Here is a 72089-nt window from a genome sequence, read left to right on the forward strand (position 1 = left end):
TGTGTTATTTAAAATCAACATACTTAAATCGTAATTCTCTGAATTTTTTGTACATGTACTCGAATGCGGCCTTGTAGAAATATTAGAATAAACATGACAAAAACGCCTAGATTTCGCGAAAACCCGTAACTGAGGTCCGGTTTTGGATTCTACAATTACCAAACGCTCGTGAATTTTGCCAAACGACTGTCATTTCCATACACGCGGTATCCTACTCGAATTATTTCAGCGGATAGATTACAGATTGCAAGTGTTTGATTTTTCACATTTCAATAGGGCCGATTTGTTATATTTACCGTACCCAGTTCTTTGTTGTAATAACTTGAAACTATTCGATCAGTTTACTTTACTATACTGTTCTGTGTTGTGCGGTGCTGTGCTGTGCTATGCTATACTATTAATTGCTTTGCTATGCTATGCTATGCTATACAATACAATACTATACTATGCTATGCTATGCTATACTATGCTATACTATACTATACTATATATTATACTTTACTATACTATACTATACTATACTATACTATACTATACTATACTATACTATACTATACTATACTATACTATACTATACTATACTATTTATCTAAAAATTGTTGCGACATTATGCAATTAACTTTAAGATCTATTATGCGTAAAATCATTAACAATATTACACAATTAAAAATCAATGAATCGTTAACTAGTCAGATTTTTGTTGCCAATGGCTTTAATACCGGTATGAAATTAACTTTTAAGCATTAATTTGCGGTCGATCACTAAATATTTAACACATTATCAAGATTTATGACCCCTTGCCAGATAAAAAAAAAATGAAAATATGAAAACATATTGCCAGATTCAAAACAAGTTTACTTGCTTTTCCATAATTTAACTCAGTAAATAGAACAAGTACCCTTAAAATGTAGTTTAAAAAAATGAAGTTTTTCAACGCGAATTATTTAATAACAAAAAGTAAGATTACACAAGTTTCCAGTTTGGCAAACTAAATGCACCTCTTTTACAAACCAAACTTTTAAATTGTATCGACAGGAGGTTAATAGGTAAACGTTATTGCTTATTGAAGATGTTTTTAGACAGCCAGTTTCAATTTGAACTAAAACAAACGCTTTATATAAAATGTGATTTAATTATTATTTTAGATATCACAATAAATTTTAAAACCATTAAAATGTTCCAAAAACTTGTTCCACATGTGCATATCTTCTATTTCACCTCTCGTGATTCTTATATGATGGTAAGGCCTTTATGGTCTTATCATGACATTATAGAAACGCCTGATAAATGCTCTACTTTCAGATATAGTCTTCCTAAAAATTTCTGTTTTCCTACCAGGCTTTCAAGGTCCTTGAATATTATTTTTTACTTTAGTGACACAATAACTCAATAATTAAGAAATCTCAGAAACTGTATGTGATGGGATGTTTGATTAATCTGCGTACCGAAAACACCACTGAGTTATCTTACATGTATGTTAGGTGGCTATGAAATTTAAAACTTAAATTTTTTATCGTTGTCATGTTTCAAACACACCACCGAGGAAGTACCTTTCCCCATGGCTGCAATATCTAAGATTACTATTTTGAGCTCCTAAAAGTGTTTAAATGTTGCGGGACCCATTGCTGCTTTCCTACGTGTATAAAGATATTCATTTTTGTGTTTTATATCATAGGATTATATTTAATTTACGAACTCTTGAATCGAAGAACGTTTGGAACAACATACGACACAAACACAATACATATCAAAACCATAATTAGACATCTGTGACTGATTGGTTATTTGGTTATATAAGTTGCAAAACATATACTGTAAAATGAAGTTGAATGTACGCACTACTTACAATCTGTAAGTCAACCAAACAGTCTAGAATACGCTACAATGAAGATTACTCCCTTAAGGCTAAAAACATATCCATTCATAAAACTCCGTTAATGCGATTCATACTTACATGAAATATATCGTTTCAATTATAAACCTAAAGAGCAATTACAAAGTATTTGCTTATCGGGCAAAATGAGATTACAAGTCTGGCATGATATAAAGAACAGTGTGGTTACCTTGACTTTTTAAAAAAGTGAAGTGCATTCGTTCGATTAAAATTATCTAAAAACACGTAGCAGCAATTATTTATAAATGAATTTTTGAAACAGGAATAAAGCATGTTTTGAAAAAAAAATTCGTATTACATCGATTATTATATCATATTAACTAAATATATCTGCAATTTTTTAATTATAGTCAAAAGAGAGTAGTTAATTTTTTTTAGAAATTTGTGCACAAAAGGAATGTCTGTTAAACGCACATGATATTTGTTTGTAAAATTCATTTGTAAAAGTGTCAGCTACGTTTGACCTTCTTATGAATTTTTTACTCTTAACCACTCCTTAAAATATGTAATGAAAATACAAGGCTATTAACACAAGTAGAAAATAATGTTCAAAGCAAACAAATTAAAGATAAGATTTAGAATTTCACATTGGTATTTTAATAGCATTTAAACGTAGCTGTTTTTGCAAAACAAGTACACCAGGCGTTATCTTTAGCAAAACAATTGTCGCTTTGGTTAAAAACAAGGAAATATTATTTCTATGCGTAGCGTTATGCATATGTGTTTTGAATATGATTTTATCAAAATTGACACTTTTCTTTTTGAAGATTTTTTTAATACAAACTTTTTGTCATGAAAGAACAGTAAAAACGCAACTTCGAATAATTCATTAGAATCACATGCGTCGTTTGCCGCGTTATAACTAGTCATTGACTCCGTCATTCCTGCCTTTGGAAATTCTATGTTTTTTGGTTTTTTAAATAATACTATATCTAAATAAATACATTAATTATTTTTTTAAAAATTCATATAATGCAGCTTTGTTTTATTGATACCATTAAGGATAAAATGATTTTCTGCAAGAAAGAATTGCATGTTGAGGTCAGTTAAAAAACTTGTCTACACATTTTTATGCTTAAATCTGGAATTGTTATTTGTTTGGCTATTTAATATAAGTTTTCCCAACAATCTTTACCCCTGTTTTCGTACAAAATCAATGGCGTGTAGAACATCAATATCAAGAATCCTAAATATTTATGAATGAGCTTTTTCTTAAATTCCTGTATTATATAATTTTTTAAGCTGATTTTTCTGTCTGGTACTTCGTTTTGAACATAAATAAACGGTTTCTAGCACATCCATTTTAGGTTTAAATCTTGCGTTTTCTTGTCAACATTCAAAATGTAAAAAAAAAGGAAAAGAAAATCAAAACATGTCCTGATCTTATGACTTATGACCTCTTTTTCTCGCTTATAACTCGACGACTTACTTTTGACTACTAGAAATGCCTTAATAAGCATTGTAAGCATTACAAAAGGGAAACAATGAATTTTTACCGTAATCGTGACCATGCCCCTTTAAATGTGAGGTTCTGGTTACTTACGATTGATGTACTTAAATGCGTTTTTAAATTTTTAAATAAATGGCTTTATTGATACATATTCAAGGACAAATGAAATTGATTTATTTATATTACATTGTGAATACTTACGCCTTTTACTTGTCAAAATTTTCACTTATCTAAAAGTAAAAGTTTCTAAATAGTGGCTTAGTTACGATATACATCAGCTTTACGAAATGTTTTGCCAGTCTCTATTTTGAAGTCTACAGTTGATATAAAATTGCACACGCTAAATAGTTGGGATTGTTAAAGAACTTTATGGTTTTAATTAGTTATTGTATCTTTCATCGTCTGTTTAATATTACAGCCACGCGTATTGGTATACATCGGTATTATCCCTTCATTTGAATCATGACATTTGACCTTCATTCACTTGGGTTTTTTCCTATTTAAATACTTACATTGCACATATCAAAAACCAGAATTCAAATGATGTGTGCATTTTGTATTCAGCGAATAGGATTTCATTTATCATATGAGTTCACTTGGATGGATTTCTTTTCGCGTTCGGAAGACAGAAAATTTAAGATGCTTGGACTAGAATGATAAGGCAAGTGAAAAATACAAAATTTTCTTTTTTCCCCTTTTACTTCACCATGACAACAGACCTGGTTTCCAAGAACTAGTACATGTGTCCCTTGAATAAAACACAAAAATGCAGCGGAATTTATTTTGTATGTCGTAGTCTTCTCAACCTCAAACAAAACGGTGCTTTTGTTATAAAATTAGATGCATATTTATATGAAGTATAAGATATTTTTCTCGTGTTATTATTGATCTAAAATTGATTATAAACTATAAAAAATCGAAATAAGTTATAAAACCCTGAAACGGTGTTTGCATTCATATATGCACCGCTAGTATAACGTATTTTCGTTTCCGTTGTTTTTCTTTTCTTTTATGAAGCCTTTGCAGCCATGTCGTTATTATGTTCAGAGGAAGAAGTATCAGTTGTGTTGTGATAACAATTATAGCCTGTTATTCATTTGAGATTAACTTGTATTTTAATAAAAAATTAGTTTGTTATTGCAGGTTATTAATTACCACAGATCTAAAGGTAAGGATAATTTATACACAACCTCTACTGCTTTAAACTTACATCACCACCTCCGTATCCACCATTTAACTTCGATTTTTGTACCACTCTTGAATAATAAAGTAATGTGTGATATTGTTTGATGATTTGCATTCCCATATATTTATGAATTGATAATTATGATTTATTAGAAAATATGAATGATATTTAACTGACCAAATATTCATATTCGAAACACTATATTAAAATATTTCCCATTTAAACAAAAACATTGATAACAATTTCTACTTTATTTCCTGATCATTCAGTTCTTCTTATGTCAATTACATTTATAAAAAAAAACCAAAAAAAAAACAAAAAAACAAAACAAAACAACACATTTCTGTCAACTGTATTACATGTAATCATTAATATCACACATACAAATTCACAAGCCAGTCACAAGTGTTTTAAGTCACATGGCACAACCACATTATTTATTGTAAATGATGAATTCGACATTGCGAGTAAAAGGAATTTTCGAATGAAAAACTTCCAATAAATAATACATCCATATTTGCTAATGAGTCTTTCATTTCGGTAGGACGAAGTTAGGATAACCAATAGTTAAACTGGACAAGTTTGGAGACGATGTATCGTCTGTACTTGGAAAATATTTTTAAAAACAAACTAAAAAATTAATGTGTTTTGAATGTGTACTCAAAGGTAAATGTTCAAATAAAATACAGTGTATTTATATTTTTCAAGATAATTTCAGAAATAAAACGTAAATATAATCGTAATTGATGTGAAAAGTCTGGCAACAGAAAATAAAGTCCAGCTTTGTATTTTTAAATGTTTTTTTGCCAAAGGGTAATTGAAGAAAACATAGAAGTCTATATAATGAAATAGACGATCATAACTATGTAGGAGTCCCTGGTAGTACGTATTAACATCTTTTGGTATTTCGATTTGGTATCATATACAATATCTACAATTTCATTTTTTCACCATCTACATTCACACAAAAAATAATTTTTATTATTTCACATTTATTTTTTGGGGGTAGTGAAAATTTATCTTTATCTAACCATTATCTGCTCACGTCTCCAAATTTAGACAGTGTTTTCCATACTATTGCTAATTGATAATTCATAATGAATCAATTGGTTGTGCAATCATTATATTAACTAATTATGGTGGGTTTTTTTCTCAGAGAATAATTAGCATGGTCTTCGAATAATCACTGGTATAACTGTCTTATTAATCATAACATTAACCTGTTACTTGAATACATATTTAAGCACTTCAATACAAGTGCTTTAAATCGAGAGAGAAAAACTCAAGTATTTTTATTTCATAAATATCTTGGAACATTAACTTAACATTCCATGTATATGTTTCATAAATCAATCATTCTTAAGAATGTATCCGATGCTGCGAAACATCGCAGTGCGAACCATCTCAGTGAGAAACATGTTAAGGAGCAAAACATCCCGTACCCATACTCTGTCTTAGTACTTTGATTGACCTGATTATATAAAGATTTTCTTAGACAGCAATTATTATATCCGATGCTTTACCGGGTATACTGTAGACTGGGCAAACTGTCACCGCAGACGTCCTGGTACTGGGTTCCTGTTAATATTGGAAAACAGGTTCCTCAATCTTCTGCAGATTTACTACGCCCGGATTCCAAATTAATTCCCAAGATACCAATAGTGCTGGTAAAACTATTTCCTATTCCTACCCTGGCCTTTCCTTACGTTTACCTTTTTACAATTCTCCTTAGTACAAGCTTCTCTGCTGTGTTGCCTTTAAGCTTCTCAGCCAGTCCGCCTCAGCTGCAGGCTGCGCTTACTTATAAAACCTTTGGGCAGTTCGTTCTAAGGGGTGTCAGGTTATTCCATTTTTATGGGTGCGTTCAATTTGTTTCACTGTTAATTCTTTTGAATGGATTCGATTAATGCTACATATGTGCATCTATTTACTCGAAATGACCCAATTAATGAACTTAAATGGACCTAAAGTTAACGAAGAAATTAATTTGAAACAACTCGTTTAAACTAATCGGGTTTGCCCTTTAAAAATTGTTAAGGCAAATTGTCTCCACTCCACTTTAGCACATAAAACGACCATTGTTTCAATATTTGTGGTGTCGGTAGGGGACATGTATTACTTGTGCACACTCTCATGATGCTTGTTATTATAGTAAATACATACTGATATGAAATGAAAGTTCTAATTACACTATAGCTTCCTTCATTTTGGCACGTGCAGTAGAAAACAAGTATTAATTCAAAAGAGCAGGAACAGTTTTTAAACTTACGTATTATTTGTTGTCTGCGATGTTTTGTTTTTGCACCGATTAATTGAGAGAGAGAGAGAGAAAGAGAGGGAGAGAGAGAGAGAAAGAGAAAGAGAGAGAGAGAGAGAGAGAGAGAAAGAAGGAGTCTCAGGCAGACTGATATACACAAACAGAAAGAGGCTATGATTAAAGCGTACTATACAGTTTTGTACACTTCTCCTAAAAATGTGGTCAAACACTCAAACAGGGCGGACTACGTTTATTAGGGTTTTGAAAGAGTGGATGTAATGTCCAAACATTTAGAACCGACTCCTGAGATGTGTTTATTTATGCGTTTATATTCAAGCTATTAAGCGCTCTCTGACTGCCCATGTTCTCACGGGTAAATCTATGTACAATCCCAACATCTGCTATCATTTGCAAATATCACTTCATTTAATAAATAGTTAGCAAACCATACAGACATGTTTCTTACGCTCTCTCCAATACATTACACTAGCTTTCTGAAATAGGCAATGAGGGGTAAACAGATAAATAGTTATGTTGGAAATGTCAATGTATATATTAAATAAGCTATATTTAGTTAAATTGTATATCATTATCGAGTTTTAAATAGTGTGCATATGGCAGAAGTCAAAGACAACAAATTAAAATATATTCTATAGTTCATTTTTCTACCCATGTCCATCAGAAACAAAGTAAATTAAACACAGCTGTGGTTACATGTAATAAACTCCGGGTTTAAACTATTCATAGGGAAACATCCCCATGTTTAAACGCATAAATGGGGAATGCACACAGAACGAACCAGAAAAATCTCTTAGATCCGCCAAACACACTGCATATTTCTAGCTAAATATATATTATTTGTGTAAAAATGAATACAAATAATCATTTATGTAAGGCTAAAATAACATTTATATATAAATTCAAGATCATTTGCAGTCTTTATTTGCAATTATTTGCTATCGCTTAATAGGCACGCAGCATCAGACAGGTCCGGGGGTGTATATATGCACCCGCCTTTCTTGGCTGGAAACATTTTTCTTAAATTTACATATAGAAAATTTAATTATCAAGTGCCCCCCCCCCACTTTTTGGGAAAGATGTAAGAAATGGAAGTGAACATAAGGACATTAACAGTGAAAATGAAGTTATAGGTATACGCTACCTCCAACCCGACCCCCTCCCACCCCATGCATCAGGGTTTTCGTTATTTGCGAATTTGGATTTTGATTCATTTTTAATTTATTGATATATTTTATGCTTATTCAGATATATTTGGAAAATATACTGACTCCAACCCACCCCCAACTTTCAAAAACAATGAAGTTCAATTATTTGTTTGGTTACTTTAGATATTCAGACGCAATGGAAGAAATTTAAACTAAAAATAATTAACAATACTTTACCACAATAAGCTTGTTGCTAGATCCTAAAAAAAATACGGAACGGAAAACTGAAATTCTTACACCAGATTTATTATGATATTGTGAAATATTTTATTCCAAACTTGATTTTCCAAAAAATGGCACAAATAATAAAAGAATATGGGGGCAATCGTACCTATGCTTCCTATGACCGATTATTCCAAAACTGCCAAAATTATAGCAGTCAGGGTTTGATACATACTAATTTAGGCACAGTACATGCACAACACTACACTTTTGTTATCATTATGCTGACTGTTTGGCTGATGTTTTAATTTGTTCAAAGTTTATGTTGATTAGAAACTTTAACTTTAAAATCCCCGGCAATAATGAGGCATTTTTAGAAAGATTAATAATTCGAATTCCTTGATGTCGTATGTATTTACGTTTTAAGTTCAAGCCTCGGTCGGGGTGGAAGGTGGAGCTCCAACAGAGTGAATTTCTCTGTGCTTTATATATATCTATATCATTCACTATGGGCAGGTATATGTCAATTTGAGAAATATTGCAATGTTTGTGCTTTTATATATATATATATATATATATATATATATATATATATATATATATATATATATATATATATATATACTAGTATATATTTATTTATTTATTTATTTTTTTTTTTAGGGATAGGGTAATTGTAATTTGTAATGATAATTGAGTGTAATTAACTACAAATTTTGATGTAACTGTAAGTAATGTGTAATTGGCCAAATTCAATACATGTAATGGTAATTAAATAAATTACTTTCAAAAAAGGCATGTAATTTCAATAACTTTACACTTACTTTCAATTACAAACTTATGTACATAAAAATAATGAAATAGTTCACTGCCTATGGCATTGTTTCCTACACTATCGACGGTCCAAGGTCAAGCAAGGAAGAGTAGTAAAAATCATTGAACTATTAATTTATCATTTATTATACTAAATATTTTTCAAAATGAATTTTTTCAGTGATTCAATATTTAATCATACGTTTTCCCACATTTTATTAAGCACATGTATTTGATGATTTGCCTGATCTATTTTCTTTATAAAAAATACTTATTTTCATTCTTATTGGAATAAATAGTGTGTCAATTATCATTGAATTCGTTAAACAAAAAATAACTGTTTAATTAACAAACAAAATCAGTGTTTTCTAAATTATATAAACTATCAAGTAATGCTTTGTAATTGATAGCCTAAAATGTATGGCTTCAAATGGGTTTTAAGTTTTCGATGCCAAACATGTCCACAGGGTGTGTTCCCTTATTGCAAACATTTGATAATTAGGTATAAAACAACAGGTGTGAATTATGTTTTGATAACAATAATAGTCTGCCCCCTACCTGATATTAACCTGTATTTTTGGCATCGTATTTATAAAGAAAAAAATAGTGGAGATTAATGATTAGGAGAACATTTTTAGATAAAAGTTTTGCATGCAGGAAATACTTTAGTTGACATGATAGGTGTAGATTAGGGGATATTTAAATGTTTATTAAATATCAAGGTGGTACATGTATGGGACACCTCCATATTGTGATTACCTGCGTCTTAAAATAAACATTAAAACCACATTTATATTTTTTTCTTTCCAAAACTTGTTTCCTATCAGAGTAGTTAACAAATTCTAAAAGAGTGAAAGTATTCTGATTGTAACAAAATTGTATTCATATTATAGACATCCTTCAATGTTTATACATATGTTGTAGGTACCGGTACAACATGGTTTTATTAAATTTTGATGAAAATATAATTTGTAATTTGATTCATTTCATCTGCAAAGAAATTTTAATTCAATTAATTACATTTGAAAACTCTTGTAATTGTAATGGTAATTTAATTGAAGTATATAAGCAATGCCAAGTAATTGTAATTTAATTAATTACTTTCTATTGTAATTGACACCATCCCTGATATATATATATATATATATATATATATATATATATATATATATATATATATATATATATATATATATATATATATATAAGGACACTGTCGGCACTTCGTGATTTCGTTCTACATATATGCCGTGCTCTATTTCGGCATAGTTTGCTTACGCTATATAAACCTAGCTTTTGTAAACTATGACAGAATATATGAGCATTGAATCCATGTATATACAGACAAATTGATAGAAGGCATACTAATATGCATTATAAATTTATTTCTTATCTCAGGAAAAAAAAAGAAATTACATTATTTATAATTAATGCTAGTTTTAATTCACATGCATCAAAGTCTTTGAAAGGTTAATGTGGTGAAAATCAGGGTTATCATAAAACTTTAACTCAGATCAGAGTTGTATTCCGCCCAGGTTTATACTGTATATTAACGTTAGGGCTTAAAGTTTTTACATGTAGTAGATATTGCTAAAACAGAAATTCAAATCAACTTATTGAAAGCATAAAACGAATGCTATATTCTACATATATTAGATAATTATTCTAATACATGTAAGCTACATGTACATAACAAATTCATATCTACAGATATAACCAAAGTACGTTCAGAACGTCCAGATAAAATTTGGTCGGATTGTGGAGAGGTTCTTTATTCTGATTACAAAATCGGGCATAATTTTTTCCTTGACGGATGGCATTAAGATTTCCAAGAGGAAGACAATTTATTACTGGAGAAGACCTTGAATGCCCGCCGAGAAAAAAACAATATACTTCCTGTGTTGTTTAGAATGGCCAGTTTTCGCAGATATTAATTTTTATGAAATCAAAGTGTTTTTGTTTTAAACTGTATTTCGATGCTCCAAACATTCGCCTGACAAGAAATCCGTACGCATCTTGTTTATAGTAGAAATTTGCCCTGATTTCGTAAAATAAAATCAAAGTACTGAAAGTACTGGAAAGCGCTAAGCCGGGAAGAAGCTGTTAAATCATACCGAATGTTATGAAAATACATGTTAAGAATCATATTTGAATCGGGGTTTGTTCGTTATTGCAAAATTTTCACGTACTCAGGATTAAGATGATATAGAATTTGGATATGCCATAGTTATAGAATACACAAATCTTTTTAATGATTAATGCATGCTGTCGTGTTACAGTGAAAACAGAATGCTGATGACTTTAAAAAAAATCATAACCACAGCATTTAATGTAAGCAATTAATGTAAGTGTTTCTCTATTTTTGAAGCATAAAATGTTTTATCAATTTGACTGTAAATCAAAGTTTCCAATTTACAAATTATAATAATCTGCATTATAGCATGTTTACAAAGATCATGATTGATTTTAAAATTTTAGAACAAATGTATCTGCATGCAGGATAACTTGAAGATATTAAGTTTTCCCTACTGCATAATTTTGAGTTCTCCCGAGTACGACTTCTCCAGGGTACGACTTCTTTAGCATCCGCCAGTAGGTGGCGGTATTTCGGAAATGCGAAAACGAAAGTGGAAGTAGGATAAGAAATCTGGCGACAAAAAAGCGCTGCAGCTATGCTTAGCGCTTTAAAAATATACCAACTCATTAACTGTTATGATTTAGCACATGGAAAAACTGTGGTATTAAATAAACAAATAAATCATACCAAAAAAAAATTGATACCCCCCGCTAAGAAAAAAGCATAACTCATGTATTTTTTTCTATTATAAAAATATTGGATGAATTTCATCGTCAATTTGCTATAAATAAAATTGCTTTATTTTTTAAAAACTGTTAATGCTAATATGAGTACACCAATTAATTTCTATTCTCTAAATTCCAGTTTATTTCGAGCAAATATTAATGCATAAGGACATCTGCATCCTTACGTTGACAAACATGACTTGAATCAAACAAAAATCAACATGGCTAGTAGCCATTTAATATAAATAATAAAATCGGGGAGGCCATTTTCAAAAAGAAGGTGATAAGAATCTAAAAAAAATTGATGTGGTCTGAGACAAGCTGGCTTTGTGTCAAATTTTAGTTTCTAATAATTTCCATTAATACAAGACATGACACAGACAGAAATTAATCATTTTTTAAACAATGACCTTGAACTTCCTCCATTGACCTTGGGTTAAGGTCATGACACACCCTCAGGTTATAAGCAATTTTTATGTGAATTTAGAATATCTAATATTTGTTCATACGAAAGATATGGACTGGACACGAATTTTGCAATTTTTATGCCAGTGACCTTGACCTTGCCCAAAGGACCTTGGATTAAGGTCAGGACAATTCGTAGGTCATAAGCAACTTTTGTGTGAAGTAAGAACTTCCAATGTTTCTCCATAAGAAAGATATAGACCGGAAACGATTTTTTGCAGTTTTTTCTAATAGTGACCTTGACTTTGCGCTTATGACCTTGGTTCAAGGTCAGGACAACCTTAAGGTCATAAGCAAATTTTGTGTGAAGTAAGAACTTCCAATGTTTCTTCATAAGAAAGATATGGACCGGACACGAGTCTGCTCTTTTTCTAGCAGTGACCTTGACCTTGATCAAATGACCTTGGTTCAACGTCATGACACACTTTTAGGTGATAAGCGATCTTTGTGTGAAGTAAGAAGATCTCAGCTTTGTTAAGAAAGGTAACAGAATTCTACCACGTGTGATTTAGAAAAAAATTGCATAAGCCCCGCCCCTTATTCATGAGGTTTTACGAGACATGGGTATATCGGTAATTAACAAAGATCTACCAAAATGAATATGACTAATTATTGGATTAGACTGTCTCAATAAAAGTGTACTGAAACAAAACAGAAAATGTTCTTTGTTTATCGCAAAATCATAAAATTCCTAAGTCGTCTGATGACGTAATGAGGTTGACTACGTCACATCGGCGCTTGCAGCTGTGATCAGAATACACATGAGGACTTCAGTGATATATCTGGGAATTTAACTCATTTACAACCAACGTGGACGGACATCAAGATAGGATTCAATTGCAGAAGGTAGGATTTATATGTAATTTCCCTAGATCTTGTTTTATATTATCCAATACTGTGGGATGAAACAAAAACGAAGCGAAATTGCTCGGCTTCGATTTTGTTAACTTTTTAACATTTGTTTTTCATGTTAAATTGTGTTTAAACATCAGTTTGGTGACTCAGTCAGGCTAAGTAAATGTTATGCGTTCCGCTAATTTTGATCATAAAGTGTATTGAGGCTCATTGTAGCTTTTTAATGGTCTCATGTCGCGATAATATTATAGCTTGCATTTCCTCATGTTCAAAGAAAATGTAGACAATGGAAAATCCAAACACTGTATGTGCTAGCACTACAAAGGTCACTCTGAGGATCTGAATGGAATATAGACAAGATATATCCAATAAACGACGAAACAAGACAGACTGATATCCAGGCGCAGATACTTAAAAAATTCCTCAATAATTGTAGACCGTTTTCCAATGTTTGTTATAACATCGCATATGCGCAAACCACACACTGGGGCAAATCGAGCAATGTCAATTATCGCATGGATATTAGAAACGGTGCGTTTTTGTAGGAACGGATGGAAACGTTGTAACTTTCTTGGATTTACTATCATTTTTTAGCTACTGTGTTGATTGTAGTGACGCCGGGGTTTCAAGAAGATGCAGACGTTATGCACTCTGTTTGAACGAAACACGCGTTCGATGTGCATGCGAAGCAAGGCAGAATTGTCTTTGCAAAATAATACGGATACCTTGGACATCCTTTCAAAGAAGAGATATATTTTGTATTTCATTGATCGTTGTTTTCTTTATTCTTTACTACTACACTTTACTACAATGTGTAGTTCATGCATTTAGAAGTCCGCGCAACCTGAATGCCTCGATCGGAAAACAACCGACCGTAACTTTCTCAACCGGTATATATACCCCAGTGGCAGTAGAGGAGCGATCGAAACTAATATGGCGACCAAATGCTTTTACGAATTTATGTCAGCTTTAATGAAATCAAAACTGCTACATGTATTAGTATGCATAATAATTGAGTAATTTGCAAGTTTTATGTAATGTTTAGCACAATAGTTTGCTAGTTATACATATTCATTTTCAGGGTTATTTAAGCAATAAATGGTCCACTGCTGACAATTTTTGGGGTGTTAATAAAAAGTAGGTACTCTATAAATACCCGGTATTTCTTTTAATCACTAACTTCATGTATATTTGTTTTTTTTTTTTAAATTTCATGCATATTACTATATAAGATAACCTATCATAATATTTTTCATTGATACCTATTGAAATTAAATTTAAAATTGATCAATATTCATCACTTCAGACATTTGGTTTTCCTATCAACCGCACGGCCTCTTAATATCAAAAAGACAGAAGAAAAGATGAACTGTGCACGAAGATTGGTCAATTTTCATAAATTCTACATCATGACTATCTGAAAACACTAGTCTTGTTGAACAGTTTGCCACAGAAAAGCATTCTGTATAGTATTTGTCAAGTTTATTTTTATAATAAATTCTTGATAAAAATTGATTTTTCTTGCTTTCTTTATCTATTAAAAAAAAATATAAATTTTATAATTAAAAGTAAACCTGATCAAATATTGAAAGTATTTCATATTTATTTACCAGCAAAATAACATAAACCATTATGAGACATAAATGTGTAAATTACAAACTAAACACTTTACCATATTACCCCCCCCCCCCCCCCCGCCCTTATAAAGGCAAAAGATGAATTAATTTTCCCAATTTCAACAATTTGGTAATGATGACTAGTGTGAACAGAAACAACATTCTAACATTATTTTAGTGAAATTCGCAGCTTTTAATTATTTTATAAATGAAAATTAAAATCATAATCTTATAATTAGTCAGTGTTACGTTTGATTTCACGCAAATGACACCGAAAATGAAATGGACCAGATAAAATGCAGTAGTGCAAGAGCATAAACTTGATGAAATAAATTAAAAATTTACATGTCTTACCATTATATCCCCATTATACATGTATCAACATGTTCTGGGAGCTGTATGAAAAGCTACGCATTTCATATAAATAAGTGTTAATTGTGGGAATTCCTTGCAAAATGCTGTTCATTGACTGTTATGTTTATTTTAATACTTATTCTTACTTGTGTGATCTTTCTGTTGTTATTCTTTAGACTTTTGAAATCATAAGTCAGTTGGAGTTTTATTATATTTATTAAGCACTGTAATCGTATAGTGGTATAAAAGCAATATATAATCAATCTGCTATCAATCCCAAATCTATCTACTTATTATTAATCAAATCATGAGTATAAAAATCAATAAAATAAAATACGCAATTGTTAGTACATCCTTTCAGGTCACAGTTCATAAGTGACTTATAACGAAGTCCATTGTTAAAGGATAATTACAATTAAGAGTCTTGCATCCGTTGAACGCTTTCCAAAGTCCAATCATCATCGAGAGTTTTATTCTTCCTGGTCATCCCTCTCACACCACGAGTTCTAACTACGCAGTTGTCACTTTCGATCAATGACCTTTAACATTGTTCACTATACACTTATTTCGTATCGAGTGCACAACAAATTAATGACTAATTAATGTAAAGCAGAATACAATCATAAATTTATATTTCATATATATACGGCTATCTGGTTACATGCGTCCCCCTAACAAAAGAAATATCCCCGAGGGAGATTTCTTTCGCCAGGTGCCCAGTGTGAGAAATTATCCTTCAAACTCTTCTAAGTCAGATGAACTTCCTGGTGACACACCGGTCAGAACATCTATGTTAAGAGGTTGAATGAAGTGACCAATTTCCTATACCGGCTTGAGACACAATAATAGTCTGTCAACAAACATGTATACTTCACTCATGACAATATATAATTGTCTAGCAGTTCATGCAAAAGTCAGTAATAATCATATATACTTTTGACAACAATAGTAATCAATACAAAATAATCAAAATCAAATATAATTGCAATTAAATGCAATCAGAATTGTCCAATGTTCAAAGTTCCACACAGGTAACATATAAAGTCCATTATAAAATGTTATTTCGAGCATAAACACCGCTAGAAATATAATAAAATACATAAGCATATATAAATGTTATACAGTCCAGCATACATAAAAGTTACACTAAAGTTATCGGTTTCACACAATTGTATCCATTTCGAATAATCGGAACGATAATCGAGAAAAATGTTGTGTAATTAGGATTCGAAGAATTCCATTCGCAGTTCTCAGCTCACCACATTTTGATTTCAAATATAACATTTCATAATTATTTCAATAACATTTTACATTTTTCACAAATTAAAACATATTGAATACACAATTGTTATAAGCACACAAACGGCACTTCCTGCGCGGATGGCGAGTTTGCTCCTCGCGGAACATCGACTGCGTTCCTCTATTTCTTAGATATCAACGCCCTTTCTGCAAGGTATTCGCGTGCCAAGTCCGGGTCCGGTCCATAGCGTTCAGGCCTCGGATAATCGGAATTCCTATTCTCTCAGGTCAACTGGTATGCTAATTCTTCAGTGATAAGTCCAATAGCGTGAGCGTCTGCAATTGATCGTCGTGGTTTTCCATAACGGCGAGGTTTCTTTGAGGCCCTAGTGTCCTCAGAAATACTAGGCCAGCCACTATGGCACAATAATGAAATATTAATTAATAAACAACGTGTTTGTAAATCTCACTGGATCAAAAAGGGGATATTCTTTATCAATGATCTTATCAATGACAACGGCAGTTTTCTTTCTCTCGAAAACTTTCAAGACAAATTCAATGTTCATACTAATTTTTTAACTTATAATGGGTTAATATCAGCCATCCCAAAACATTGGAAAGAATTGATAAAGAATGTCCCCAGAGAAGAAATATCTGATTGCAATATAGAAAAATTAAGAAAGACGCAAAAGGTATCAACACTTTTTTACCCTATATTTTTATCATCTGTCGCTGAAACCCCTGTAAATGTAAAACACAAATGGGAAGAAAGAATGTCTATAGATATTGTAGAAAACAAATGGGAGCAATATTTTATGATTCCTCATAATGTCACAATGAACACAAAATTGATACGTTTCCAATTCCAAATTTTACATAGAATTCTGTGCACTAACTCTCGTTTATTTATATTCAAAATATGAGATACTGAAATGTGTTCATTTTGCCATGAAACTAAGGAGTCAATAAGTCATCTTTTTATGGTTGTCTGCATGCACGAAACATTTGGATTACAATACAGGAAAAACTAAAGAACCTGTGCAATATCGATGTGTGTTTTCATGAACAAACAGTAATTTTTGGATGTAAACATGCCATACCTGTATTGTATAGAGCACTTAATCTATTGATATTGTTAGCAAAAAGGTTTATTTATATTAACAGATGTAAATATATTTTACCCTCTACAAAATCACTGTTCGAATACATTAAATGTTTTAGATATGTTGACATCTACTCTTCCCATTCATTGAACATACGAAAAGAAAATGAGGTCAAGGATAGTTGGCGGATCATCTCAAAAATATTAATTACTTGAGTTTCAAATTTCATTCATCTTTTTGTTACGATTGTACATGCATAGTTTGTGAATAAATTATAAAGAACAAAAAAAAATAGTGTCCTTTACTATGGGGTTCATTTCAATAGTCTCTTGGGAATTTCTTTGATCAGGATTAACACCAGACAGAACATTTCTGCCAGAACTTTCCTCATCCCTGTCACTACCATTTTTTCGACAACCCGACCAACAACCACGGCACATATATCCTAACTTTTTGATAGTCTTACGTTTCATGATACAAAGTCCAAATACAATCATTATTGCCAAAATTAAAAATACATAAAACCAAAGACTTCCCACCAAGGTGATGATTCCATAGGTTATAGTTCATTGTTTATTGGCAATTCCGCCATAAGTGTGTCTATAAAGAAAAACTTTAATATCCTTTAATTTATCGGGAATCTTAGTGTGTCCCATCCCCGGAAATTTGATGTTAAGGTGATCCCAAAGTGTGTGTGTGTTTATGCCATCAATAACGTTTTGAAAGGAGTCAGTTTGTTTTTGAAAAGTGTTTTGATTTACCTGTTCTTGTTCTGAGAATGTTTGACCTGTTTCATGCCCTTCCTTTTCTTTACTTTGACCCAACCCCGCAAATTGTTTTTCCAATTGTTCCATTTGGTTTTTAAATTCTTTTCTATCATAACCATTTCCAGTTGTCATATAGGTTGCTGATCAGAGTTCTTTACTTTGAAATAGTGAATCGAGATATTGAGGAAAAGTTCTTACCTTAACAGTTCAGTTTTTCTTTAGTACTTCGTTTTATCCTGGTCACTGGCACCATAAAAGTCTATGACGTCGCGCACGGTGTTGATGTTAAAATGTCCTTTCAGGGTGCGCGCAAAGTATTTGAGTATTTTTAGAAACAAAAATTTGGACATATGTAATTTTATATACCGATCTGTTCGAATGTATACGGACTTCAACAAAACATTTCATAAATCAGTGTTAAAACCTGAAATTTTTTCTAGAAATGGCATGTAGATAGGTAACATTTTTTGGGTACATATCTCAAATAAACTACATTATCTCGTTGAACTTTCATTTTGGGAGGGAAATTTTTAATGGACTAATTATTTTGATAATGTAACAAATATACGTCATAATGTTTTTGATGTAATCAATGCCAGAAATCGACGCCGGATCAAAGAATTCCCAGAATGGAGTTGTAGATGCGTAAAAAATCCTCGAAAATGGCCAGGGCAAGATGAGTTAATTGCCAAAATATCAATTGTGATTCAGGAACTTGCAATGATCTATTGAAGTTTTTTTTTTTAATATATGACTTTTTTAATAAAGAGAAATTGTTTCTGTGTAAAATTTTCGTAATATATATTTTATAATAATTTAATTTTCAATAATACAAAAAAAATTCGTTATGCTGGAGTTTATTCAAGACACGTGTCACAAGAGATATATTTCACAGTCGAACGTTATGCATAGCATGGCGATCACAAGTATCATGCCCATTAAAAAAAATGTTGGCTATATGTCATAATAATAGAAATCATTTTAGAATGTGCATTTTCATAGGTTGTATAGCCATTAAAAAGAAGCAAATGTGTCCGCAAATTTTCTTAATAGAAACATTTTAGATTGTTATACTTTCATGTTAAATACTGAAATCTGATTGGTTAAGACGCAGTTAATAATATTTACTATTACCCTCAGCGTTAGCAACGCACTTGGCAACGGGTAACATTAAAAAATGTTACATGCGCGAAAATTATGCGCGTACGGTTCGCTGTAGAATTCACGTTATTCCTATATAAAAGCAGTAAAATTTTCTTAAAAATTTTAAAAAAGACATTCAGTATAACAAAATAAATAGTGCCTGTTTGGGAGGATAACAGTTGAAATTGACACCCCTCGAAAACCATTGTCAACCTCCGCTTCGCGTCGGTTGACAATGGTTTTCTCGGGGTGTCAATTTCAACTGTTACCCTCCCAAACAGGCACTATTTATATAATGTCAACATGAAATGTCACACTTTCATAAAAACACATTAAACTACATAAGCAATGAAAGAGAAAGTAACTTAGACACTTCTTTTAAAAAGTCGCGCAGAAAATTCACAAAAATGAATCGCAGTAAGAAATGTGCTTTTTCTCTCAAACAATTTGTTGCCAAATATACAAGCATTGCGAATAAAAAAAAAAAAAGATTTTTAGAAAAAAAATGATGTCAACATTATATGTCACGGGTACGTAAAATGACACAAGGACTTAAACGTTACGGCATGCAGTGTGTGTGCAGGGGTTTTTTTCTTCATAAAAACAGTTCTAGAGAAAATTATAAATAACTACAAATTATTTTGTGAAGAAGGTACCAAAGTGTAAAAATAATAAAAATAAAATATAGGAATAATAACTTAAAGACAAAATTGATGATGAATTAATTTATTTTTACGAGTAAGATATAGACGACATGGGTACTTGTAAAATGGCGCAATGACGTTAAACGTGATGTGACGATGAACATGTATTTTGATTATTTCAACGAGATCTTTGACTGCTACACTACGAATTAACATTAATGAAGAAAAAAGGAAACATAGAAGGGTAGAACAGACTCGGGAATGAAGGAGTTTTGTATATCACTTTTGAATCAAGAGCTATTATTTATAATATATGACTAATGTCAGAGGAAATTCATTTAAGAATTTATGAATAAGAATTGAAGGCTGTGAGCGAATCACATGCTTTTGAAAATTGATATTTCTTACAAATATTTATTTATATAACAGTTTTGAAATATAAAATCCCTTACATATGGAAAAAAATCAATTTAAAGGTCATATTTTTTAATTTGTATGTTGTGGTTAATGAAATGTATCATTACGTTATGATAATGACGAGTGAAAATAACGTTTTTGACGTTTTTTTACGTTACCAAAATTAACACCAACACCGTGCGCGACGTCTTTGTGATCCTTCTGTTGTTATTCTTTAGACTTTTGAAATCATAAGTCAGTTGGAGTTTTATTATATTTATTAAGCACTGTAATCGTATAGTGGTATAAAAGCAATATATAATCAATCTGCTATCAATCCAAAATCCATCTACTAATTATTAATCAAATCATGAGTATAAAAATCAATAAAATAAAATACGCAATTGTTAGTACATCCTTTCGGGTCACAGTTCATAAGTGACTTATAACGAAGTCCATTGTTAAAGGTTAATTACAATTAAGAGTCTTGCATCCGTTGAACGCTTTCCAAAGTCCAATCATCATCGAGAGTTTTATTCTTCCTGGTCATCCCTCTCACACCACGAGTTCTAACTACGCAGTTGTCACTTTCGATCAATGACCTTTAACATTGTTCACTATACACTTATTTCGTATCGAGTGCACAACAAATTAATGACTAATTAATGTAAAGCAGAATACAATCATAAATTTATATTTCATATATATACGGCTATCTGGTTACACTTGCTTTCGAAATTTTTGATGTTCATTTTACAAGTTAGAAACAGAGATAATTATATTTGTTAATGTTAAGCCCTTGCACTTTGCATTTTTCCGTATTATTCCTGATTCATCAATTTCAAGCAGTATTCTGTGACAGGGTATTTCTAAGAGACTGAAAATTTGCCCATGCTTGAATGAATTATCTTATTTTTATATCGATAAAATATCACTTTGTGTAACTTTTTTTTGGAACTGAATATCAATATTATTCAAGGGCTAACATTTTTTGTGATAAATATCGCTATTTCTCTTTAGTGACGCCCTTAACATATCTGAGATTCAATGCTTTTCCATAAGAAAGATATGGAACAGACATGAATTTTGCACGTTTCTGCCAGTGACATTGACCTTGCCCGAATAACCTTGGTTCAAGGTCAAGACACACCCTTAGGTCAAAAGCAATATTTGTGTGTATTAAGAACTTCCAATGTTTCTCCATAAGAAAGATATGGATCGGACACAAATTTTGCAGGCAGACGGACGGACAGACGGACGGACGGACGGACGGACAAGGTGATTCCTATACACCCCCCAAATTTCGTTTGTGGGGGGTATAATAATATAATAATCTTTGGTAAGTGTAAATAGCTTATCAATGTTTATATAATAATGTTTAATTAAACATACATTATGAAGATACACTTGAGCCTGTATAGTATATACATGTATCTCAATAACGATTAAACTAGTTTAATGATATTCTATGTTACAACCTTACGCAATAAGTAAATCATTCAAAGTCCCATATCCATGCAATTTCAAAAATGGAATTCTTTCACGTTGTTAAGACTACCTTTTACTTTGTTAGACAAACAAAGAGAGGGATAGAGGGGAAGAAAGATCTTGAATTTAAATTGAGTCATTATATGCAATTTGAGAAAGAAACATGCCACTAAACTATTATATAATTATTTTATGTCCCCAACAGTTGTCAAATTTTATGTAAGTATAGGCCCATTGTTTCTCACTGATTGAAAAAAAAACTTACAACAATAAACAAAGAAAACACATGCAACTAACAGGTAACATGCAATCAATATGGTCGGTGATTTCGTGTTTACAATGGAACAACCGTTAACCCTCCCACGCCTTTCCACAAAATTCACTTGAACTTTCATAATATATTTTTTACAGTGTTTATTTATTGCAAAAACTTATGAAAATAATTCCATTATAGTTAAAAAACACTTTCAGATCCGTAAAAAAGATTATTATCAAGTGTACAAAACTAATATGATAACATAATTATCGACCATAGAATCGAACACACTCAATAGATAAATATCTTTCAAAAATAAAACAGATCTAATTCTTTATTCGACAAATCTGATAAAATAAATCGCTGAAAAAAATCTACAGAATAGATATAACAATTTTAGTGATTTCTAAATAAGGAAATCTGATTGAAATCACAAATTGGCAATTTCCTTATCTGAGAAACATCCATAGACAAGTTTCCGCGTGTGAGTGAGTACAACATACAAAAAATGCACACAAACATAGATGAAAAAAAAAACAAGTCATTTTTAGATATTTATATTTGCAAATATGTTGCCTTGCATGAACCTACAGAGAAGCGATACGTACAATTCTGTGTGAATTTTTTCATGACATCACAATGATTACTGCACGCGCGTTGACGCTTGATGTAACGTGGATGAGCCAGGCGATCTCCAAATAACAGTTAAGACAACTTCAGGTTTATAAATATATTTACAAAAGAAGAAATGAAATATATTTACAATAACACTTTCACACCCATACTCGCTCACACCCCATACTCATTCAATTTGCAGTAATTAATAACCTTACTTTAACAAACGCATAAAAAATGCTATCTATGAATATGAAAAAAACCCTTTTGACAGACAGACGAACCGGTATATAATAGTTTTCTTTAAGTTCTAAATATGGTTGCCACTCCAAAACTTATTTTCAACTGTTCACATATCAATCACGTAATATATCACTCGTGTTCCAAGTCACGCGATCACTTATCTCGATTGGATATCTGTTTTTATTTCAAATCATCGCCGATGTCACGGAGTAGACTTCACTTCTCCAGTATTCCCACCGTGGCATCCTTCAAGGCTGTAGTCCTTGAACTTAGGTACCGTGGTGGTGTTGAACATCGGGGTGGTTATCCCAACTGGACCTTCACTGTATTATGACCAAGTCAAAGCGCTACAATTTATTACAGTAATAAGTACATGTAGGCAACCTGAGTGTGGCAAGATATGATACTTGAATAAAATAATCATATGATAAGTGTCTGTCACTTATATGTAAACAAAGTTATGTTTCATAGCAACATGTAAATAATAACAAAATAAAAATGGCGCACACTTCCGGTCAATAAGTTCCGGAGAAACACTTCCGCCTAAGACATTTAAATAAATCAGCAAGTTTTATCTAATACAAAAAAAAATACGCATAGAATAACGTTCAAAGCTATACAATTCGAATACAGTGCTTTATCGATAATATAAAACTGGTATTTAAACTTCCACGCAAAAGATACGCTCGACTGCTCACACAGGTAAGTTTAACAGGTGAACGCTGGCCAAGGTTATATTTAGCTCATTAAACAAGAATTACTGGTCAAATACGCAAAAATACTGAATAAAACTGATAACATATACTTACCACGGTCTGCTATCCGTGCCCACTTATTAAAATTAGTCATGCACAATGCATACTGCAATATCGCTCAGTACAGCAAACAAGAGCTGCCCTCAAAATCGTGTCTTGTCACACGGCAGCCAACCCAGGAATGACCAGGTGTAAGCGGTTCTACCTGACTGCGCATTTACAAAGAATTAAGGGTAACCCTTCTTACAAAATCAAAGGGCCACGAAGCTAGCCTGGTGCTAGTATATAAGTGATTGTTACACTTTTAAATTTAACAATTCTGAACTTTTTTTCAAACGTAAATATAAGTAATCAACAGCAACATTAAAAAGTTTACTGGAATATGAATTACGTTGGTACGTGATCAAATCATCTGAAAAGCCCTTTGAGCTTTACAGGATTTGTTCACGTGACAAACCAAGTTCAAATTCCGGTAAACTTTTTAACTTGCTCTTTTGGTTAATAAATGTAAAAGTTCAATTCTGTGTGAACTTTTTCATGACGTCACAATGATTAAAGCAAGGGCTTATCGCTTGGATTTTCGTAAACATTAAAAACTCGGTTATTTTTTAAAATTTTGAACGATTTGCCTTCTTCAAATGTAAATATAGGTAATAAACAGCATTGTTTAAAAGTTCACTAGAATATACAGTACCGATCAGACCCAACCAAACAGAAAGAAAACCCCAATTAAACCCTGTGTTTCCTTTTCTGGGTTTACTCGGGTCTGCTTCACACTTCAGTGCAAACAGTTGACTGCAAAAGCAATTCCTGAGTAAACCCAGAGTAAACCCCAAGTAACTTCGAGTGGACCCAAGTTTTCTAAAAGTTAACCCAGAGTAAACCCTAAAAGTAAACCCAGGGTTTAGTTAGGGTTTACTCTGGTATTAGGTTGGTACGCGTACAAATCTTTCGAAGAAGCCCTTCAGACTTCACAGGATTTGATTACCTGACCAACCAAGTTCATATCCCGTTTTTTCTAAATTGCTATTTATTTCTTAATAAAATTTCTATCATTTGCAAAGTTGGATATTAGTCGAATTACTAGCCATTCTTTTGGATTGGCAGGGCGACTCAATGTGCGGACGTTGGCATGATGGACAGCAAATTAAACTCTTAAGGTAAATGGAAATCAGATGCATTCAAAAGTTACATTAGACCTGTTAATCTACCAAAAAAAAGAGAAAAGACAACACAACTCAAGTGACTGTGAACTTAAGGATGTACACTGTTATTCAGGAATATGTGTATATTTCTTTATAACATTGAATGCGTAACTATATGACTGTTTGTTATAATAGTTTAATACCTATTTTTGACAGTTTTTAAATGATTTGAAATATAAATTGTTATTTTCATATCGAAGCTTTGAAAGGGTTGGACATATGTATATTCCTTCCTATAATTCCTATATATAGCAAGTATTAGGTTACTTTATATATCCTGTTGGGTGGGGCATATGTATATCCTTACCTATTGATGAATAATATTTGTATGTTTTTACATGTATATGAGACCAAAGTTTGTAAGGCATATGTACATTCTGGCAATTATTAATCCACTTTTAAAGGTATAGAGGTCTAAACTTGATAAATTAGAACTAATCAAGTACATGGAGCTTTCAGACCACAGGGATTATGTTTTTCATAAATTATCTAATCAATATCATCATTGATTACATGAGAAATGGGGTTAATTGATTATTTTTGTTGAAAAATATTATGGCATAAAGAATCAAATACTCATAATTTTATGATTAATTCTATTAACCTATTGTTACACAATCATCTATTGTCATTTTCCTGAATATTTCGAACCAAATGTGGTTTAATAATAAAGTCACAAAAGTGGCAGAGTGCAGCACACATATTTGTAGTGTTATGTTTTATTTACAAAGATGAAGGTATTAGCTGGTTCAATTTCAAGCAGATTGAGGTTTATTATTGCATAAGAATATACGTGGGATAATGCTTTATAAAGGAATCATTATGGTATATTTTGAACATTATCAATTATGGATAAATAAATTTATTGCTTAATACGACATCTAATGACACCAGAAGAACATGCTGTTCAATGAAAATAAAAGCCGAAAGAAATGATGTGGCGATAGGACAGGCAACAAAAATTCAATATTAAGTAACCAAAAATTCAAGACATTCACATAAATACACAATACACAAATACATTATACAAATCTTTAAAAAGAATTCTTCAATCAGAAAAAGACATTTATGTACCGGTTTTTGTATTTTGCCAGAATTGTTAAAAAAACGACGATGAAAACTTACCGATTGAATGCCAGCATTCGTGCACTTACATTCATGTATATCCTTGATGTTATGAATACTATGCGCCGTATAGAATGTCGTTTTTATTAAAAGCCGGAGAACTTATGTCCTTTCTCTACAGCTAGCTTTTTACATTAGTTTTACTCGAGTTTTAAATGATGATTAAATCATGATATGATATTATAGTTACTTTTGCATGGGATGTGTCATATTATTACATGTAGTGCATTAAGAAAACTCAGATTTATGCATTTTTAGTTGATCTTTGCATAGAATTGCCCAGTGCACATATAACCTTAATTCTCGAAGATCCCACGTTTCATTTCCTAAATTAAGGAAATCTGAGGAGACGGCTGCTAGAGGACATTTTCTATGTAACTATATTAAAACCCAACAACTGTTTCCAAGCTTTCCTTAATGTGGGATTGGCAGTATCATGAATTCCCTGGTTGGAATCGAATTTTGAAAAAAAAGAGTAATAATTCAACAGTAGAGAAAACAATTGAAAATCACTTACTTTTTTATGCCTTATACATTAATTTGTGAACCACGAACAAATTGTTTTAACAGCTCGTTCTACTTCTATGTGAATAATGTATGCATAAAACGGGGACGTTCAATTGTTCGGTGGGGGGGGGGGAGAGGGGTTGGTTAATTGACAGTCTTCTATCTGTTTTATTTGAGATTCTTGTTTGGGACAGTGATAAAAATTATATTTAGACAAGAGATCAATAGGCCTTAACGGTCACCTAAGTACAAAATGTAGCATACAAATCCTAAACGAGCTTGTCGAGGAGTCTCATCTATTCATTTAATTGGATTTCATTCTGGAGTAGAAAAAATATAAATTTGTAATGACGACCACCTCCCTGCCTGAAATCTTTCAATAAGAACTATGAAACCTATAATTTTGGTGAAAAACTTTATAAATCATAAAATCATGAATTCAGTTTTCCCTTCAGGTATGTGGGAGTAAAGAAGATAATTTTTAAACATTATATGCATTAAACCTATACATCCATTTTGGCCCTGCCCTAGAGTAAAAACCCATACTCCAGGGGACATGAAATTTAAAAGTTTAGGGGAGGACTTCCTGGTAAACATAATTATAAGGTACGTTTTTCATACAGATGAGCGAGAATAGAAAAGAAGATTTTAGAACATTATATGCATTAACACCATATTGCCATATTGCACCCCCCCCGCCATGCTCGGAACCACTGACCCAGGGGCCATGAATTTCACAATTTTAGTAAAGGAGTAAGTGGACATCATAACCATGTATTCAGTTTTTGCCCACATGTTTAAGAGTAAAGAGGACGATTTGTGGACATTTTAATCATGCGTTTAGTTTTTTAACAAATGTATATAGGAGTAAAGAAGATTTTCTAAGATTTAATACATTTTTACAATATGGCCATATTGGCCCCATCTTAGAGGCAGAACCTTTGACCCAGGGGCCATGAATTTTCAAATTTTGGTAGAGGGCATAATGGACATCATAATCATGCATTTCGTTTTTAACAAATACATATGGGAGTAGAGAAGATTTTCTAAGATTTAATACATTTTTTTACTAAATGGCCATATTAGCCCCACCCTAGAGCCTGAACCCCTGACCCAGGGGTCATGAATTTAACAATTTTGGTAGAGGGCTTCATGGACATCATGATCATGCATTTAGTTTTTAACAAATATAAATGAGAGTAGAAAAGATTTTCTAATATTTAATACAGTTTTACTATATGGCCAAATTGTCCCCACCCTAGAGGCAGAACCTATGACCCAGGGGCCAAGAATTTCACTATTTTGGAAGACGGCTTAATGGACATTATAACCATGCAACCAGTTTTTTCCTCACATATGTAGGAGTAGAGAATAAGATTTTTGAAAATTTGAGTTAACTCAGTTTGACCTAAAAATAGATACGATGTACTCTACAACCACTTCCTGGTTTGAAATAAAATCAAAAAGTTTGTATTTTTTCCAGTGACTTGAACAAAAAGAATTCGGACAATGTATATGTACATGTACATAATCATTTTCAGTTTAGATTTTCATCCATGTCCGCTCCTTTAAATAGCCATATATTTCAATTTTATAGAATAAGTTAAGGGAAGCAATTAAGGAAATTTTCAGAAACATTACATACAAAAATGTACCAAAAATGTGGTTCAACATAATAAGCTTGTATCATATTAATGAGAATTAGTGTTAATTTTTTTTGCTTGCGAGGAATATTATCTAGTATCTTTCAAAAATAAAACAGATCGAATGCTTGATACGACTAATCTGATAAAATAATTCGCTGAAAAAACTTTGCAAAAAAGACATCACAATTCTTGGAGTTTCCAAACCAGGAAAATGATGGAAATTACAAATTTGCACTTTCGTTATCTGGCAATCTGGACGGAAACGTTCATAATAAACTTTCCATTAGTGAATTAGCGCAACATACAAAATTATGATTATATTGTATTTTTAACTGCACTATCTATATTGTACGATAATGGATTGTACTCACTTGTTTCCCAACATTGACCATTCCCAGAAACAGAACTTGTTCCTTTCTTTCTTTTCTTCTCCAAAGTATAAAGGAAGGTCGCATTTCTTCTGTAATTGCATCCATCAATGGAAAACAACTAATTTAATTATATAATTATCATATGTAATTAAGATGATAAAGAACACCTTAAGATATCGATGTGAATGATGGAAATATTCGTCAGAATATAATAAAAAGTTTTAATAACTATGCCAATGGAATTGTACGGTGTCATTAAATCAAGATCAGTAGCTGACCTTTCAATCCGTTCTACATGTACATTGTATGCTGTTTGCCATTAAGAGTGAAAACGATAATTTTAAATGTGTTTATATATTGAGTTATCTCATATCATCTTGAAATATAATTAAAACACCTTTTTAGAATGAAACTAAGACGCTGCGACAGACATTTGATAAAATAGCTGTAAAATTCCTACCTTTCTGTTTTGATCTTTTGGATGTTTCGAACAATGTAACTACTACAGCTTTTGAATCGCCTTTTTACTATTTGCTCTGCCTTTCTTCCTGATGGAAAAATAAGGTCACTGTCTCCAAGATGAAAAATGTTTTGTGAAGAATGGAAAACGATATCTGTTAAGAGCAAAAATGGTTTTCTTCGGAATTTTTCCATATTAGTACAGTTACTGGGTATCAGCAAAGTGTGTTGTTCTATTTTATTAGGTCTATAGGTCGAGTTATAGATGTTTGCTTTCACTGTTACATCCAACAATGATATTTGAAGTTTCGAACTAAAGTTGGATACTTTTGTCAGGTTTTCAATTGTTAATCTATAACCTAAAAGCATTAAATTAAAAAAAAGAAAGATTATAATCTCATAATATAGGATACATCATAAGCATATGATAAACTTATATTTTTAAATCACATTTTTAAGCGTTATGTGCAAGTAACAACTGACAGTGAAAATATTAAGTTCTTTTATTTTTATCGGATTTAGCTATAATATTTAAACAACTTGTTAATACATATACGTTTGTAAATTGGCTTCACCTGTAAAAATTTAAGGAAAAAAATTGAAGAATTAACGATTGATAATTTATATTTTACCATTTGTTCTACACACGTCTGCTATGCTGTTTATGAATCTTTTTCTCTGTGGCGCTGACTGTGAACATAACGAACATACACCAGAGGTCTGTCTATCCATTTTTGTACGTGCAGGAAGGGACGTTGGACTGCTGCAACTATAAGATGAAGAGAATGTCATGGTACACATTGAAATATCAGTGTATATAAAAGAACATAATACTCAAAATATAACCAAATATGTTCAACGTTTTAAACTCAATCATCATAATATTTGACCATCAATTGTATTATATAATGAAAACAACTAATTTAAAAGAATAAAACATGTGATCAAAAGAATTTTTGAAATAAGCAAGAAATAGAATTGGGATATGTTGATTCTTAAATTTCTTTTAATGTTTTAACATCAGTATTTGTACAGCCCATTCGGTTTAATGCTCTTTTAAATACTGGATAAACAGATTCAGACAATAAGATATAGACCGATATCATCTTAAAGCAAATCTTCAGCAGTTATAGTTTTTGAAGAACCTGAGGTACTAGGACATACTAATTCATTTGACATTTGATAAAATAGCTGTAAAATTCTTACCTTTCTGTTTTACTCTTCACTTCACCGAAACAACATGTCTGGTTTCTAGGATCGAATGCAAGCGTCCCAGGATTACAACATCGTTTTCCTGTCTTGATTGCTCCTCTATGAATTTCATTGTTGCAGCAGAGGTCAAGTTGTGTGTCATAGCTCCCCTTCTCGCAAAAAGAATTGGCCTTTTCCCATCCCACACAAGAATAAAAGAAAGCATTTTTTTTGCAACAACTGGCGTGATTAGGTGAAGTCTTCTCTATTATGATGCCATTTTCGCAACAGAGATGCGTTGTTGAATAGTACAAATGGTTACCACAACAATGTAAACGTAATTTATAGTTAAGAGTGTATATGGTACCTGCAATGAAACATTAAAATGTAAAACAGAATTCAGATTTCATGAAAAAAACCCACAGGATTTTTAAAAGTTTAATGCTACTTGTATTCAACATTACAAGAAAATGCGTTTGGTGAGTCTTGTGCATACCAGTACAACATTTTTGCAGTCCCTTTGTCATTGCCCTCTCACCACAGCATTCTTGGTGGGCTGGATCATATGTACCTTTACCACAACATTGACGTCGTCCAAAAGAGGGGAACACTTGATTCTTGCAGCACAGTTCTTGTGAGGAATTGTACAATCCTATATGTAACCAAACCAACTTTAGCTTTGGAACTTTATGAAAATTATTCTGTTTATCATTAAGTTATCCAGGTACATGTATATTCATGTTATAAAATGATAACACTTCAGATTTAAAGATAATTATAAGCTGTAAGAAATGTTGTACTTACCTGTTCCACAACATTGACCATTCTTGGGCTGAATTATCTTTTTACCAGATCCCCTACAACACTGTTTAGTCCTTTTATCATACATTTCCGATCCACAGCATCGAAAGCTTCGTTCGGACGATGAAATATTCCACAGAGTGTTAAACAGAGTTCCATTACAGTAGTCGTGTCCTAATGGAACAACTTTGTCCCTAACGCATCGTGAATGGGTCCTATTGAATGGTGTTGCTTGGTTGCAGCAACCATCATTCTTCGTGTAGTTGTTCCCACAGCATGCCATGCCTAAACAGTAATCGTTCAAGGTTTAACTGACATGTGATATTGATGCATATGTTGAATAAATATTTTACTTTCAAGTCAAATAAATAAGTTCTTGGGTTTACATCAATTGGTGGGGTGCATATCAAGATTTTGTATACCTCTGTGAATATTTCCTATGTAAATTTACAATGAATAAACATGCAATTCTATCTAACCGTGAAATAGTTTTTGTGCTACATGTATCTGCCCATGGTGAATATTTATCGAAACTATTCACCAGCGGCATTCGATTTCCCTCGGTTTTTTTTTTAACTCGGAACATATCTGACGTAATCCGATCGCTTCATTAAATTCAAAGTACGAAAACTCTAATTTTTTTATCATCATGAAATTCTTCATCGCCGACAAATAAAGATTTCTTCGGTATAATAAAATACCTATTTACTGGCTATGAGGACGATAGCCAGTTTATTGTCCCCCTTGACTGCAACTATTTCCCTTGGCTTCGCCTCGTGAAATAGTTGCTGTCCTTGGGGGACAATAAACTGGCTATCGTCCTCATAGCCAGTAAATAGGTATGTGTAGAGGTGGGTGTCCTCTGAATATGGATGAGACCTTAAACAGCTAACCAAGGTCAATTGACATGGCTGATTGAGTTCATTCAAAATCAACTACTTCCACTTGCAGTACGCATATACGAAACTGAGAGTGTGCTCGAAACCAGCAATGGAGCACACTAGTATTAGAAATCAGAAAGCATGGCCAAAATAAAGATTTTTTTTTTCATTTACCTTAAATTATACATCATTAAGCTAGTGGGATAGTTGTTTTGTGATCGGAGGGGTTATATTCCTATATGATACTAGAGTATGATATCACTGTCCAAAAATATTTTTGCTGTACTAAATTATAGGGAACCAGACACGAATCGAGATAAAACATTTATTTTTATGCCCTCTTCGAAGAAGGGAGGGTATATTGCTTTGCTGCTGTCTGTCGGTCGGTCTGTTGGTCGATTGGTCGGTCGGTCCACCAGTAGTTTCCGTTTATTTTCTTTGCAAAAATAAAATTTGGTATACAGGTTTATCATGATAATATCTAGGTCAAGTTCGATAATTGGTACGATCGAGCAATTTTCGACAGAGTTATTGCTCTTGGACGTAGAAAAAATCCAGTTATTTAGTTTCTGCTCATTTTCTTCGCAGAGGATGAACATATTGAAATGAAATTTAGTATACAGGTTTATCATGAAAATATCTAGGTCAGGTTTCATATTGGGTACGGTTGAGCAATTTTCGACAGAGTTATTGCTCTTGGACATAGAAAAATTCCAGTTATTTGCAGTTTCCGCTCATCTTCATTACAGAGGGTGCACATATTGACATGAAATTTCGTATACAGGTTTATCTAAATAATATCTAGTTCAAGTTTGATTTTGGGAATGATCTAATTTTTGACAGAGGTATGCCCCTTGGACTTAGAAAAAATCCAGTTACTGTGGAATCATTTAATTTCTTGGGGGCCAATTTTCGTGGATTGCCTAAATTTTACATGTCCATGGGGACGTAATTTCGTGTATTCTCTTAAACATACAAAGAAAATATAACTTTATTACCCTAATTTATTAATTCGTGGAGGATGTTAATTCGTGGTTGAGAGGTACCCACGAATTCCACGAAAATTGAGCTACCACGAAATCTAATGATTCCACAGTATTTGTGGTTAACGTTCATTTTCTTTGTGGGTGTTTCCAAGGGAGGGGGCATAAGTGTTTCACAAACATCTCTTGTTTAATTTGTATCTGGATTTTTGTATATTTTGAATGATTCATCGAAATTTGAATGTTAAAAGTCAAGTTACACGCGAGGTTCAGAGAAAAAAAAGTCGTTATTATGTAATCAAAGCTCCAGTCTTATATTTGTTTACAAATAGAGATGATTTCATCGGCAACAAAAAGCAAAATTTAATTAAAACTTATACTAATAAAACACAAATATAAATAATAACAGGACTCTAGCTTTGTTTACAAAACAAAGAATACAAACCCCTGTAACTTGCTTGTAACCTGCTTGTAACTCGATTTTTGACTTTTAAATGTTGACAAAGCTTTAAAAACTTCCATTTTGACTATTCTAGACAACAAATTTTGACCTCATATCGTGTTCAAGTCCCTTTAAAACATAAGAAAGTATGATAAACAGGGTTAAGCTCAGATACATGTAAAAAAAAAACAGGAGAAGAAATATCAGAGTATGGATTGTTAATGGGGGACAGATATTTAAATTATTTTTAGTTTTTGGAAATTTTGCGACAGTTTTGATTTATCTTTACCTTGCGTGTTACTTCTTTTTATCTTTCAAAACAAGTCTACTCTTACAACATAACCATTTTTTAAATCAGTGAAATTCATCGCATCCGTTGGGACAAAACTAAGAATTTTTTTTGGTGTTTCAGATAAAATGACCTGTTGATTCTTTGTAACAGGACCCAAGAAATTAAAAAAATTAAAAGTATGTTGACAGCTACCTGAACTACCTGTGAAAACTTTCATGTATATTGTAATTTGATTCCGTAAATGCCAATCAATAAAACGTTATTTCTGAGGTCGGAAATTCCCGATAAAATGCATTGTAAATAAAGACAAATAATGCTGCTCCCTTTTTCTGTTTCTCTATCGCTCTCTCTCTCAAAAAAAACAAAACAAAGCACAATTTTAAAAAACCCATTCATAACAAACTTACCACCACTTTGATCCACTAAAAAAATGTTTATCCCACAACATATCTGTTCTTTTCCTTCGTTTTCTCCACTTTGAACGTATTTCTCATGTAAAGTATTAGACTCGCAACAAATTTTATCTGAAGTTCGGTAAATGACATCTACAAAGTAAGTTGCAAAATTATATCGAATTAGATCGGTTACATATCAAATAACGAATATCATTCTCAGGTGTTTTCAATACGTATCTCAACCTTTGAATTCTCTCTCTCTCTCTCTCTCTCTCTCTCTCTCTCTCTCTCTCTCTCTCTCTCTCTTTCTCTCTCTCTCTCATTCTCTCTCTCTCTTACCTCCACAACAACTTATTTCCTTATTTCGACCATACAATGTTCCGTTGCAGCAAAATTTTGTCTCCCGATCGTAATATTGATGTCTGCAGATGTCAGCAATTACTATAAAAGGGGAAGGAAAAAATATGTGATCTGACTCGGGTAAATCAATAAAACACCCCCAGGAATCTAAAATGATCATGTCATTTTAAAATGTTCAAATAATTAAAAATTAATAAGGCTTTACTAATGCACTACGCATATGCACTTGGATCAAAATTGAATGAATTGATATAACTTTTGATATATTCAATCATCGAACTGTATTTCTGTAATTGGTTGACATAACACAATATTTGAATAAGGGAAGATAATTCAAAAAGAAATAACAAAAGAATAATTTGATTTTATAGCCCTGTGCTTTTAAACACACCATTCTGAGAGTTATGTATAGAGTTGAAAAAATCATAATTTAATTCCTAAAATTTCGTCTATCTGTTTTTAAACTAAAGGTTCAAATTCAAATTTTCCCAAATATTATTTTAAACGAAAAAAATTATTAGACAAACCTCTATTGCTTCCATAAATGACAAAGAAAACAATGCAAATATTAAATGCGACTCCCATTAGTTTTTCGTTGTATGTATTCATACGCGATCAATTACAAGGTATTTGTTTTTCTAAATCAACTTTTATACGTTGATGTATATCTAAAAATAGATAAGGGTTTTTATTCATTTCAAGGGGGGAATTTCCTGTTTTGCATGGCACATGTAGCTAAAATACTTTAGTCATTTTAATGGTGTCACTATACATGTTTTGTCATTTCTCACCAGGGCTGGCTACTCATGATCAATCGTCCAGCTATTCTTCAGTAGATAATAGTAATAATATAAGGTAATATTCTTCATGGATAAAAGATAAAAGTACATGTACGCCCCCTCCCCTCGAACCCTGTTTTACTTGAATGACGAAATGTTGTTATTAGCATAAAGAGAAGTCATATACATATACAAACAGCTAGAATTCGAAGTTGCGTTAAATTCGTTTGTACACGTGCCTTTTTACATAAGGCCTTTATATTTTGTTTCCCCTTTAATGCAGACTACTATAATAATTTGATTTCTGCGCGCAGTAAAAAAAAATATCTTGAAACAATTCATGATAGTATTGCTTTCAACTTAAAGTTTGTCTAAATACATGAACATATGTAAAATATTCAATAAATTAAAGAATCGTTCACTATTGCAAAATTGTTACAAAGTGGAATTCCATTTAAAGATATTCTTAAGTTTATTTTCTGTTCTTGAAGGCCACCAGTTCGAATTCAAAAACGGCAGAAATTTTAATATACATTCCTCTATTACATGTGAAAGTTCTAATCTAATCTACGTTATAACATGTGCAGGATGTGGAGAAAACTATATTGGTCAAACCGGGGATACCCTCAGACATCGAATGACCGTCCACCGACAACAAATTCGTGAAACAAAATACCAGTGCACGGCTGTTAGCGGACATCTCAGAAACTGTGCCAAGAACATTTTTCTGAACTTTACAGTGTGTCCTATCTATAAATTTTATAAGATAACAACCGAAAAAGAGCTTGAAACAAAAGAAAAACATTTCATTTCATTATATAAACCAAAACTGAATGTATTATAATTATGAAGGTTTGTATATATTTTATGTTTTTCTTGTACAATTATAGCGAGCGCAGCTCGCCGGCGCGCAGCGCCGGCTAGCGAAGCGAGCTCTAAGAACCAGTGTGCGCGGGAAAAAGAACAAGCTAAACCTACAGTTCATCAAACAAAATTTTTTGTCTACGTCCCATAATGCTCTCTAATGTTTTCACCCGTGGTGCTATGCCAAAAATGGCCGACTTTTAACTCGTAATTTACGGTGACTTAAAGTTTGAAGACACGTTTTGAGTACCGCATATGCTTTGGCGAGACTCAACAGATTTGTTACATGCTTCCATACCTTCGTATTGAGTCGAGAAACGTAAACAAAGACGAACAAAGTCATGGATGACGTCACAGTGCACTCGCGCCATATTTCCTGCGATAAATTTAGAGGTGGATCAAACATCTGTAATGAGTGTACTGGCTATTTCAGTATAGTCTGCGATACCTGCCTCCTTGACATATGATTTGTTTTTAATCTTTTTTAATATAGAGATTTTATATATGTATCCTAGCAAGAGCCATACTTTACTGTCATATCGATCCATTTTTAAGCTAATTGTGCATGCATGTACAGTAGGCAGGTAAGTATGTGAGTAGGGGGGAAATAAACAATAGGACATTTTGAACTAAATAAAAAAGGAATAAAATGAAACAATAAACAGGTAAAAAAAAATATGTAGATACTGCCTATAGTCAGACCATTAAATTTAAAAGTGGGAAATTACACACCTACAAACAGGTAACGGTCTCTCTCTCTCTCTTCTCTCTCTCTCTCTCTCTCTCTCTCTCTCTCTCTCTCTCTCTCTCTCTCTCTCTCTCTCTCTCTCTCTCTCTCTCTCTCTCTCTCTCTCTCTCTCTCTCTCTCTCTCTCTCTCTCTCTCTCTCTCTCTCTCTCTCTCTCTCTCTCTCTCTCTCTCTCTCTCTCTCTCTCTCTCTCTCTGTAGGGGGTTGCGCTCTATGTATCATGACCATTAAAATTAGTACCTTTGGCATACTCATTGTAGAGCAATACTCTCAAAAAAAATTTGACGTTCGTTGATACCTAAATAAAACTATAAGTTGACAATGATGCAAGGTATGTGTAATTCTTGCTGCGCTCGCCAGAACGGTAGCACCGTAAAACATATTAGAATATTTGAATATATTATATGTTTTTCCCGTACTATTACAAAACGCTTATACTATGACGTCATAATGAACTCTGAAAAGCGCAACATATACTTGATGTTATATGACGTCACAATGATCATTTGAAATGTATGTACTTATGTATCTATGGTGATTGTTCAAAACTCCTGAAGATTATAATGAAACCGGTAGAGTTTTGAATCGGCTTTCTGGTTTTTTTTATGTGGATTAACTTTACTCATTTTGGATTATATATATATATATATATATATATATATATATATATATATATATATATATATATATATATATATATATATATGTGTGTGTGTGTGTGTGTGTGTGTGTGTGTGTGTGTGTGTGTGTGTGTGTGTGTGTGTGTGTGTGTGTGTGTGTGTGTGTGTGTGTGTGTGTGTGTGTGTGTGTGTGTGCAACCTTCAAGTAACATACAAAACCTAGCACTTCCAATAATAATTCATAATTTCCATTTTTACGGAAAACATACGTATATGTAATTCATGGATATCAATGTACTACAAAGGAGAGAAGAGATTGCACCAAATCTGAGATCCATTCTCTGAGTAGCATTAAATTAATTAATTCATCTCTTCTTTTTTATTTACTATTTTCCTGATAAATAACAAGTGTTTTTTTTAATTTGAGTCTCTTTGAATCTGGATTCGAGCACAACAATGAAAAATCACATGTGGGGATGTAAAGGAGAATCCTTGCTGTGGAATGGTGGCGGCGGCGTTGAACTGGTAGGCACCTCCTTCGGTGGTGGTGGGGGCTAAACTTGGGTCCTCCTCCTGACAGAGAAATCAAATTTTAAACATAAGTTTTTACAATTTTTAATGCAACAAAATTTACAATCCACAATAAGCATTAGTTCATCCCCCTCCCCACCTACCCTTTACTTTTTTTTAATAGAAAATAATTGAGCATAATTATTATAAGTGCTTAACAAATTCATTACTATTATTACTATGTTATAAAAGTTAGACTTGTAAAATTGCTCCTCTTCGATTAGACAATACAAGATCAACAACATCACATACAAGTTCATCGGAACTTTTAAGACCATCAACATTTAATTCCTTGGTTAACATTGCGCATTTCACACTTTTATAATTAAATGAATACAATAGAATTGCTCTTGTGCGCTTGCAAATTCCGGGGGGGGGGGGGAATCCGGATTTAGAACCGCATTTTAAATACTCGTCAGTAAAACGCTTGACTTTAATAAAGAACGTTATTGCAAACATTGCGATGATTCAGAGTAAATTTTAACAAAATGAAAATCTCGGGTGTGATAAGGCAAGCTGCACTCTTAGCCATCGATTGAGTAAAAATTCCTCTAATCAATATTACTTCATAATAAGCAGCATGATGTCATATTTTACTCAAGAAACCTGTCATTTTAAACTATATTTCTTGTCCAAAGAAACTACAGGCACATTTCATTAGAATTTCTTCTAACTGAATATATCTTTGATCTCTCAATATTGCGTATCATATCCATTGACGACATCACAAACATGTTTAATAGTTAAGATCAATGTCGGGAGACAAATCATCGGAATGCAGTGCTAATAAATCAAAGACCGATACATTCTCTGCAAGGTAACAGTTTTTTTGCTTTAAAACATCGCTTTTTCCGGTTTTTTTTTAAAGGAATTACATATAGTTATAATAAAAGAAAAAATACCGCATCCTGTTTCATGTAATAAAGAGAAAAATTTGCCAATGCACAACAGCATTTGTTTTTGAAAATATTGGTTGGAGCACCAAGAGATTGATTTTTATGGCCCAAATAGAAACATATAAGAGAGGATAGTTTTATTAAGTCTCATTGTAATACGTTTGATTTAATTACTAAAAAGTATCATTAACTTCACAAATCTTTTTAGCTGCAATACAAAAATCATTTCAAAAAATTTCACACAGCGTTAAGTATGGATTGAAATTTGAAAACTCCCAAGACCCCGGAAAAAATCCTATCCGTTTAATATTTAAGCGCCTCACCTCTCCAGAGAACCACACTTTCAACGATTTCAAGGGCTGCCTTGTAAACGTGCTCATTTTCGTGGTTTTGGAGATTCCTCGATCATCACGCACACAATGTACTGCTGGGTCAACTTCTACGCCGCCTACAAATAAACACAAAAAAGAAACTGAAAAGGGGTTTTTTTCTCGCAAAGCTGATGAATTAATTTGAAATTATAAAATTCACATTGTGCAAAAACGTTGCCACGTTACAACTTGCATTAATCATGCCAATACTCTTGATACATGTAGTCCATTGATGTTGGCAATTTGAAAAGCTTCAATACAAAGAAAATCAAATCATCCTTAAAAATTTTAATAGCCATTAAATCATCTTCAAGTATATTATCTTTTTTGAGTCATTTTACTTTTTCAAAACAGTAATATAGCAATTCATATAATTACCAAGGTACATATCATTAGTTTACAAATTACAGTGTGAGTTGGAACCTTTTCAAAAAAGTTTTGAAGACACTGCTCTTTACATTCATATACATTGTCTTTAAATTTCAGTCAGGTGTTAATTAAAATGGCATATTTCAATCAAAGCACACAGACTTACCATCAAAACATTAGAGAGAGCGTCCAGAATAACCAATATGATATTGGCCTCTTTAACAGTCAGGAGGTCACACAGGGCCGGGGCTTGATGGTCCCCAGCTGGACAAACTAGGCGATCTGTTCCACGGTACCTCCTGATGTCAGGAAGCTCACCACCCACACAGCCTCTTTCTGGCTCATGTATTCTCCCTGTAAAAATAAAATACAATGCATGTCAATTTGTTAATAATTTTCTTTTGATTTTTATATAGGAATGAAAACAATAACAGTAGAATTCATATTCATATAAACTGGGTTGGGCAGTGTACACTTTTTAAAGTTACTGAAGAATTCAACAAATTCTAAATCAATCAATTGTCAGCAGCATAAAAGTTTAGACTAAATTTGATAGACAGGAATCTAACATTTTAGACCAAGTATATTGTTATATCACAAATGCGATACATTAACCATATGTCCTACTGAGTCACACCACAAACAGGTATTGTCGCCCTCGAAGCAATGTAATATATCATTTTATTATATTTTCATGTTAGATACTGACATCTGATTGGTTTAGACGCAGTTGATATTCCTTTCTATTACCCCCAGCGTTTGCAACGCACTTCCCAACGGGTAACATAACAAATTGTTACATGCGTGTAATTTTTGCGCGTACGTTTTGCCGTAGAATTCACGTCATTTCAATATAAAAACAGTAAAATTTTCTTTCTTTTTTTTAAAATTAAGACATTCAGTATTATAAAATAAATGGTGCCTATTTGGGAGGGTACAGTTGAAATTGACACTGCTACAATCACTGCCTAACTAAAAAGGGTAATAATTAAAATCTACAAATTCAAGATAAAATTTAAAACAGTTATTTCTCTTTCAAATGTTGCAATACAAATTAAATATCTGATTGACACTTGATTGACACTTGATATTTTAAAATTAGGTCTAATGAACAAAAAATTTTTTGGCCTGCAACATTTCCAAGCGCCAACAAAGCCTGCTCACACACATTGTGGTGTGGTGAGGATAATAATTCTACGAGGTTTGGGACGGTGTAATGAAGAATAATGACCCCCGTAGAATAATGACCGGGGGTCATTTTTCTACGTAGAATTATGACCCCCCGGTCATTATTCTACGCAGAAAAATGACCCCCCGGTCATTATTTTACGTAGAAAAATGACCCCTTTGCCTGAAGAATAAGTGTCATTTTCATAAAAATGAACACACTCCACATGAAGAAAAGTGACCCCTGTAGAATAATGACCCCCTTGTAGATTAAAGTTGTTCAGTATATTTTTTTATTATTTGTGAAATAGTCTTTACACTATTGTTATTTTTACTGCTGCAGTTTACAGAAAGTAACAGAAATTATAATTCATATTCAAATAAACTTAAAGTGAAAGAAGGGGTATGTCTTAGAAAATAAAAATCCTTCCGTTATAACAAGATATTGACGTATTGCATCGGGGTATGGTTGTCATCTTAACAATTACATTTACATATATCTATGGTGTTCCGGTAGGGCCACTTCGACCTAAGTTGCAAAGGCGATAGTGCGAAGGCGAATGAGCAAAAGTGCGAAGATGCGACGACGAAGCGCGAAGATGTGATGCCTAAAGTGCGAAGGTTCGAAGGCGAAGGAGCGATTCTACTATCGCTCCTTCCCAACTTTGCACTCTGGCCTTTGCATCTTCGCACTTTCGCCTTCGCCTTTAATTTTTTGATTGCATTCAGTCTCGGTCGATTACATAGAATTTAATACAGGTACGAATGTTTATAAATATTTGAATGTGTACATGTAACATATATGTTTACCAGTGCTGGCTATGCCTAATCATTATCTACTCCACACACAATTTAATGTCCGCCATAATGTGTACATTTGCACTTCTAGACTCCTGTCACTTACCAGCCGTCTGTTTACCGTGGACCAATCACAGTAACATTCTAATTTCATTATGCGACACTTTTTGCTCATGCATGGATCTAGAGGGGGAGAGGGGATCCGCCCCCGGAAAATTCAATATTAATAAATTTACGCAGTAAAACGGGATAGGAGTCCGGACCCTATCCTGCTTGATAGTTTAATTTTATTAATTTTATAAAAAAAAAATCCAAAATATGCCTCGGAACCCTTTAAACGATGGAGAGCTCCGCAATTATAAAACATAGGTAATAACATATTACAAAGCTCACCGAGACGAGGCATCACCTTTATGAGGCATCACTTTTATGAGACCACCTGTATCATATTATATGAAAACCATCCTTTATGATCATGGATATTCATGGATTCTGTTTTGACACAATATCCTATATCATCTGTTAAAAAATTGTATGATAATCATATGTTCATATGTTAATCAATACAATAATACAAAATTAAAATTGCATCCTATCATACTTACAATATATATCATATAATACCATAAAATACCTTAACAATTTGTGAGAAATATCAAGCATTGAATCATTATTTTTTGAAAGATGTGGTCTCATAACTGCAACGGTATGTGCATACAAATTGTATAACGCGCGCTAGCGCGTTATGAAATTTTGTTTGCACTCATCGTTTCAAATAATGAATCAATGCTTGTATTTACGTTTTTTAAACATGTATTTCCTTCCTGCAAATATGATTTTTTTAAAAAAGCTCTGTCTTATTCAACGAGTAGTGCGAAATTGACGGAATGGCCACTGGAACAGCCGAAATATGCTGACAAAAATAGTGCACAGCGTTTTAAATTCTAATAACACAATTTTATTTTTCTTTCTGTAATTTAATGAATTTACTCTTGGTAAACTAAGAAATTAATCAATTGAATTCATTTAACTGTCAAAATATATTTACATCAATGAAATATTTATCAGCGTAAATATAATATCAGGTAGTTATCCTATTTGAAGTCGCGAGAAGATTCAGTTCTTGTTCTTCGAGAAATACTCAAGGAATACTAAATGTATTCATACGCACCAGATTTGGTGATCGGGTCTTCTGTTTTGTGCGTAAATATCACTCAAATCAACAAATGCAATTTAATAGAGGGAAAGAAAGTGAATGTAAATATTAAAGCATGGTATTGTATTCTAAGATAGAATATAATTTGATACAACATTGTATCATATCAAATGATACAATATCATGGGATAAAGTAAGATATTATAAAATACAAGCATATTCTATACATTGTATCATATTTGATTAATTTCAGCACTAAAATGCAACTTTACGGGATAAGTATGGCTTATTCTATCTTCTTAAAATTCATTTTAACAAAAACAAGTTTCTAATATTTAACACATTCATTTTAGGTCTTCGACATTCAGAATGTAAACAAAATATTTGTTTACATAGCAAAGAATTGTAAGCTCAGTAAATCGCTGATAACTTAACGAATGGCACTCGAATTTTGGCTGCCTATCAAAATTGCCTTAATGAAGTATTGTATACATTAAAAACGGAAAATTAATTTTTGACCAAAATCGTGACCATGCCCCTTTAAAAAGAATAACATACGTAATTTGACATATGTACAGAAAAAAATACTAGCTAGTTAATTTTTTTTTAAATATTTGTACATGTAAATTGTACTAACTGTCTCGAATCACTCAGATATCCCCTAAACATTAGTTTTCATTTTAATATTGTCAAAGAAAATTGAGAGGGAAGTTAAGAAATACAAGTATAGATAAAAAACCATACATAGATCTTATAAATTATTGTTGTTAAAAGAAATATCTTCTCAAGGGAATTCAATGCATTTCTCTCTCTTACATTAGGATTTGAGCCAAACCATTTGTTTTGCTTGTCGTTTGTTTTAAATTTAATCTTTATTTTTGTTTTGATAATTTTATACGCATGTTTCACATATTTTTCCATTTCTCTTACATTGAATATATGATCAAGAATTACTGAATCCTCAAACTTTGAAAAACATTATTGTATCTTTCATTATCAAAAAATTTCCTTTCAATTCGAGTGACTTTTTCCAGGTGTGTTATTCTACCTTAACAAGGAGAGTGACATCTTAGTTTAAGAAATCGTGTTCATTCCTTTAAACTTTTTACAATTAAATAAGATGAATTCAACATATGACGAAAGTAATAATGAATAATCAACTCTTGTACTTTTCAGGTGAACATAGGTATACTCTATACCTGTGCCCCTTAGAGGACCCCTTAATTATCTAATTGTCTAATCTTCTACACTCACATATACGTGTATCATTAATTTTGTTTTCACAAATATCATAACATGCATTTCTTGCCGGCCCCTCCATTATAAAAAAGATAAGAAGGTCATTAGATGAAAATCAAAACCGTCACACAAATTTACCTTATTTTAAGATTATTTCAAGGAGACGGACAATCGTTTGAAAATTAATTCCAGGGGTTTGTCACAATTTAAAAAAAAACGTGCGATGAAACTTAGTTACAAATATGTTTTACTACTTCTTTTTAAAAAAAATTAAATAACACTAATTTTTCTGTATTTTTGGGGATACAATGCATGTACATGCAATGGGCCCCACTTCTATAACTGAAAAGTAAATATAACTAGATGCAATCTCGTTGCGAGCAACGAATAGGTCTTCCAGACGAATTTTAAAACCATAAACTCTAAACTACAAAAGTTGTCATTAAACACTTCGTTGCATTTGCAATTGCAAAGCGGAAAACCATAATAAAAAAAGAAAAAAACGTGTTCCTCTCTTGATACTCTGACATTTCAAATAAAACATGAAAATAACAAAAAAAGAGACATTTCAACGATATATCCGAGATATCTCAACATAAGAAACGCAATAATCATCTCGATGATTTACCATGAGATTTTAATCCTGGGTAGAATTTTTGAAAAAAAAAATTAAAATATATGCTATCATTAATTAGAAAGTTTTAAAAAATACAATTTTGTTTGGTTCCGGTGACGACTGGACATGCCGGATAAATCATTGATACCTTTGCTGCACATCTACATGTTTAGGTCTATCATATAGCAAATCTTGGTTACTCAATCAGTTTCCGTTATTGAGTCTTGCACAGTCAAAATCAGAAAAAATTCTTTAAATATCTGAGATACCTCAGTAGAAAAAAGCAATACTCATGTATTTACCATTACACTAATGCGCTGAAAAAAAAAGTCTGGAAAATTCTTTCGAAAATTATAAAAGCAAAAAGTACAATTTTGCTTGCTTCTGGTTACGACCAGAACTGACAGACAAGTTATTGATGCGTATTCTGCACATATTCATAAAAAGGTCTATCATAAAGCAAAAATTGGTTGCTCAATCACTTACTGTTTTTGATATATCGCGCGTACAAAATCAGAAAAGAAATATATCAAATAGATATCTGAAATATCTTAAATGAGGATAACGTATTATATAATATTTCATTAGAAGGGATCTAAAATAGATAGAATTTTTCATTAAAAAAGCCGATTTTTGATGTCACCTTCGGCGACAACTGAAGTGATGGACTAATAACTGATACAATGTATCTATTCTGCACATTTACATGTTAAGGTCTATTTTTATAGCAATGATTGGTTGTTCAGTCACTAGACTTTATTGAGATCTCGCGCGGACAAACTCAGAAAATTAACATCTCAATAAGATCTGAAATATCTCAAAAGAAGAAATGCACTTTTCAAGTATTTGCCATTTCAACACTGTGTAATATTTTGAAAACAATCTGGAAAATTCTATTGAAAATTACAATAATAGAACATAGAATTGTGTTTGGTAACCGGGACGACTGGATTTTACAGATAAAAATACATAAACAACGTCGCAGGCGTGCGGGGACTGTCCTTACTTAATGCTCTATATACGTTGTCTTCGGAAACAAATATCGTTTTGCACTAAAATTTTCAGATCTAAAGAAATATATGTAAATATAATACACTTCGAAATTTTGTCATTACAGCGAGTTTTCATGATTTTATTGCAACTGTGACACTACTTTTGGAGCAACCCTCGTATCAATCCCACAGTGTTGTGTATTTGGTGATCTGAAAAGTGTAAGTGTCACCGAATGTTATTCATGTCTCATTAAACGTTAAGCTCGAATGATGAAGAGATTATTTGACTGATAATTTTTTTTTTCTTTGATCACTAGCTCCGATCAAAGAATGTCATTTTCAGTGTGAAGTCTCCGAATTTAAATTAATGTCTCATTTAACGTTAAGCTCGAATGATGTAGAGATTATTTGACTGATAAATTTTTTTTTTCTTTGATCACTAGCTCCGATCAAAGAATGTCATAATTTTTCTCCACCTTTCCCTTTAAACTAAATCATTCTTTAATATTTCATGTAAAGAAATGCATCTAATTTTTTGAGGCTTTAAAATGTGAAGTAGTAAAACAAATTAAAATGGTGCCTTAATGGCGCTCAGACAGCAATCTGAAGATAATTGCGAGACAGTTTACAAATATATTTCTGCACCAAAACGCTTTGTATCATAGCAATTTTATCACAAATAATATACCTTCTATCTTTTTTGAAACCTTAAGAGAGAGAGAGAGAGAGAGAGAGAGAGAGAGAGAGAGAGAGAGAGAGAGAGAGAGAGAGAGAGAGATTACATGTATAACTTAACAAATTATCAGACTTTTAATCCTTTTTTAAACACCTTACCTTCAGTCAGTCAAAAGATGCTTTTTAATTTAAGTACATTGTACATGTTTCATCTAATTAATTTCTTTTGTCTTTACACGCCCTTATAGTTACCACAGTTACGTATACACTACTAAGTATATTGTGAATGTATACCCTCTGTCCAGGTAATGCACATGTGCGACCTTTTAGTAATTACCTAAAATAATGATGGACTCTACCTAAAGACGTATGAATTGTTAGTATATTATCAAACGTTCCTGATCTATTGAAAATTAAACAAAGCACGAGAAAAAAAGACAATATTGTTTGTGCAGAACACCACAGTGGAGCCTTTTTTCTCTCTCAGATTAGGGGTTTATTCTGATTAGGTAAGGTGTGAATGCCTGCAGGGCTTCATTTACCCGTGTGTACGTGTCGTGAAATCCTCCGCTAATCCGTATACACCGAAAGAGATTTAAAAACAACGGGACTACGTGTAAATAGTGTGTTCAAATTATTGTAAAAATACTCATGTTTTTATTTTTTTTTACTCCGATTCGCAAACAATTTGTCAAAATCTAATCCGCTATCAATATTTAATATTCCACAACATAATTTAGTGATACGGCTATACTGTGATGTACCATTCGCTATTGTTATACTTTCATGTTAAATACTGAAATCTGATTGGTTAAGACGCAGTTAATAATATTTACTATTACCCTCAGCGTTAGCAACGCACTTGGCAACGGGTAACATTAAAAAATGTTACATGCGCGAAAATTATGCGCGTACGGTTCGCTGTAGAATTCACATTATTCCTATATAAAGGCAGTAAAATTTTCTTAAAAATTTTAAAAAAGACATTCAGTATAACAAAATAAATAGTGCCTGTTTGGGAGGATAACAGTTGAAATTGACACCCCTCGAAAACCATTGTCAACCTCCGCTTCGCGTCGGTTGACAATGGTTTTCTCGGGGTGTCAATTTCAACTGTTACCCTCCCAAACAGGCACTATTTATATAATGGCCGAGTGGTTTATATAAACAAAGACATATTTTAGATACATGTAAATGCACATGAGCAAAAAGAATAATAACTCTGAGATAAATTGCAATAAGTGACTACGGGTAGGACCTTTTCTTATAGGGGAAAGCCGGACCTTAAATGCTAACATTAAAGGTCCGGCCGGACCATTTTACGGACCGGACCTTAAAATATACGACACCGGACGCCGACGCCGGGGGTATAGCATATGCTCCCATTGACTTTGTCTCGGTGAGCTAAAAGGCGAAAGCGCGAAGATTCGAAGGCGAGAGTGCGCTCGAAGTTGCAAAGGCGCCTTCGCAACTTAGCACTTTCGTCTTCGCATGTTCGCGCTTCGCCGTTGCATCTTCTATATTCTTCATATTGTTCATGAATTGTACTTGCATTGAGGATTTCCACAATACAAACTGCTGGGTTTACAAGTTCATCACCCAGAATTAATGATGAAACCAAAATTATGAAAAGTTTACTCCACTGTTAGGCATTATAACCAAGCTGTAGTTAGTAGGCACTGACAGCAGCCATTACGCCAGTAGAGGTTAACAGCCAATAAGGAAAATCGTCAAAGTACTGAGAGGACTCGTACAGAAAGTATATTTTACTTTATCCTCGGCATACTTTAGTAAGTTGAGTTAATATCAAGATGATTAATGCATCAATAGTTTGTATGAGCATTGGTAACTTTGGATACAATAAAGATCGTGTGATCAAAATCAAGCGGGATATAAACCCCTAACATGGGCCTTAACCTGTTATCAACGCTTTTAGAAACAACTACTTTTATTGTAAATAAAAACATTTTTGGGAACAAATTTTGTAATTATTCATGGTACGTATGTGTCAACTTTATATCTCTTTGTAAATCAAGCTGGCATTATAAATGTATAATAAGCAGATGTACGCATGCAGGGGGTATATCTATTAACACCCCATGGTCAAGTTACCCAGGTTGTTTGATAGTCTGTAATTTGCATTTGCGCACAACAGGGTCACCGAGTGTTAGGTGTCAAGTATGTTTTCACCATAGTTCAATTAACACGTCTAGCATTCGAATATCTTTATTTAATTATTGTCGTAATATATCATGTCAGATGTGAATATTATCTCATTACTATTTTTTCTGTTCTGGCTGCTGGACGCAAGAAATTTTCATGAACTTTGTTTAACCCACCCACCCACATTCCTTTAAACATACGATATAGCATGTAAGATTTTTTCCCCATATTTTCATATGAACACTGTTTATTTGTGAGGTGGCGGTTTTTAACCCCACCTTTGCAAAATTATTGTCATTTATTCAATGATTTTTTATTATTTACTCTGTTGTTTTCATTTTAAAACAATACAAATGTAATTCATTGAATAAACGACCTTAAATGCAATAACTTGTTTAATTTTCTTTGCAAATAAACTTGGACTCATTGGATTATGATAATGTACAGGTTTTTCTGGTGTATGGTGGATTTCCTTTACTGGAAAAATGTGGTTGTCAAAAAATCTTTTCTTATCATAATCGATCAGTGTTTATTATCTATTAAGATTTACTATAGTCAGGTACTCTTCACAAATTTGCTCTAAAAGAATAAAGTCTATTCATGATCACAAAACAACATTACAACAAATGTTTAGAATATTGATTTTCTTGTATTACGTAGAAGAAAACAAAACTAACGCAGAATGACTTTTCTTAAAAATCACTTTCCCCAAGAAATGTAAATAAGAAGTATTCATATTCCTGCGTTACCTGCCCCCTTAGTCTTTTTCCATAAAGATATATACATGTATCATTCTTCGATTGACAATTCATTCATCAATGAATATTATATCATTACAACAATTATTCTTTCATGATTATTGTTCGTTTATTATCACACAATATCCTCATTGAATATGAATTTTTCTTTATTTGCGTCATTTTCCGCCGTATGTCGACGAGAGAAGTACCGTAACTGTTAACAATCAATTTGTGGCAATGTCAGAGTGTTTTGCGTGTGCTTGCTACGGATATGAAAAACTATATATATACAGCGATTTATTTACAAGTTCGGTGTTTATAACTTTAAGATAAGTTAAACAGAGTGAAAATTAAGCAATTTCAAAGTCATATCTTGGATACGGGGTAACCAATTTCTATTCATGTTTACAGGTGAGGGGGGTCATTTTTTTATGGGGGTCATTTTTCTTCATGTTTAACATGAAGAAAAATAACCCCTGGGTCTTTTTTCTTCAGAAAAATCCAGTTATTCTTCAGCTAGGGGGGTCATTATTCTACGTAGAAAAATGACCCCCGGTCATTATTCTACGGGGGTCATTATTCTTCATTACAACGGCCCCAGTCTTCACCATAAACTTGGTCTGGTTGCTGGTTCCTGAAGAAATATTTTTCAGGGCCCAGGCAGCCTCAAACTGTAAATCAGGTCTGCAATTATGAGCACTGCACATTAAGATTTTAAAAAAATTACATTAAAGATAAGGATTTAGCTTCATGTAGTGCTCTCTAGAAGACAATTCATTATTTTTTTTAAAACTTAACCGAAACTAAAGAAATTACCATAACGGGGATGAGGAACGGACGATAGAAGATGGAAAGTACTCCCAGAGTTTTAAAAACGTGGAGACTTTCCAGAAATCACAACTAAAACAGAAGATATTTTTGCATCTTGTATTTTTGTGTTAGACCAAAGAGAGATAACTTTCTTTCATTCATTCCTTTATTTGTTATATTTGAATTCATAGAAAACTACTTTTTTTCCGTGACCTATGTACATGTATTCAATATTTGTTTCATTTTAATTAATATATTTGATATACTTTTAACATTTATATGTGTTATTATTTGATAATATATTAAGCTTCACTCAGATAGTTATCTAAAATGGTGTAATGAAAATCTTTAGAACATTTCTTTCTTCAAATTTTCTGTATAGCACCAAAAAGTGCGTAAGAGAAGCGAAGACAGGGGAAGGTCGAGATACCCACATCTTGGACATCGCCAGTTCGTTATGCACAACAAAGCTTCTCTCTGGAACGAGAACAGCCAGGTGTATCAGCTAGACTTCGGAGGGAGGGTCAGCCAGGAGTCTGCGAAAAACTTCCAAATAGAGTTTCGGAGTCGTCAGGTGTGTCCGGACAAAATGCTAACGGAAATTTGAGGTTTTATTTACAATCAAAATTAACTAATGTGGTAGTGTGCTATCTTATTGTATTCTAATTAGTCATCTTTTTTACTTTTTGTTCAATCAATTAGAAACAATCAGCAAAAAAGTTCTAATTTTTTTTTCTTAAAATATAAAACAAATTACATTGAGTTACAATACATGTACAATACATTTAATTGGTTCAATATCCATTATGCTGTAAAAATAAACCCACTCACTTTATTTTTTCTGAAAAAATAAAACATGACTCGGTAATTTTCCTTACAGAAAAAACGTAACTTTTTTTAAGCATATATACATGTTGTATTTTGATTTCAAGGGTTACAACGAAAGTTTTGTTTTCCTTTAAGAGACACCTGCGAGCATATGAAAAGTGCTTAAAATTATTTTTTAAACTTGTATGGCAATAAATTGAAGAAAAAAGTCCAAAATGATTCATAACAATGTTTTAAATGTCCCATCGCTCGATAGTATACATGTATTTTTTACGAGTAAACTTGTATTTGAACTTTTAGCAGTTTAAGGAGGCCGATTTAGGCTTTTTTTGCGAAAAAACTACAATAGAAAAAAAACTATTTCTTAACCATATGTAATTTAAATCAACTGTAGTTTATTTCCGGAGATTCAAGTAAATCGACTGTCTGGTTCTTTTTCAAGGACCATCTCTAAGTAGTGGTACATTTACTAAGGGAATATAAAGGAAATTGTCATTTTTCGCAAATCAAAGCAGATTAAAAAAATACTACAATAGCTTTATTCTCAAATTGTTACATATGATTAGTAAAATTATATCCTACCTTATATGTAAAAAAAACTATTTTCTACCGTCTGGTTTTTAGTGGGGCCATCTCAAAATATTAAAATGAACCAAATTTTGCTATAGATTTGGATCATTACGAATGAAGATTAGTAAAATGGATTCATTAAAAAAATAAGGAAAATGTCCTTGAGGATAGCATCATTTTGTACATCAAATTTCAACGGCGTACAATTTTTACTTTTTCTTTTATGTTATTTCTTATAACGTACTTCTATAAAGCTTCATTTTATCATAAAAGCGCAATGACAACGCACCCTTACCCCACAACGTAAAAATCGTTTAAAAAATAAAAATGACTAATCCATTTATCATTAACGAAATATTATCGAAGTAGCTGAAAAAACTTGATAACTTGTTTTTTTGCAAGCCATGTTTTGTTGACACAATTTAACGATTTGAATCGGTGTTACAAGTATGTCTATTGATCAAGGTCGTTTTTTTAAAAGATAGACGTTTTGTCGTTGTGTTATCAAACGATGTATCTAAACTTTATATTTGATCCCGGAAACAAATACGATAAGTCGCAGACCTTGGGGAAAAAGGACACTTAAAGATAAATAGAAAATAGATTAAATCGGTAGATCATGACAAAGACGCATATACATGCACTGTATAGTCAATCAATGCTTTAAATGCCCACCTCACCTAAATAAACATTTATCTTCAACTACCTGAATCATATAGATTACATTCTACACTGTCGGGGTGTACTCTGGACATTTTTATAATGCACTTCTATTGTCCTTCACCTGTACAAAATGATTTCGACGAAGAAAAATTGGGGTAACTCACGGAAAGTTTTGCTGACTAATTTTGTTAAACTGCGTAGTTCAGGTTTTTTATAAACAGTTCAGTTTAATACAATTTCATTCAGTTTAATACAATTTTTAACACATTTTGTAAAATAAAAAGTTTTATATTTATGAAGGTTTTTTTTAAATAAAATTTATGGGGTTCTTATCAATTAATACAGACGTTTTATGTATAAAAGTGTGTATATTAAGTAAAAATTTAACAAAACTTAGAAAAGACACGGTTACCTTTACGTTTTAAATAGCATTCATATAAATTGTCAACCATAGAAATACAGAATTTACACCAGGATCTTATCGGACCTTACTGTAAATATTCCTGAAAAAAACTAAACAAATTAAAGATTATAACAATTACTGAAAGCTCTTCTAATTTGATTTATACTTCATAAATAAAACCGAAATCGAATTCAAAGCTTTATTTGGTGAATATTACACAGATTGCACATTTAAAACGTTTGACTTGGATTTTAATTAGAGCTGTAATCCTCTCTAAGGTTTTCAAATTACTTCTTATACAGCATCATCCCTGCTGTAAACTTTTCTACAACATGTGCAGATTTAAAGTTACAGTCTTCGTTTAGACAATAGATTAAACCAATAATCATTGAGGGAATAAATTTGACATTTTGTATCACAGGTGATGCAGTTTGGTAGAATCGGAAGCAATGCCTACACATTGGACTTCCAGTACCCATTTACTACCCTGCAGGATTTTGCTGTAGCTCTGGCAAATGTGACTCAGCGCCTGAAATAGCCTACAATGCACCAAAGTCTGGCTGGACTACGAGGTAGACGAACAGAAGACTTTCGTGCAAAAGTTTTTATCGCATGCACTAAAAAGAGACCAGATTTACAAAAGAAACAGTTGGGCATAACAAGTGCAAGCGTAACCTAATAAGTGGGACTTATGAAAACTGATGAATCATTGTCAACTATTTTGTCTTGTCAGAGAAGGTTATAAACTTTGACAAACTGTTTAGTTTTAAAATCTTTTTTCTCAGCAGGCTGACGCTCTAATCTTTATCGCTAGCAATATTTTCTTTCAATTCAGATATCAATAGTTTTTGTGACTGAAATACAAGAGCCAACGATAAGACTTCATTAATCCCGTGCATTTTAATGCTTTTCTTGTCTCTATCTTCTCTAATAAAATGACTTTAACGAAGAGAATTTTAAGTTGTGCGTTGTTATTGTGAAAAAAAATATACATGGGATATAAGTAATTAATGAAAAAAGCATGTCTAAATGCACGAGATTTGATTTAAAATTAAAAAGTTATTTCAACTAATATTGTGTAATGAATTAGAATTTAAAAATGCTGAATCAATATTATTGCTTTTGTAAAAGATGATGGATTTATGAGTTAAATAAAAGCTGAATACATATTAATTGATGATAGTTCAATAGTTTTTTATGTTTTGTTATTCACACATAAAGCGAACATAGTAATTTTTTAATTAATTCTGCTTATCGTGATAATATTAAGCAACAAAGAAACCAATGCAAAATGCTTCCATCACGTTTACGTATTTATTGACGTTTATAATGATGAGCAAGTCTTCTTGAAAAAATATCATCTTTACTTTATGTACCATGCAAATAATGAGGAATTATACTTATAATATACATGTAATATGATGATATTGATTCCACTCCGTGTCATCAAAACTACTAGCACCCCGTTTGTTTGACTGCTGTTGGTTAAAAAAGTTGCGATCGTGGGTCTGTTAAAGATACATTTTATGGCTAAGATGGCTCCATCAATAACATTTGCCACCTCTAAGCTCTTTTTACAGAAAACAAGAGGATGTTAATACCGATCCTTGCAGGAGGCACTGTTTCCCTGTCGGCATGGGTCAAATATTTTAGCACTATCAAACGAAAGTCCTTTATATATACACATATTCTGTAAAAATGTTGTTTTAATCATCCATCAGTTTTAATTAAGTAGCAAAGTCATTATAATGCTATCGATGCTTGCCTCGAAATTCGCTGTTGTTGAACCAAATTGCCAACTCGATTTGATAATTGCACGCTGGCATTATATTACTATGCCATAAGGAAAACTTTACTAGTACTGTGTCCGTTATGATGCTATTCATTTCTTTATGTGCTTACAATAGTTTCAGATTAGGTATTTTTAAGACATGACAATCACAAAGTAAAAAATTCATAACATTGAGAAAATTAAATCACTTGTCATATATTATATAATTACTTGTTAACCAAACGTACACAATGACGGGACCTTGAAGTGTCTTTGCTTGCAGGGGATATCGACATTGTTTACACACTCTCTTTTTATCATTTGAATTTTCTATATAGCGTATCAGATATCTTATCTTGCCAAGTATTTTTTTATTCGGGGGGGGGGGGGGGGTATCGACCAAGTTGAAGGTATTATTATATGTTCTATTTTACTCGTCGACCTGCAATTTGAACTCGGAATGGTTATAAAAACGGCAATTTGGATAATACATAGCCGAGAAAACTTTAACAATTTGTCAAATGATTAATCATAGCTGCAATCCAAGGAGGTAGTTAATATCTAAATAATGTTTAAGATATGCCAAACGGTCTATTAAAGAGCACTCTCGTCACCTTTCATTGTATTGAATTCGTCAGCAAGACGGAAGAAGGGAATATAATTCTGGAAATTCTAAATTGGGATTATTTTTTTCTCACCATGATATTATTACAATTATACGAGGAAGTATTGGTTTTAAGAGACCGATTTCAGTTTTTTTGCGTAAAAAACTGCAATAGAAAAACATTTTTATATTTGCAAAGTTTCAAGAATATCTACTTCTATCTGGTTCGTTTTAGGGACAGTTACAGGAACAATTACTGAAGGAAATTGTTGTTTTCCGCACTTCAAGTCAAATTAAAAAAATACTTTTATAGCGCTTTTGCTCAATTTGTAAGATTTGATTAATGATATCATTTTTCTACCTTTTATTAGGAATGTTTCTTAAAATTTGCCAGTTTCAGGGTTTTTTTTATGTAAAATGATTGTCTTACAGAAACTCTCTGTAAAACACGTTTATAAAAAGATTTTATTCATAGGTTCGAAAAAATATATAAAAAAAGGTGTTTTTTGATTTATGTAAATAGTTTTTTTTATTTAAAGTGGTATTGGACACCTCCATGTTGTGAAGTATTGTTTATCGAAATAAAAAATGAAGTGTAATTATATATTAAGTATTTTTTTTCTTCCAATCATTGTCACCTTATAGCGTAGCGCAGTGGGTTAGAGGGTTTACTACAAATCTGTAAGTAGGGGTTTTGTTTTGTTTTTTGTTTTTTGCTTTCTTTTTTTTTTTTACATTTTACCTCTCTAGATATTTTTAAAAGTTATTTTTTTGGTTAGATATTGTAAAATATGAGAATTCTAAAGTATTTAAATTATTACAATGTTATCAACAGATTTCCCATACAACCTTAAAAAAATCAAAACGATTTTTTGACAGTAATGGTTACGATTTATAAGATATTAAAATCATGCATTTATAAACACCAAATTTTTAACTATACTACAGTGCAGTGTTACTTGCAACCAAAACACATTTCTCACTTTCTCTCAAAAATATGCAAAATTCGTATAAAGTAGTTAGCATTCCACCTAAATTTAGATATTTTCAATGCTCAACAACATTTTTAGCGCCATTTGTTAAATTATAAGCATTTAGCTCAGTGGAGCATTGATGCGGGGATTCACATTATATTATCTTAGTGTTATTGCTCCCTTATTGGTGATTTTACCAGATACTAAGTAATTAAAAGCCATATATAATATGCATATTCTTTATTTCGAATCATTTTTGTTGAAACTTACATGAATTATTGACAAACAAAGATAAAATGATTTAATTCAGATGTTAAAAAGACTTTAACACGGTTTTAGATTAATTTTTTTTTTATGTTCAAATGGTTCATTTGCGCATTTTGAATAATTGGTCACGATTTGAATGTTGGAAGTCAAGTAGTACGAGAGATAAAGAGAAAAGAATTCATTGTTATGTGAACAAACCTGGAGTCTTACATTTGTTTACAAATACTTTAGATATGGATTTACCATTTTTCGGACAAAATGACTCGTGGCAAACAAGGTAAACTGATTTTATGTGTCCAGAAAAATAATATTATCAACAGAATAAAGCAACATTTGATGGAAACTTCTACTTATAAAATACATCCAATATATGTTTCCCAAACAGAGAATTTTAAATTTTGGCAAAGCATCGAAAATACCTATACTTACTATTCTAAACATAAAAAGTGGAACAATAATATTTTAAAACTCAGAGCTTATATCGGTTCTACGTCATTTAAAAAAAATAGCTTGTGGCAAATGCCAAAACAGATATTATTACTTGCACACATACAGAATATTTTTTATATAATAAGAAAACACACAAATAACAAAGATGATAAATCAAGCCATTGAGTTCAAGATTTTTTTTTACAGGTAAATAATTATCAATGGCTTTTTCTGGTTTGATTTCCTTCCTAATGCTTTCCCAAGACGACCGATCGCATTCTTGATCTTTTTACCGTTTTTGCCGAATCTGCAAGAATTTGAAAGAAATTTTGGAAATGCGCAATGATATTAAACTTTTCTGTCTTTATAAGAAGCAAAAAAGAATAAAAGACCGTTTAACGTAAATATAATATCTACCTTTCAGTAAAAAGTGTAACAACCTCATTACGGCATTGCGGGTTCAATGGCAAAAAGACTCTGCTTCTGGACGATTTGGTACTGTCTTTTCGTGGTTGGGATATCTCTGAATCTGTATTAAAAAAGTTGCAAAGCACCATATCGTTGTAGACCTTTCAAATTATATCTCCAATAAAAATGAATTTACGCATGCAACTTTTTACTGTTCACGTTATTTTTTACTTTGGAGTTTTTTCAGCTAGTGATAAACAAAACTACATATGTTGCGACACACAGAGTTTAAAAAAAAACCCATAATGAAATATAGAACTTCTGTTGTTAGTGTGCTTTTATTCTTAAGGGTCATGATCACAATTTTGGTTAAATATTATTTTTCTATTTTTATTGTTTAAAATGCTTAAGAAAAGTGTTTCTAATTATCAACAAAAATTAGAGTATTGTAGAACTTTAAGCAAGATAAAGAGCTCAAAATTCGTTGTCATATAAACAAGACTCATGCCCTTGTTTTGTTAACATTGTTTCAATAAATCGGTAAAAGTTATTTTCAAGTTTCTCTCTCTCTCTCTCTCTCTCTCTCTCTCTCTCTCTTTCTCTCTTTCCTCTAATTCATTTTAAGCAGAAATAAATAGTTCATGGCGTTAATCACATTCATTTTAGATCTAAAACAAAAGGTTTTGCTTCAAATTTCAAAACGTGAACAAAAACCTTGTTCACATTACAGAATATTGTGAGCTCTATATCTCGCTTGTAACACGACGAATGGCCCTCAAATTTTGGGGGAATATTGGAAATTCCTTACTGAACCATTGCAAACAGGAAAAACGGAAACATAATTTTTGACCAAAGCCGTGACTGTGTACTTTAAAGTAAACAGTTTTAATCTGTATACTTTGCTAAATTTAACGTTTTTTTGTTCTGATATAACGACAAGTTGTATACAAGGGATATATTCTTCATAATAATTAACATATAAGCGACCATAAAACTAAAAGACAATGGTTTTGCACAAATTTAAGTTATTTTTAATGCTATAAACACAGGTATGCAATTATTTAACGAGTTGCTATATCTAGGATACAATGAACAATGAATTTATATTACGTTTTAAAACTTACTATTTCCACACGTTGTTTTCACGTCCTTTTCAAATGTACTTTTTTCTGAACATTGTCCTGTTTGCCGTTTGTAAACTTTGTCTAAAACGACAAACAAATAACATTGTAATCTTTGGAATTCGCGCAGATGCATACATGTTTAATGATAACATTTATTACTGATACTTTTGACTATACAGTTACACTTAATACTTGGGATTAATAACCTTTTAACGAATAGAAAAATCTTAATACGACCATACCTTCCATTTCTCGTTAAGATTTTTTTTAAACTCAAGAATTTTATGGCTGACTCAAACATACCTGCACAACAGTCAACTTCCTCTCCCTCTTGATATCTTTCGTGAATACCTGAACTTTTGCAGCAAATATGTGTTCTGTTGCGCATAGCCTTTTCGGCAATTTCTAATGTGAAAACAAACGATAAATATACATTGCTTTAAATGAAAAAAAATACATTGTGCAAATATTTAATATACCCACAAGTGCTATGCCTTTAATGATCATTTAACCGTTATTTTTGTAGCTTAAAAACATCTCATTACGTTTACGGCAAATAATTGTAAAAGCAGTGCATTTCGTGACTTACCCCCACAGCAGTCCATTTCCAGGCCTAGCTCAAATCGTTCTCGGACCCCTGCTTTTGGGCAGCAGATCTGTGTTGCTGGGTCAATATCTGCTTCTTGTAATCTATCATTTTCCTCATACCTACACTTACAATCTACAACTAAAAGGTTAAAAAATTATCGTATGTTTACAAGTAGTTCTGCCTTAAAATTTTATCCCCTCTCTAATTCTGTAACCACCTTTAGCAACAGCCGTTTTGCAAAATAATGCAACAATCATCAAGTAAAAAATGACCATCTTGAGGAGTTTTTGACCTATTAAGTGTTACTTCAAGCAAATAGTGCCTAGGCCCTTGGAAATTCGGTATGGTCTCATTTCAGTCCAACATGCCCTTTATAAGCTACAAGCTTCACTGAAGTGTCACTAGGAGGTCTTCGTGAAATCCCCAGATTTATTTTTAATTTTGTTTAAAAATGGATCAGATCTTTAACATTATGTTATTTTCTCTTTGCAACAAATTTTGGATAAAATTAAAAAAATATCCACTTACAACATATATTAGTGATTTAACAAAAGAACAATTGCTGCTTTAAAAAAACAGTTAGAATATGTGTATGCCAGTTTGCAATGGGCACAATTAAAATCACAAAGACGTGGTTTTGCTTTTTCGAAAAAATCGCCGTTTCAACTTTTTATTTAGCGCAAAATTATTTATTTGTAAAAGGATTCACATGGCATGATTTGATTATAAAACTGAACTGGTTTGTTTTTTTTACATTTCTGCGGTATTTTTAAAAATTAGGTGTCAGTAACGTGCCTAGCTTAATTCTTGTCCAAAGGCACGGGAAGAAAAGACCAAGTTAATAAACAAGTAAGGTTTTTATTCCTTTGATCCCCCCCTCTATCTATTTGGAGGTCCGTGTTGCTCTGAATTTGTATTTTGTTTTATGGATTTTTGAGATGGTTCACGGTATGTTATTGTCATTTTTTCATCATGTTCTTATATATTATGCTAAAAAGCAGTTAAAGGTTTACTACTATGAGCAAGCAGAAAGGTTGTCTGTCTCGGCTGAAATTCAATATAGACAATGTATTATGTTGCATCATTGGATAAAATTTAAAAAATATCCACTTACAACATATATTAGTGATTTAACAAATGTACAATTGCTGCTTTTAAAAACAGTTAGAATATGTGTATGCCAGTTTGCTTATGTATTATGCTAAAGAGCAGTTAAAGGTTTACTACTTAGAGCAAGCAGAAAGGTTGTCAGTCTCGTCAGCATCATTGCCCACAACTGTTTGGCGTTTTTGTTCGATGCAAAATGCATACCTTTTTTCGGTGCGCTATATTGTTTCTTGTACGGTAACAACCGAGAAAATATTTTTTTTATTTGTCCCTTTATACAATAAAAGCACTAGAATTGCTTTAGTCTGAAGAATGATAGGTATTAAGTAAACATCCTTTTGCATCTTATACTCATTTTTCTGCATTTCTCATTCTTTAAACTATTCTTTTGGAGTTCAATTACATTTAAACGTATATGTAATCCATCCATCCGTATGGTATTTTAAACTCAGGTGTTAAAAGGTCAGACGCGACCTAGCTGCCATTATTGTTGATTTTTCCTAATTTTTACAATATGAAGATTTCCGCTACGCATTTCCAAAATTATATTTTCATGTTTTATGATATTTTTCTTTTTGTATTCGATAATTTCATTTGAAAATATATACTACTACTTTATCAATAAGTATACCATTGCATATATGCTGTTAAAAGAGAAATTCAAAGTATTCTCATTCAAAAAATAGCCTGGCAGTACACCTTGAGTTATTTGGCATGAACATGTTTAAATGCAAGTAAAGAAGAACAGAATTATCAAGGAGAATTATGTCCTTTTGGATGAAAAAATGATAACAAACCGTGAACCATCTAAATAATCCATTAAACAAACTAAAATTCAAAGCAAAGCAGCACTGACCTCCAATTAGACAGAGGTAGGATTAGGTGCCTAGGAGGAGTGAGCATCCTCTGCTGACCGGTCACACCCGTCGTGTGCTCTTTGTCGTAATCGGGGGAAAAATCGGAAAGTCCGTAGACAATTGGGTGATTAATTATGGTCTAACAATTAGTATGAAAAACGTCAGTCAGCATGCGACCAAGTGGAAGATTGTATTTGCTGACAAGGTCGTTGTATCGCGCGCGATCGACCAAAGAACTTACGAAAAGATGACTTCAAGCGAGACTGTTGATAGTCCTGTTTTATCAACTTGTTCGTCAGAATCAAAATAAAGGTGAATTAAATCATGCAATGACTTGGTAAAAATAACAATCATGTCATCTTCTATCTTTATTGAAACACAGAAATATTATCAACAACAATACCATAAAGAGGTGTTATCTAGCTAACGTCTACAAATATCTGATGTAACTACATACGTAACCAGGTCTTTATACATTACAATTTAGCTATAACTGTGACTAAATTAAAGATATAATTTATATGTATGCATAAGAAATAATGGCAAACGTTTCATACATAGAAATTTATATATTTTCTACATAGTTGTAAACCAGTTGGCCAGGCATTGCTTCTCTGTTTTAATGTATCTTTCGACAGAAAAACATATTTTTTGCACATTTTGGGATTAAAATACATTGTTTGTAAATATGACTCAGCAGTGTCAGACTATCTCTCTCCTTTAATTCAGTTGAAATTGAGTTTTACATGTAACTTAAGCCCCCCCCCCCACCCCCTAAAAAAAGAAATGTCAAATAAATGAATGAAAAGAGGTAAGTGAGTACATACATTACCATGAATAATCAAAACATGTACATTCTTTTTTCAACCGCAGTTTTTGAATGTTAAAAACCTTTCTAAATGCTGAAAATAACGTTGGATATATTTTAGTGTTTAATTATTTAGTAAAATGTTTAAAATCAAGATAAAATATATCGGTGATATCAGCCATCTGTTACGTCTTTTGCCTTGTAATTCAATGACAGTATTTTTAAATTTGAATATTGATTACTTTTTTACATTAACATTTTAAAGAAATTAACACTGGGATGCTCAATTCTAAATTCTCAAGATTTCATTGCTAAAAACACTGACTAAGTATACTTATGTCAACTTCACAACACAAGATGTAGTAATGACAATCCATTTCAGTTTATATATCTCAGACGGTGGCAGATTTTTTAGATTTAAACTTTGATAGATAAAGCAAGAAAAATGTTTTACGATAGTTTAATTTATTTACAAAAAGATATGCCGATTATATTTCACAAAACGAGAACAAGTTATTCAAAGACCAGGATATGAATCACATAATTCACCCTGTTTTTTTGTCGCACCCAAGTGAAGCGACTATGAGTCTACCTTTATTTTTAGAGACCTATGTTGATCGACGGTAACCCGAACTGGCAAACATAGTGCTACATTAGAAATATATGAACACTTCCGCTGCATACACAATCACAATCTAATTCTAAACTTGTATGGAAAATGATTTCAATTATGTTAATTAACTACTGATTTAAAACACTAAATTGAGGCTACGTTAAGTAAGCTTGCAGTAAATATATTTTTTGTTTGCATAACTTTAATAAGAATTTATGTGTTCTGTCATCTTTCAATTAAATTCAAAATACACAAAAGGAAAAGTTGTCTCGAAAGACCACCAATTTTCTTGAGTTGCTCTTGAAGGCAGGATTGACTGTACTTAATATTATGTATATAGACTTTATCAAATCTTGGTATTGAGTCACTAGCTTAGGATGAAACTCTGTCACCCAGTCTTTTCAAATATATTGTTGCCGAAAGTAATGAAAAGCTGACTGAAGAACATAGCCTTGCTTTTCAACCACATTTGGTAACATTGGAATTGACTGAGCCTAACAACATCATCGTGTAAAGGTTTGCTCGCCCAGCGTTGAATAACGATCTAATGTTCGAGAATTTCTATTTTTGCCAAGTCGGTCACTTTGATTTCTTATTTTCATAAAGTTTACTATCATTGACCAATATTAATCATCAATGGCTTTACTTGCTTTGTTTTGCCCGACAATTTTTTTAGATATAACTGGTATAACTTTATATGCATGTTTTCACTTCGTGATGGAAAGAGAGAAAGATGCCTGTTTGTTTGTTAGAAATTAAACTTAGATCTACCTTTCTTCAAAAATTAATTTGTTTAGTCAGTAACTATCATAAAGTAAAGTTTTTTTTTTTTTTTTTTTTTATAGCTTTTTTTTTTAGCTTTTTTAGCTTCTTTTTTAGCATTTTAGCTTTCGAATTGGAATTATAATATTCACTTCATTTTTAATTACATTCACAAATTATGTTTCCTTCGATTTCTTACGGAACTTTATCGTAGTTCATAGCTCTGTAGAAACTGACAGGACTGAAACCTACGCACCCTGTTTATCGATTGCTCGAAACCTACAGCAACTTTAGGGAAAAAATCACGGACTGCACGAAATAATCATTAGGATGTCAGACTTAAATTCCTATACCTGGCGATTTGGCTGGTTCTTTTAGCTAACGTACCGATTTTTATTTTTTTTAAAGTTATTTATATAACCTTACTTACTTTTTACAATGATTTTTATATTACTCTAAAAAATGTAAACAATAAATTGCATTCTTCGACGATTCATGCAGATAATGAAGATAAAGATCAAAGCAGAAAAAAAAATCATAACCCGCTATCGCAGGCTATGTATTTTTCTGTATTAATCACAAAAAATAAAAATTTTATTTCCTTATTTATAAAAGCTCGTAATCTCAAGGTAATTCATATAGTCTAAATGGTCACGTACATCATAACTTCCTAGTATGTTTATTTTCCCGCAAATACTTGTGATACATGTTTATAGTCTTGAAATGCATGAACAGACTTTAAAATACATATTGTGAAACATATTGAACAAAAAGGTTAAAGTAAACATAAGGGAATAAAATAGTTTCCTGAATTCCCCTACTTTTATTTGAGTGTGCGTTGTAAACTAAATTGTTTAATCTTTGATTAGACACATCGCATTGCTTCCCTGTGATAAATATGGCCTCTTTTCTGATCCACGGTTACTTTGTTATAATTAATATGATTAGTCAAAAGGGTAAGTAAAGTCCATCGACAATTTGAATTTATCATCTTTCAGCAACAACCAAGTTGATTGAGTCATTCATGGCTCCATATACCAATTGCCCGTTTGAATTTTTATTAAATGCATTGAGTCAGAAGGGGGAATTCAGGGTCGAAACCAAAAATGCATTTTGTAGCTTGTAAAAGAGGAATTGGGGTAATTTATTGGACATTTTGAAGTAAAGATACGCAGATTTTCTAGACTTCACTTTTTGAAAGACTGTGAGCTAGAAACTTTTATTTTCAATATGCGTGACTCAACGCGTGACGTAAATAGCCTTCTGTGATGCACTGGATCTCCCTTAGTTGGTATTTCCATTTACACTTAAAAGTTCAGTAAAGAAGTTAAAGAAGAAGTAAGACATGCAGGTGCAGAAAAGCTGTGTAAAAATACCTTATCAAGACCGTGAGAATAGCTTATACCATTTTGAATGTCTAAGAAAATTGAGAATTCTTATTAAAAAAAATACATGACGAACTTGTTAAACTTCCCAAGCAAGCAATGTTTTGTTTGTTCTGAGTGTTTCTTTGCTCTATGATATTTTTAATGCAAATGGATGCAACCTAAAATGTAAGTGATCAAAACACGCGTTACAAACATTGTCATAATTGAAATAATGCTTCTGTAGTCCATGCATTGTGTGCAAATATACAATATTATGGTAACACATTGCGATGTGTGCAAATATGCAATTATCAACCATTTTGCAATATTTTTTTACTCATGAATATGATGATGAAAACTTTACAGATAACCATGTAATTTAGTTTACAAAACGAAGATTATTTGAAAAAATGTGTTTGCCCACCCATATTTTTTCAGTTTTTTTTTTAGATCAATGTACTTTTTCGTTGATGAAGGGTTAGCTTTAAAATTATTTATTTAAAGAATTTTAACATAACGGAATAACAATAGTAATTACAATTTCAATCAATTTTGTTATCTCCTAATGTTAATTAAATATATGTGATAATTTTTTAAAGTAAATGTAGAGCAATTTTTATTAACTTTGTTTCACAAGTTTTTGATAAGATTGCACAAACTAATTCCTTAATATATAAGTACTTGCAAGCTCTTCGTATGAACAGTTTATAAGGCCAGGCAAGCTACTGACAAACAAGTTGATAAACCAGGACTATCAAAAGTCTCATTTGAAGTCATCTTTCCGTAAGTTCTATGGTCGATACAACGACCTTGTCAAATACAATCTTCCAATGGGTCGCTGCTGACTGACGTTTTTTATACTAATTGTTAGACCATAATTAATCACCTAATTTTCTACGAACTTTTCTCCCTTTTTCCCCGATTACGACAAAGAGCACACGGCGGGTGTGACCGGTCAGCAGAGGATGCTTACTCCTCCATGGTACCTGATCCTACCTCTACCTTTTTTTGAGGTCCGTTTTGCTCTGCTCTGCTTTGAATTTGTGTTTCGTTTTATGGATTTTTGAGAGAGTTGACAGTTTGTTATTGTCTTTTTTTCATTGTAAGTATGGGGTTATTATGATCCCGCATACCATATATGGTTTTGAAATCCAATTATCATATTTTTAGTGATATTGTTTCGAAGTATTTATTTTTAGTTACAACACTTTATTAGGAGAGATGTACCAAATTTTTTGAAAATGCTCCAATTTTTTCAAGTATGCATTTTTTACGAGGTGACACACACACTGATAATATGTACATGTAATAACTACTTCTTGACCTAATACTTGGTTCCGGGATCAGTTGTAAAAGAATATCTTGGTAACACTATGGGGTATTTTTGAAAGGAATTTTCTTTATATTGATAAGGGGGCTATAGAATGTCTTGAGTCGTTTAGACTCGGTGATTTCGTATGCTAATATCATTTGATCATTGAAAAAAAAAAAAATAAACATTACTGTATAGCAACAACACTACATGCATATCGGAAGACCGAAATGGTAATACAAGCATTTGGAATTTTTAATTGCAGTTGAGTGTAGATTCCATAGTTATGATTCAAGCGAGGAAGACAACGAAACAAAAGAACACAAGAGTTTATGATCCCGATATTTTATGTTTGATCTAACTGAATAAACTTGATAAAAAAAAATCAACACTTTCCATCAGTCATAATAAATATTGCTAGCGTTGTTATTTGATATTCATAATTATGCTAATGATAAAGATGAATATAGATTTTAACTGTTCCCCCAATGTAATGCATTGATATTATGAAATAAACATATTGGTTTGTCTTGCCGTTGGGATGGCTGATTTCCATCAACCTTTTTAATAGTTAAGAACGATGTAGCAATCTTGACCTTCAGTTTCGACCCAAGACCTTGACCTTTCCTTGATATCATGAACACTTGCCTCTTTAAAAAATCAAAATTGATAAGGCATACAAAATTGTAATTAACCGCAATTTCACAGAGTATTTATTTTTCTTTTATTAAATTAAAAAAGATATAATATATTATTAATATCTTGATTTATTACAACGTCTGATAACCATATTATAAGTTTTACAATGATTTAAATATCATACTACTTAGAGTACAAGAAAAATTTTATTGTTTAGCTATAGAATATAAAATTATGCTTGCTTCAGAGACAAGTATTCTGTTTAAAGGACAGATTTAAAGACGTTTACTTGCACGCTAAGTGAATCAACAGAAAACCTGCATTTGCATATTCAATGTGAAAAGTCCTCTAATGTCTAGCTACAAGGGACTGTGGATGCGAAATCAAAAGATCCAATTTTAGAACAAAAATTAATGGGGTATCAAATTTGAAATATAAAGGGAATGAAAATTTGTTGACGTTAAGATACGATAAAAAATTATCAAAGTTCTAATATTAAAGAAAAAGTGAAATCAAAACATTTCCTTTTAAAACATTTTCATAAAATCAAAGCTTTCAGTAAGAAAAAGATAACCAGATGGAAAGATTTTGTGATTTTTGAAGTGTTTTTCTACAATGAATTTAAACTTAAATCTTGAAAAAAGTTGCTTTTAGATATAAATTAATGTCTTGGTAGAAGTTCATGGATCGAATTTGTTCGAGAAACCTTTATCAAAAAGAATGTAACTAATATATGCAAACAATTTTGACGTCAGGGTTTAACGTTTCATGAATATAAAAAAGTAGGTCAGGACATCCCCAAGTCATCAAGTCCAGTTTATTTTCGTATTCGTCATTTTTAGATGCATTTTCAATAAACATTGAAACTCAATTCACAACCATTTTTACATAACATTAAAATCTGTATCATTTTTTGTCTGATGTAAATATACGCGATAAAATAAGAATGGACCTTTATGTTTTTAACACTTTATTCATGATTTTAAATTACAGATGTAAGCGATCTTGCTTAGTTTTATACCGTCAGTAATTGTCAAAACGGAATAAAAGGATACCATATCCCATTCCAAACCCCTCTCAAAAAACAACCAAACAAACAAACAAGCAAATAGAAACTTGATCGTTTATCAAGTGAATGCAGATAATTATGAATGAAGATGATTGCTAATTTTCGTTTATCTGAGAATACAGTTCTGATGGATGAAGATCAATTAATTCTGCTGATAAATTTGAAAATGGAAAACAGTGTCATAGAGCTGTTAATTAAAAAATATATTTCATTTCGGAGTTTATTTCTTGAATACCATATAGTGATTTGATGACACATGGCTGTTAATGCAAAAGATATGTAGGAAATGTATGTGGATTTCGAAAAATGCGGCTGGATTTTCCAAAGCTATCCGTTTGCACTGACATTACGTCAAATCAATTTTTAATCTCGGTTGGTGTCAGTCCGTAATCACTGTATCATACATTGTAGCTAAAAAAGGTGCATAATTATTTTGATAAGTTGCCGTACGTAGTTAGACAATAGCTTTGGAAAAATTTAAAATTGCATGTACAAAAACCATAAATTATTAAACAATCAATAATAATTTGAACAATATGTGTATTATATTAATATTAAAAACAATATTTTGTTTCATGTCATTGTGAAGAAGGGGGGGAATATTTGATATATAACCATGTGATTTATACTGCCCTTATAATGTATAAGAGTATCTAACGAAAAGAAAATTCCAGCAAGTATCAAAATAATACATTTAAACATGCTCCATTTACAAGTAACATGTACACAATTATCATATACATGCAATGTATTTTTTATGTTGCTTCTCTATTTAAAATTTGCAATTCATGTTGTCGCTAAGACATTCAGTGCTTTTTTTTTCTTTCAATGTTGAGTCGTCGTTCAAAGTGTCTGATTTTATTTAAGTTGAATATCCAAATAGTTTACTGTGATTCATATTGATATCATCTGTTCGTGTGAACCAGGTCAGCTTTATACATTCAATTATCTTCTCGAATGTGTTTAAATGCCGTCTTTGTACATATACAGACCATTTAAACGTCTTGATAAAAACATTACCCGCGTATTTGGTACAACAGTGTTATGCATATCATGTATCAATGAAGATTAAAATGAATCATTTAACATCAATTTTTTTATGGACACAACATGGTTGTTCATTTCACATGTGTTCTTGTATGAGAAAAAAATCGCCATAGACGTACGCAATGATATCAAAATATCGTTAAATGTATATATTAACAGCAGGATTTAAAAGTGTTTTCTGCATTTTCACGTGTTGATACCTTACAGAAAATATTTTTTTTTGTATAAATAACTAAAATAATTTTATAACTCTAATTTTGTTTGTGTATGAACACAGTTTATTTTGGTATTAAAAACAAGGTTTGCCTTTAAATAGTATTTTAAGTCTTATAATTTATAAAATTTATAAACTAAGTAATAGTAAATAAACAAATGGATTTGAATTTTTTAATCATTTGATGATTTTTTACAGTAAAATTATCATCAACAGTGTTTGAACGTTCTTAACAAAGATCTCAATTTGAACAAAACTCTGAATCTCCATTCGTCTCTAGTTGCATCTACAGAGATTAATAAAAAAATATATATTTTAGAAAATAATAATCATATTATGCAACCACAGTGTTGTCTTGGCACACCTTAACAATGTGTTTCCTCTTTTCCAAGAAATTTGTAATAACAATAATTCTTTTTATTAAATAAGTAGAATTTTTTAACCAATTTTAAAATATTTAATGCATATAAAGAGTTTGTACTTGATGACATAGCCAGACAAGCTGTAATTTGAGTGGAAGCATCCTCGCATAGTGTAGATTCAAAGTTCAAATGCAAATCATGATCCCCGGGGTTAGGGTGGAGCAACAATGGGAATCGAGTTTCTACATAATTTATAGAGAAATCTTTGAAATTCCTCTCAAAACCAATTGACTAGAAAACTTTTAATTTGTGAAAAGGCATCCTCAGGAAGTATAGATTCACGATTGTTTAGATTATGGTCCCCGGGGTAGGATGGGGCACAATGAGGGGTCGATTTGTTTTTACATCGGAAAAAATAGTTTAAAAAACCTGTTAAAAATCTTCTTCCTAAAACCAAACGTCTAGACAAACTGCTACTTGTGTAAACAGATCTTTAGGTAGTGTACATTCTAGTTTGTTCAAATCATCCTTTCCGAGGGTAGAATAGATTCGAGGGAGGGAGTTGCATTTTTAAATAGAAATACATTTCATTATTATTCTCATATAGTATAGTATAAAGTTTTGTACTTACATGCACGAATTTTGACATTTGTTGATTCTAAATTGTTCATATTGATAAGAATAGTCAATGTTCTTGATGTTGATCGTCTTGAGAACTGCAATGTACAATATACTATATGACTATGAATCAACCAGGTGCAAAAGGAGATAAATATTAAGCATAAGAATATATGGGGAAAATTTTGAAATTCATGTTACACAAGATCTATTTTACTACAGTAATTTCATGCATATCTTTTACAAATTTATGCTATGCTGTGGTATGCGATTTTAATAATATGCTATGAGATTGGTATGCAATGCTATGAGAAATTGAAATGAAGGGCCTAATGATATTGTATGCTATGCTATGCTATGCTATGCTATGCTATGCTATGAGATTTGAACAAAAACGCCTCCACACACAGAAGAGTTCCACACATTTCGAAGTAAAATACTAAGAAGCCAAAGTTTACCACAAATCTATTATGTAAACATTTATTTTTTTCAAATAAAAACATTTAAAACAGAGTTAAAAGAATCTTGTATGCTATGCTATGGTATGCTATAGTATGATATAACGAATGCGATTCTATGATATTTTATGCCATGCTATGAGATTCCAATGCTATGTTATGAGATTTCAATGCTATGCAATGAGATTTCAATGCTATGCTATGCTATGGTGTATGTTGTATAAGATATGCTTGAATCGACTGTATATTGTTCATATACTTTGTATATGACTTCATAAAGCTGGTTTTGTCATAACTGTTGTCGCTGAGTTGAGCATTTTGGCCTATGTATGGGTTTCTTGTTTGTGCTTATAATTAACATTTAACTAATTAACCTTTGGAATTTGATTCACTTTAAAACTATAATTTATTTACACTTTTGCTCTTTTATTTTACGTTAGACGTATACACTAGAGATTACCGGGCATTTAAACCCAGTCATATTTCAATAGACAAAAATACAACTCAATTGCAAATGTAAATGAAGAACCCATTTTATCGCCATAGGTTAAATATTTTCTTTGTGAACAAAAAAAACCCACCCCGGTCTTACAAATAGAGGGCATTTTTTATGCTCTCGCTTCAGCTATATACATGTACATGTATGGTTATTCTACTCTATAAATGGTAGTAGTTTATAATAAAAGCTGCCGAAACCCTTCAATACTCTCTTTACGTCAATTACTATATATATATATATATCGTCCTTTTTATTATTATTATAAAGTTTTCATAATATCATATTAAATTGGGAGATATAGGTTTTAACAAAATTATTAAAATACACCAAGGTCGCCTTTGCGTTTTTATTTCTTGTCGTTTTGGTAAGTTGGAATGCGCTCTTATTTATTCACTTATTTGTACCTCACAACACGGTTCCGGGATCAGTTGTTAAATGAAGGTTTAACTGTTCAGTTCATTTTTGAAGGGTTACTCAGCTCATTATGTAACGATAAAGAAGGTATTAAATACCCTGATTTGTTTAAACTAAGTCCATTAAAGTACATTGCGAAAGGTGTCTATTTCATTTTGTTAAAAGGGACCAATTATCGAAATTTGAATATGTAGTAAACTTTGATTCCAATGTTATGATTCTAAAGACGGAAACAAAATCTAATATATCTTATATTAGGAAATGATTATGTGGCTATGGCATTATCAAAACACGGAGTCGTTTAAAATTCAAATATCAATGAGATAAAAATGATTGACGTATATAAACCCTTGGATGTCATCAGAGTGTTTAGGAGCAGTTTTATTAAATGACAAAAATGTTATCAAAAATAGAGTTTACCCAGTACCCATTGTGCATTGCAAACATTGGAGTTTTTGCAACATACTTCCTGAATAAACATTGGACATAGTGGACTTATGTTCTCAAGATAATTTCATAAATTTTATCGTTGCTTATCGTTGAGTTATCATAAAAAGGCAGCTGGGACGCTTTTGTAATTTGTAAAAATATGTACGGTGCATTCAAACATTTATTTTGTTATACCTTACTTTTATAAATTGGTGTAAGGGCACGTTATCGAATTCATTCTCCGAAAAAAGAATGTAGTGTAATGTATGCAAACAATTTAATCTTCATGGTTTAAAATTTCATGAACCTTAAGTTGCTGAGTGCATCAACAAGTCATTAAGTTTAATTCATGTTCGTACTAAGAAATCATTTTTATTTTGGATGCATTTTCTATTACAACGTAAACATATTAATTGCTGTATGATAATTTAAAACAATAAAACACATCATTTGAACACGATGATTTATATTTTTCTTTCAACCCTTTTTACAAAGCAGTTAAAATCTGTACATTTTTTTTTTTAAATTGTTTGCCTTACTTTTATTCAGTGATTGTTTTTTTGTTATACAGCCGGATTTATAAAGATCAAAGATTTCTGATAAATACAGTCGAAATCAATACTAAAGAGTGAGGATTGTCCCCTATTCATTAGCTAGCAGTAGAGTACCGGACTACCGGTCCGTATATACATGTAGCTTTGTTTTATAGATTACAATAATACTGTAAGAAAATAATCGTGAGACCATAAAATACGTCCTGAAAAAAACCCTGAGGGGAATTAAAATAACCCTGAGAGAACTTCAAGTTTGCACTGGGGGTACTGAGTAAACCCCGATAGCATTAAGATTTGCACTGTGGGTACTGAGGACCCCCCCCCCAAAAAAAAAAACAAAAAATAAAACAAACAAAAAACCTCTAAGCTGG

The 72089-nt window shown here is 31.9% G+C and overlaps 2 protein-coding genes and 1 long non-coding RNA gene across 4 annotated transcripts; 1 reads left to right on the top strand and 2 right to left on the bottom strand.

The window, feature by feature from the left end:
* Window positions 1-12443: 12443 nt before the first annotated feature.
* On the top strand, window positions 12444-14616 carry LOC136271723 (uncharacterized). The gene is made up of 3 exons (XR_010709682.1): window positions 12444-13101; window positions 14192-14247; window positions 14417-14616. It is a non-coding gene; the product is annotated as an uncharacterized lncRNA (long non-coding RNA).
* Window positions 14617-22432: 7816 nt separating this feature from the next.
* On the bottom strand, window positions 22433-35014 carry LOC105330649 (uncharacterized). 2 transcript variants are annotated; one of them, XR_010709451.1, is made up of 10 exons: window positions 34915-35014; window positions 34367-34468; window positions 34040-34177; window positions 31038-31319; window positions 30730-30885; window positions 30249-30600; window positions 29675-29811; window positions 29044-29401; window positions 23784-28672; window positions 22433-23321 (listed from the first exon to the last, which is right to left on the bottom strand). XR_010709451.1 is itself a non-coding variant. In XM_066071747.1 (9 exons), the coding sequence occupies exons 1-9, from the start codon at window positions 34994-34996 to the stop codon at window positions 28528-28530; spliced, it is 1752 nt and encodes a 583-aa protein (XP_065927819.1). In that variant the 5' UTR covers window positions 34997-35014; the 3' UTR covers window positions 22433-28527. The 2 variants fall into 2 exon arrangements, 1 of the variants encoding a protein (XP_065927819.1); XM_066071747.1 differs by having other exon boundaries at window positions 22433-28672.
* A 20798-nt stretch (window positions 35015-55812) lies between these two features.
* LOC136271692 (uncharacterized) lies at window positions 55813-59484 on the bottom strand. Its single transcript, XM_066072117.1, has 6 exons — window positions 58807-59484; window positions 58590-58727; window positions 58304-58405; window positions 58001-58081; window positions 56886-56997; window positions 55813-56775 (listed from the first exon to the last, which is right to left on the bottom strand). The coding sequence occupies exons 1-6, from the start codon at window positions 58862-58864 to the stop codon at window positions 56670-56672; spliced, it is 597 nt and encodes a 198-aa protein (XP_065928189.1). The 5' UTR covers window positions 58865-59484; the 3' UTR covers window positions 55813-56669.
* Between the last annotated feature and the right edge of the window lie 12605 nt (window positions 59485-72089).

This window comes from Magallana gigas, chromosome 9, assembly GCF_963853765.1.
Source record: "Magallana gigas chromosome 9, xbMagGiga1.1, whole genome shotgun sequence".
Taxonomy (NCBI): Eukaryota; Metazoa; Mollusca; class Bivalvia; order Ostreida; family Ostreidae; genus Magallana; species Magallana gigas.

Excerpts from the sequence above, each read along its gene's own strand:
- LOC136271692 (XM_066072117.1), bottom strand. The coding sequence starts at position 58,864 with ATGGTCATTTTTTACTTGATGATTGTTGCATTATTTTGCAAAACGGCT. Across the intron at positions 58,728-58,806 it reads CAAAACGGCTGTTGCTAAAG|TTGTAGATTGTAAGTGTAGG; the intron begins GTGGTTACAGAA and ends TTAACCTTTTAG. Across the intron at positions 56,776-56,885 it reads GTTACACTTTTTACTGAAAG|ATTCGGCAAAAACGGTAAAA; the intron begins GTAGATATTATA and ends AAATTCTTGCAG.
- LOC105330649 (XM_066071747.1), bottom strand. The coding sequence starts at position 34,996 with ATGAATACATACAACGAAAAACTAATGGGAGTCGCATTTAATATTTGC. Across the intron at positions 30,601-30,729 it reads ACTGCAAAAATGTTGTACTG|GTACCATATACACTCTTAAC; the intron begins GTATGCACAAGA and ends GTTTCATTGCAG. Across the intron at positions 28,673-29,043 it reads CAAAAGATCAAAACAGAAAG|AAGAAATGCGACCTTCCTTT; the intron begins GTAGGAATTTTA and ends ATGCAATTACAG.